The sequence below is a fragment of the Arachis hypogaea genome, chromosome 2 (genome assembly GCF_003086295.3).
Source record: "Arachis hypogaea cultivar Tifrunner chromosome 2, arahy.Tifrunner.gnm2.J5K5, whole genome shotgun sequence".
Taxonomy (NCBI): domain Eukaryota; kingdom Viridiplantae; phylum Streptophyta; class Magnoliopsida; order Fabales; family Fabaceae; genus Arachis; species Arachis hypogaea.
Window position 1 is genome coordinate 24655709 of NC_092037.1, and position 72089 is coordinate 24727797.

At 39.4% G+C, this 72089-nt stretch overlaps 3 protein-coding genes and 1 non-coding gene across 4 annotated transcripts; all 4 read left to right on the forward strand.

The window, feature by feature from the left end:
- The first annotated feature begins 27741 nt into the window (after window positions 1-27741).
- Window positions 27742-28377, forward strand: LOC112741814 (uncharacterized). Its single transcript, XM_025790931.2, has one exon. The coding sequence runs from the start codon at window positions 27858-27860 to the stop codon at window positions 28161-28163; it is 306 nt and encodes a 101-aa protein (XP_025646716.1). The 5' UTR covers window positions 27742-27857; the 3' UTR covers window positions 28164-28377.
- A 1834-nt stretch (window positions 28378-30211) lies between these two features.
- LOC112723211 (uncharacterized) lies at window positions 30212-31339 on the forward strand. Its single transcript, XM_025774478.1, has one exon. The coding sequence runs from the start codon at window positions 30212-30214 to the stop codon at window positions 31337-31339; it is 1128 nt and encodes a 375-aa protein (XP_025630263.1).
- Window positions 31340-37903: 6564 nt separating this feature from the next.
- Window positions 37904-38011, forward strand: LOC112764550 (small nucleolar RNA R71). The gene has a single exon (XR_003183239.1). It is a non-coding gene; the product is annotated as a small nucleolar RNA R71 (small nucleolar RNA).
- Window positions 38012-41905: 3894 nt separating this feature from the next.
- LOC112723222 (uncharacterized) lies at window positions 41906-45120 on the forward strand. Its single transcript, XM_025774489.1, has 4 exons — window positions 41906-42530; window positions 42746-44637; window positions 44754-44758; window positions 44856-45120. The coding sequence occupies exons 1-4, from the start codon at window positions 41906-41908 to the stop codon at window positions 45118-45120; spliced, it is 2787 nt and encodes a 928-aa protein (XP_025630274.1).
- Window positions 45121-72089: the final 26969 nt, after the last annotated feature.

Consider the following 72089-nt stretch of genomic DNA (forward strand, 5'->3'; position numbering starts at 1 on the left):
AGGGAGTTTTGTGAAAAAACATGCATGGAGTAGTAGAATAGGATAATGTAGAAAAGTGCATAATGCCATATGGGCCTTTTCACAAACACATAGCATGCATGGTAAATAAGGTATAGAAAGTATTAAAGTAAACATGCAAGCAATCCTTTTTTGAGAATAAGATATAAGTTCCAAACAAATTACAATAATCCACAAGCAAATAATGAGGAATGATGGCTCAAATAAATATGCTAGCACCATGTAAAAAGGAAATAAGAAGAAAGAAAATAATGATAAAGAAAAGAAAAAGAAAAGAAAAGAAAATAACATCTAAAATAAGAATAATGATAAAAATGGAAAAAGGGAAGAAAGAAAAGAAAACCTTGTTAATGGAGGTGAGAGAAAGAGAGAGTGAGGGGTGGGGTAGAAGGGAGAAGGGAGAAGGGGTAAATAAGGAGGGAAAAGAAAAATTAGGATTTGGAGGAGAGAAAGATAAGATAATTTGGCAATTTTGGTGGAGCTGTGCGGCGCAAACGACGCGGCCGCGTGGGGCACGCGTTCGCATGATTGCGCTATAAGGTAGGTGACGCGGTCGCGTCAGTCACGCGGTCGCGTGACCCATATTGTGCTTCTAGCGCGAGTACACCCTCGCGGCTGCACAACTCTCTGTTCAAATAGATAAATTTGCCAAAATTGGGGTGACGCGATCGCGTGGGGCATGCGATCGCGTGAGTGGGATTTTTAGAGGAATGTGACACGGTCACGTGGGTAGAATTGTGCATTCGGCACCACTCCAGCACAATAATTGGTGTGCACCCTTTTACGTCGAAATCCAGGGCACGCGGTCACGTGGGGCATGCGATCGCGTGGAAGGCCAGGAATCCCATGTGACACGGACGCGTCAATGACGCGGTTGCGTGGGATGATTTGTGTCATTGGCATGCCTCCAGCCACGCTCCGGCGTGGCTCTCTGTACGCTTTTTATTTTCTTACCTCTTCCTGCGACGCGGACGCGTCGCTGATGCGGTCGCGTCGCGCAGCTCTCTTTTTTTTTTATAAAATGCGAATGCCGATGCATGAAGGTGCTAATAAAGAGAAGAGTTATTGACTAGGAAAAACTAAAGATAGAAAGAAAAGAACGATCATACCATGGTGGATTGTCTCCCACCTAGCACTTTGCTTTAACGTCCGTAAGTTGGACGCTCCAATAGCTCAATCTTCTGGCCTGTGGGGATCTTCCAAGAGGAAGATCTCAAGCTACTTATTTTTCTGCAGCTTCTCTCCATGGTACAGCTTCAGACGCTGTCCATTGACTTTAATAAGTTCAGAGTGTGAAGGGTGGCTTAGGTGATAAACTCCATATGGTTCGGCCTTCTTTACCCTGTATGAACCTTCCCATCTCGATCTCAACTTGCCTGGCATGAGTCTTAGTCGAGATTTGTAAAGGAGGACTAAATCCCCAGGTTGGAACTTTTTCCTCCTAATGTGCTGATCATGCACAGCCTTCATATTTTCCTTGTATATTCTTGAGTTCTCATAAGCTTTTAGGCAAAGGCTCTCGAGTTCTTGCAGTTGCAACTTTCTTTCAGCTCCAGCTTGCTCAATTCCCATGTTGCACTCCTTGACTACCCAAAAGGCTCTGTGCTCTACTTAAACTAGGAGATGACAAGCTTTTCTATAAACTAAGCGGAAAGGGCTCATTCCAATGGGTGTTTTGTATGCTGTCCTGTATGCCCATAGTGCATCTTGCAGTCTGGTGCTCCAGTCTTTTCTGTGAGGTTTGATTATCTTCTGCAAGATACGCTTTATCTCTCTGTTTGACACCTCCGCTTGTCCATTGGTCTCAGGATGGTATGTGGTGCACGAAATTGCAATCACACTTTTGCAATTCTGCACAACTAACCTGCAAGTGCACTGGGTCGTCCAAGTAATACCTTACGTGAGTAAGGGTCGATCCCACAGAGATTGTCGGCTTGAAGCAAGCGATGGTTATCTTGTAACTCTTAGTCAGGATATCAATAATTCTCAGGTTTAATTGTGAACAATAAAAGAACATGAAATAAATACTTGTTTTGCAGTAATGGAGAACGGGTTGAGGTTTTGGAGATGCTCTATCTTCTGAATTTCTGCTTTCCTACTGTCTTCTTCTTCATGCACGTAAGGCTCCTTCCATGGCAAGCTGTATGTAGGGTTTCACTGTTGTCAATGGCTACCTCCCATCCTCTCAGTGAAAATGTTCAACGCGCTCTGTCACAGCACGGCTAATTATCTGTCAGTTCTCAATCAGGTTAGAATAGAATCCAGTGATTCTTTTGCGTCTGTCACTAACGCCCAGCCCTCAGGAGTTTGAAACTCATCACAGTCATTCAATCTTTGAATCCTACTCAGAATACCACAGACAAGGTTTAGACCTTCCGGATTCTCTTGAATGCCACCATCAATTCTAGCTTATACCAGGAAGATTCTGATTAAGGAATCTAAGAGATATTCACTCAATCTAAGGTAGAACGGAGGTGGTTGTTAGGCACACATTCATAGGTGAGAATGATGATGAGTGTCACGGATCATCACATTCATCAAGTTGAGAAACAAGTGATATCTTAGAATGGAAGCAAGCGTGATTGAATGAAAAACAGTAGTAATTGCATTAATCCATCAAGACACAGCAGAGCTCCTCACCCCCAACCATGGGGTTTAGAGACTCATGCCGTAGAAGATACAATAAGAAACGTGTAATGTGTCATGAGGTAGAGATACAATGTCAAAATGTCCTATTAATAGTGAACTAGTAACCTAGGGTATACAGAAATGAGTAAATGACGTAAAAATCCACTTCCGGGGTCCACTTGGTGTGTGCTTGGGCTGAGCATTGAAGCTTTCATGTGTAGAGACTTTTTCTGGAGTTAAACGCCAGCTTTTGTGCCAGTTTGGGCGTTTAACTCCAATTCTTGTGCCTGTTCCGGCGTTAAACGCCGGAAATTCTGAAGCTGATTTCCAACGCCGGTTTGGGCCATCAAATCTCGGGAAAAGTATAGACTATTATACATTTCTGGAAAGCCCAGGATGTCTACTTTCTAACGCAATTGAGAGCGCGCCAATTGGGCTTCTGTAGCTCCAGAAAATCCACTTTGAGTGCAGGGAGGTCAGAATCCAACAGCATCTGCAGTCCTTTTCAGCATCTGAATCAGATTTTTGCTCATGTCCCTCAATTTCAGCCAGAAAATACCTGAAATCACAGAAAAACACACAAACTCATAGTAAAGCCCAGAAAAGTGAATTTTAACTAAAAACTAATAAGAATGTTATAAAAACTAACTAAAACATACTAAAAACATAATAAAAATAATGCCAAAAAGCGTATAAATTATCCGCTCATCACAACACCAAACTTAAATTGTTGCTTGTCCCCAAGCAACTGAAAATCAAAATAGAATAAAAAGAAGAGAATATACTATAGACTCCAAAATATCAAAGAAACTTAGCTCCAATTAGATGAGTGGGACTAGTAGCTTTTTGCTTCTGAACAGTTTTGCCATCTCACTTTATCCTTTGAAGTTTAGAATGATTGGCATCAATAGGAACTCAAAACTCAGATAGTGTTATTGATTCTCCTAGTTAAGTATGATGATTCTTGAACATAGCTACTTTATGAGTCTTGGCTGTGGCCCAAAGCACTCTGTCTTCTAGTATTACCACCGGATACATACATGCCACAGACACATGACTGGGTGAACCTTTTCAGATTGTGACTCAGCTTTGCTAGAGTCCCCAATCAGAGGTGTCCAGGGTTCTTAAGCACACTCCTTTTGCCTTGGATCACCTTAAACTTGTTATTTTTTTTTTTACTGCTTTTTCTTGCTTCAAGAATCAATTTGATGATTTTTCAGATCCTCAATAACATTTCTCCTTTTCCATCATTCTTTCAAGAGCCAACAAGTTTAACATTCTTTAATCAACAAATTCAAAAGACATATGCACTGTTCAAGCATTCATTTAGAAAACAAAAAGTATTGTCACCATATCAAGCTAATTCAACTAGTTTCAGAGATGAATTCGAAATCCTGCACTTCTTGTTCTTTTGTGATTAAAGCATTTTTCATTTAAGAGAGGTGATGGATTCATAGGACATTCATAGCTTTAAGGCATAGACATTAAATTTTATTAATCATGAATTAAGAACAAGACTCAAAGATAAACATAAGATAAGACTAATAGTAATAGAAAACAAAAATTTAAATGACTCTAAAATAGACTCCTAATGATAGAGGTTATCACAGAGTTAGGATTCAACAACCTTGATCTTGAGAAGTGGATGCTCCCTCAACTTATGGGGTATTTAACCCTTCAAGGGAGAGCTTCTGGCGCTTAAGCTCCTGTAGCTCACGCCCCTGCTTCTCTTGTTCCTTCAGAGCATGCAGTTTTGATTCTGCTGTTCCTCCTTAATTTGTTCCATAGCTTCTTGCAGCTTGGCAACAGATGCTTCTAGGTGGGTCCAGTAGTCAATTTCAGAGAGCTCAGGGAGGAACTTCTGCGCCCTCCTTTTGATAGAATTATCTTGCATTTGTCCTTCCATTGACATCTTGGTGATTGGATGTTCAATTGGGATGAATTCATTTACTCCCATCCTCACCCCAGCATCTTTACATAGCAAAGAGATTAAGCTTGGGTAAGCCAGTTTGGCTTCAGTGGAATTCTTGTTTGCAATTGTGTAAATCTCACAAGCAATCAGATGATGAACCTCCACTTCTTTTCCCAGCATAATGCAATGAATCATCACTGCTCTCTTGATAGTGACCTCAGAACGGTTGCTAGTGGGCAATATGGAACGCCCAATGAAGTCTAGCCAACCTCTTGCAATTGGTTCGAGATCTCCCCTCTTATGTTGGTTTGGGACACCTTTTGAATTGGTTGTCCACTTAGTTCTAGGGAGGCATATGTCCTCTAGAACTTGATCTAACCCCTTATCTGCTCTCACCATTCTCCTATTAAAGGATTCAGGATCATCTTGCAGTTGAGGCAATTTGAAGACCTCTCTTATTTTGTCCAGATGAAAGTAAATAATTCTCCCTCTGACCATGGTTCTATAGGTATGAAAAGCGGTTCCAGTCATTCTCTGCTTATCTGTCAGCCACAGATTTGAGTAGAATTCCTGAACCATGTTTCTTCCAACCTTTGTCTCAGGGTTGGTTAGAACTTCCCATCCTCTGTTTTGAATTTGCTCTTGGATCTCCGGATATTCATCTTCTTTCAGATCAAATTTAACTTCCGGGATCACTGACCTTAGACCCATTATTTTGTGGTAATGGTCTGCATGTTCTTTGGTTAAGAACCTCTCTTGACTCCAAAGGTCCTTTGGAGTGTTCTCTTTCTTGCCTCTTGAATTGGTTTGTTTTCCCTTGGGAGCCATGATCTTGATGAGCCTTAGCTTAGTGATCACGGAAAAACGCACACCAAACTTAGAGGTTTGCTTGTCCTCAAGCAAAAAGAAAGAAAGTAAAGAGGAGGGAGAGGGGGAGAGCAAATTCGAATGGTGGGAAAAAGGGAATGGCCAAACGTGTATTTATAAGGAAGGGGGAGAGATTTCGAAAATTTTGAAAGAGATTTGAGAAGATATGGAAAGAATTTGAGAGATGTTTGAGTTTTTGAAGAAGATTTGGAAAGGATTTGAAAGAGATTTGAAGAATGATTTTGATTTTTGAAAATTTGAAGGTGAATGATGAAAGTTTGAAATGTGTTTATGTAGAAAATTATGGATCAAAACAGGAAAGTTTGAAAAAATTTGAAGTGAAAAGCAAAATCTCTGTCCCCCACCTATCTGGCGTTAAACGCCCAGAATGGTATCCATTCTGGCGTTTAACACCCAAATGTTGGCCAATTTGGGCGTTTAACGCCCAGCCAGGTACCCTGGCTGGCGTTAAACGCCAGAAATCCCTTCTTCACTGGGCGTTTTGCTAAACGCCCAGGATGCTGCACACCTGGCGTTAAACGCCCAGAATGGTGCCCATTCTGGCATTTAACGCCCAAAATGGTACCTTTACTGGCGTTAAACGCCCAGAATGGTGCCCATTTTGGCGTTTAACGCGCAGAGCACCCCTTACTGGCGTTTTTTCGCCAGCAAGCTCCTTTTCTCTGCTTTTTGCACTAAATCCTTCTGTAACTCTGTGAATTCCTTCAATTTTGATGATCACCCTTGAGAATATGTATCAAACTTTTATTAAATACAACAGATAACCTACTAATGACTGGGTTGCCTTCCAGCAAGCGCTTCTTTATCGTCTTTAGCTGGACCTTTTACTGAGATTCATTCAAGCCTCAGCTTTGAGCATTCTTGCTCAAAATTGCTTTCAAGATAATGTTTGATCCTCTGTCCATTAACAATGAACTTTTTATCAGAATCAATATCCTGAAGCTCAACATATCCATATGGTGACACTCTTGTAATCACATACGGACCCCTCCATCGGGATTTAAGTTTTCTTGGGAATAGTCTGAGCCTAGAGTTGAAGAGCAAAACTTTTTGTCCTGGTTCAAAGACTCTGGATGACAACTTTTTGTCATGCCACTTCTTTGCCTTTTTCTTATAGATTTTTGCATTTTCGAAGGCACTGAGTCTGAACTCCTCTAGCTCATTTAGCTGGAGCAATCTTTTTTCACCAGCTAACTTAGCATCCATGTTTAGGAATATGGTTGCCCAGTAGGCTTTATGTTCCAGTTCCACGGGCAGATGACAGGCCTTCCCATATACAAGTTGGTATGGAGAGGTTCCTATAGGAGTCTTGTATGCTGTTCTGTATGCCCACAGAGCATCATCCAAGCTCTTTGCCCAATCCTTTCTACGGGCAATAACAGTCCGTTCTAGGATTCTTTTTAGCTCTCTATTAGAGACTTCAGCTTGCCCATTTGTCTGTGGATGATACGAAGTTGCTACTTTGTGGCTAATTCCATATCGAACCATAGCAGAGTATAGCTGTTTATTGCAGAAATGAGTGCCCCAATCATTGATTAGTACTCTGGGAACACCAAACCTGCTGAAGATGTGTTTCTGGAGGAATTTCAGCACGGTCTTGGTATCATTATTGGGTGTGGCAATTGCTTCTACCTATTTAGATACATAGTCTACTGCTACCAGAATATAAGTGTTTGAGTATGATGTGGGAAGGGACCCATGGAGTCAATTCCCCATACATCAAACAATTCAATCTCTAAGATCCCTTGTTGAGGCATGACGTAACCATGAGGCAAGTTACCAGCTCTTTGGCAACTGTCACAGTTACGCACAAACTCTCGGGCATCCCTATAGAGAGTAGGCCAGTAGAATCCACATTGGAGGACCTTGGTGGCTGTTCGCTCACCTCCAAAATGTCTCCCATACTGTGATCCATGGCAATGCCACAAGATTCTTTGTGCTTCCTCTCTAGGTACACATCTGCGGATTATTCCGTCTGCACATCTCTTAAAGAGATATGGCTCATCCCATAGGTAGTACTTGGCATCTGAAATTAATTTTTTCTTTGCACTCTGCTGTACTCCTTATGAACCTCACAGCTTTATAGTTTGCAATGTCTGCAAACCATGGAGCTTCCTGAATGGCAAAGAGTTGCTCATCTGGAAAGGTCTCAGAGATCTCAGTAGAAGGGAGGGACGCCCCGGCTACTGGTTCTATTCGGGACAGATGATCAGCTACTTGGTTCTCTGTCCCTTTTCTGGCTCTTATTTCTATATCAAACTCTTGCTGAAGCAACACCCACCTTATGAGCCTGGGTTTTGAATCCTACTTTGTGAGTAAGTATTTAAGAGTAGCATGGTCAGTGTACACAATCACTTTTGACCCTACCAAATAGGATCTAAACTTGTCAATGGCATAGACCACTGTAAGTAACTCTTTTTTTTGTGGTTGTGTAATTCTTCTGTGCATCATTTAGAACACGGCTAGCATAATAAATGACGTGCAGAAGTTTGTTATGCCTCTGTCCCAACACTGCACCAATGGCATGGTCACTGGCATCACACATTAGTTCGAATGGCAATGTCCAGTCTGGTGTAGAGATAACTGGTGCTGTGACCAGCTTGGCTTTCAGGGTCTCAAATGCCTGTAGACACTGTGTGTCAAACACAAATAGTGTGTCAGCAGCTAGCAGGTTGCTTAGAGGTTTTGCAATTTTTGAAAAATCCTTTATAAACCTCCTGTAGAATCCTGTATGTCCCAGAAAGCTTCTAATTGCCTTAACATTGGCAGGTGGTGGTAATTTTTCAATTACCTCCACCTTTGCTTGATCCACCTCTATTCCCTTGCTTGAAATTTTATGCCCAAGGATAATTCCTTCAGTCACCATAAAATGACATTTCTCCCAGTTTAAAACTAGGTTGGTCTCTTGGCATCTTTTCAGAACAAGTGCTAGATGGTTAAGGCACGAGTTGAATGAGTCTCCAAATACTGAAAAGTCATCCATGAAGACTTCCAGAAATTTCTCTACCATATCTGAGAAGATAAAGAGCATGCACCTCTGGAAGGTTGCAGGTGCATTGCACAAACCAAAAGGCATCCTTCTGTAGGCAAATACTCCAGAAGGACATGTAAATGCTATTTTCTCTTGGTCCTGAGGATCTACTGCAATTTGGTTATAGCATGAATAGCCGTCCAAAAAGCAGTAATAATCATGACCCGCTAGTCTTTCTAGCATTTGGTCTATGAATGGTAAAGGGAAATGATCCTTTCTGGTGGCTGTATTGAGCCTTCTGTAGTCAATACACATGCGCCACCCTGTAACTGTTCTTGTAGGAACCAGTTCATTCTTTTCATTATGAACCACTGTCATGCCTCCCTTTTTGGGGACAACTTGGACAGGACTCACCCAGGGGCTATCAGAAATAGGATAAATAATCTCAGCCTCTAGTAATTTAGTGACCTCTTTCTGCACCACCTCCTTCATGGCTGGATTTAGCCGCCTTTGTGGTTGAACCACTGGTTTGGCATTATCCTCCAATAGGATCTTGTGCATGCATCTTGCTGGGCTAATGCCCTTAAGATCACTTACGGACCACCCAAGAGCTGTCTTGTGTGTCCTTAGCACTTGAATCAGTGCTTCCTCTTCCTTTGGATTTAAAGCAGAGCTTATGATCACTGGAAAAGTGTCACCCTCTCCCAGAAATGCATACTTCAGGGATGGTGGTAGTGGTTTGAGCTCAGGTTTGGGAGGTTTATCCTCTTCCTGAGGAATTTTCAAAAATTCTTTTGTTTCCTCTGGTTCTTCCTGATCAGGTTGAACATCCTTGAAGATGTTCTCTAGCTCTGATTCTAGACTTTCAGCCATATTGATCTCTTCCACCAAAGAGTCAATAATGTCAGTGCTCATGCAGTCATTTGGTGTGTCTGAATGCTGCATAGCTTTTACAGCATCCAACTTGAACTCATCCTCATTGACTCTCAGGGTTACTTCCCCTTTTTGTACATCAATAAGAGTTCGTCCAGTTGCTAGGAAAGGTCTTCCTAGGATGAGAGTTGCACTCTTGTGCTCCTCCATTTCCAGCACTACAAAGTCGGTTGGAAAGGTGAATGGCCCAACCTTGACAATCATGTCCTCAATTATGCCTGATGGATATTTAATGGAGCCATCAGCAAGTTGGAGACATATCCGTGTTGGTTTGACTTCTTCAGTCAACCCAAGCTTTCTGATAGTGGATGCAGGTATTAGATTGATACTTGCTCCAAGGTCACACAGGGCTGTCTTGGTGCAAGCACCTTCTAATGTGCACGGTATCATAAAGCTTCCTGGATCATAGAGGTTTTTTGGTAAGCTCTTCAGAATGACTGCACTGCATTCTTCAGTGAGAAACAATTTTTCAGTTTCTCTCCAATCCTTCTTATGACTTAAGATCTCTTTCATGAAGTTAGCAAAAGAAGGTATTTGCTCAAGTGCCTTTGCAAACAAAATCTTTATTTCAAGAGTCCTTAGATAGTCTGCAAACCGGGCAAATTGCTTATCCTGTTCTGCTTGGCGGAGTTTCTGAGGATAAGGCATCTTGGCTTTATATTCTTCAACCTTAGTTGCTGCAGGTTTATTCCTTACAGAGGTGGTTGGAGAAGCCTTTTTAGAGGGGTTACTATCAGCATTCTCAGGTGTTTGATTCCTCATTGGCGTTTGAACGCCAGGATTGGGTGAGGAATGGGCGTTTAACGCCAACTTTTCCCCCTTTTCTGGCGTTTGAACGCCAGAACTAGGCAAGGAATGGGCGTTTAACGCCAGCTTTTCCCCCTTTTCTGGCGTTTGAACGCCAGGAGTATTCCTCTCTAGGCTCTTACTGTCCTCAGAGGGATTTTGGGCAGTGGTTTGGTTATCCTCTGTCAATTGTTCCTTTCTTGGATTTTTGCTACTTTGAGCAGTGTTATTCAATGTCGTCCCACTCCTCAGTTGAACTGCTTGGCATTCTTCTGTTATCTGTTTAGATAACTACTATTTTGTCTGATTCAACCGTGATTCTATGTTCTTGTTGGCAATTTTAGTTTCTTGGAACATCTCTTTAAATTCTGCCAACTGTTTTGTCATCAGGATGATTAAGCTCAACAATCTGTTCTTGAGGATTATGATCAGTAGCTACTGCCATAGCTTCTTCTTTTGTAGAGGGCTCACTGCTAGAGTACAAATGTTGATTTTTAGCAACAGTATCTATCAGTTCTTGAGCCTCTTTAATCGTCTTCCTCATATGAATAGATCCACCAGCTGAGTGGTCCAGAGACATCTGAGCTTTTTCTGTAAGCCCATAGTAGAAGATTTCTAACTGTACCCACTTTGAAAACATCTCAGAGGGGCATTTTCTTAGCATACCTCTATACCTCTCCCAGGCATTATAAAGGGATTCATTATCCTCTTGTTTAAAGCCTTGGATGTCCAGCCTTAGCTGTGTCATCCTTTTTGGAGGGTAAAATTGATTCAGGAATTTGTCTGATAACTGTCTCTATGTTTTTATGCTTGCTGTGGGTTGGTTATTCAACCACCTCTTAGCTTGATCTTTTACAGCAAATGGAAACAGTAATAATCTGTAGACATCCTTATCCACCTCTTTATCATATACTGTGTCAGCAATTTGTAAGAACTGTGCCAGAAACTGAGTAGGTTCTTCCTGTGAAAGATCAGAATACTGGCAATTTTGCTACACCATGATAATGAGTTGAGGATTTAGCTCAAAGCTGCTTGCTTTAATGGGAGGTATACAGATGCTACTCCCATATGCAGCTGTACTGGGGTTAGCATATGACCCTAGAGTCCTTCTGGACTGCTCAATTCCACTTAGGTCCATGATGGAGAAAGGGAATATGATAATGATTCACAAGTAAAATAAAATATTTTTTATTTTTTTATTTTTTTTGAATGTAACCGAAAATAATAAAATAAAACAAATGGAAAATAAAATCAAATTTCGAAAACTAAAAATTTTTAGAAAATCAACACAAATTTTCAAAAATTTTAGAGGAAAACACAAAGAAGACACCAAACTTAGAATTTTTAAGGATCAAGAAAGGACTAAGAACATGCAAATTCGAAAAATTAAAAGAAAACAAAGGCATGCAATTGACACCAAACTTAAAATATGAAACTAGACTTAAATAAAAGACTCTAAACCAACCAAAAATAAAACAGTCCTAATCTAAGCAACAAGATAAATCGTCAGTTGTCCAAACTTGGACAATCCCAGGCAACGGCGCCAAAAACTTGGTGCACGAAATTGCAATCACACTTTTGCAATTCCGTACAACTAACCAGCAAGTGCACTGGGTCGTCCAAGTAATACCTTACGTGAGTAAGGGTCGATCCCACAGAGATTGTCGGCTTAAAGCAAGCTATGGTTATCTTGTAACTCTTAGTCAGGATATCAATAATTCTCAGGTTTAATTGTGAACAGTAAAAGAACATGAAATAAATACTTATTTTGTAGTAATGGAGAACAGGCTGAGGTTTTGGAGATGCTCTATCTTCTGAATCTCTGCTTTTCTACTGTCTTCTTCTTCATGCATGCAAGGCTCCTTCCATGGCAAGCTGTATGTAGGGTTTCACTGTTGTCAATGGCTACCCCCCATCCTCTCAGTGAAAATGTTCAACGCGCTCTGTCACAGCACGGCTAATCATCTGTCGGTTCTCAATCAGGTTGGAATAGAATCCAGTGATTCTTTTGCGTCTGTCACTAATGCCCAGCCCTCAGGAGTTTGAAGCTCGTCACAGTTATTTAATCCTTGAATCCTACTCAGAATACCACAGACAAGGTTTAGACCTTCCGGATTCTCTTGAATGCCGCCATCAATTCTAGCTTATACCACGAAGATTCTGATTAAGGAATCCAAGAGATATTCACTCAATCTAAGGTAGAACGGAGGTGGTTGTCAGGCACACGTTCATAGGTGAGAATGATGATGAGTGTCACGGATCATCACATTCATCAAGTTGAGAAACAAGTGATATCTTAGAATGGAAGCAAGCGTGATTGAATGAAAAACAGTAGTAATTGCATTAATCCATCAAGACACAGCAGAGCTCCTCACCCCCAACCATGGGGTTTAGAGACTCATGCCGTAGAAGATACAATAAGAAACGTGTAATGTGTCATGAGGTAGAGATACAATGTCAAAATGTCCTATTAATAGTGAACTAGTAACCTAGGGTATACAGAAATGAGTAAATGACGTAAAAATCCACTTCCGGGGTCCACTTGGTGTGTGCTTGGGCTGAGCATTGAAGCTTTCATGTGTAGAGACTTTTTCTGGAGTTAAACGCCAGCTTTTGTGCCAGTTTGGGCGTTTAACTCCAATTCTTGTGCCTGTTCCGGCGTTAAACGCCGGAAATTCTGAAGCTGATTTCCAACGCCGGTTTGGGCCATCAAATCTCGGGAAAAGTATAGACTATTATACATTTCTGGAAAGCCCAGGATGTCTACTTTCTAACGCAATTGAGAGCGCGCCAATTGGGCTTCTGTAGCTCCAGAAAATCCACTTTGAGTGCAGGGAGGTCAGAATCCAACAGCATCTGCAGTCCTTTTCAGCATCTGAATCAGATTTTTGCTCATGTCCCTCAATTTCAGCCAGAAAATACCTGAAATCACAGAAAAACACACAAACTCATAGTAAAGCCCAGAAAAGTGAATTTTAACTAAAAACTAATAAGAATGTTATAAAAACTAACTAAAACATACTAAAAACATAATAAAAATAATGCCAAAAAGCGTATAAATTATCCGCTCATCACAACACCAAACTTAAATTGTTGCTTGTCCCCAAGCAACTGAAAATCAAAATAGAATAAAAAGAAGAGAATATACTATAGACTCCAAAATATCAAAGAAACTTAGCTCCAATTAGATGAGTGGGACTAGTAGCTTTTTGCTTCTGAACAGTTTTGCCATCTCACTTTATCCTTTGAAGTTTAGAATGATTGGCATCAATAGGAACTCAAAACTCAGATAGTGTTATTGATTCTCCTAGTTAAGTATGATGATTCTTGAACATAGCTACTTTATGAGTCTTGGCTGTGGCCCAAAGCACTCTGTCTTCTAGTATTACCACCGGATACATACATGCCACAGACACATGACTGGGTGAACCTTTTCAGATTGTGACTCAGCTTTGCTAGAGTCCCCAATCAGAGGTGTCCAGGGTTCTTAAGCACACTCCTTTTGCCTTGGATCACCTTAAACTTGTTATTTTTTTTTACTATTTTTTCTTGCTTCAAGAATCAATTTGATGATTTTTCAGATCCTCAATAACATTTCTCATTTTCCATCATTCTTTCAAGAGCCAACAAGTTTAACATTCTTTAATCAACAAATTCAAAAGACATATGCACTGTTCAAGCATTCATTCAGAAAACAAAAAGTATTGTCACCACATCAAGCTAATTCAACTAGTTTCAGAGATGAATTCGAAATCCTGCACTTCTTGTTCTTTTGTGATTAAAGCATTTTTCATTTAAGAGAGGTGATGGATTCATAGGAAATTCATAGCTTTAAGGCATAGACATTAAATTTTATTAATCATGAATTAAGAACAAGACTCAAAGATAAACATAAGATAAGACTAATAGTAATAGAAAACAAAAATTTAAATGACTCTAAAATAGACTCCTAATGATAGAGGTTATCACAGAGTTAGGACTCAACAACCTTGATCTTGAGAAGTGGATGTGATGACAAGTAATCATATACCCATTTTTCAAGCTAATTTCACTTGTTTTATTAGTCTTTATACACTTTCTTGCATCCTAAGTAAGTGATTTGGAGTGAAAATGCATAACTTCTTTAAATCAAGCAACCACCATGAAATTAATGTTAATTCATGAGGTTTAAGCTAATTTTAATTGAAGTTTAATTGATTTATAAGCCTTATGAATTTAGTGATACTTGGAGTGATTGTTTTGGTTTATTTCAGGTGAAGAAAAGAATAAAAGAGAAAAGCGTGGCCTAAGAAAGCGTGACCCAAGGAGAAGGAAGCGTGGTCAAAGGAAGGAAAAGTGTGCCGCATGCAATGGGGGAGGCAAGCATTGCCCTCCACAAGGGCACACTGCCCTCTAGGAGGGCAACATAAGGGAACAAGGCAAAGAAGGCAACTCTGCCCTGCCCACTACAAGGGCAGAGCACAAATTTGTGCCTTGGAATCAAGAAGAAGAAAATGTTGCCCTGCCCTCCACAAGGGCAGTATCGGGCTCACCAAGGAAGAAAATCAAAGGAAAAATGCCTATGATGCTTGCCACAAGAGTTGAACACGGGACCATGAGGAAGCAAGGAACTAAGTTCCATTACCGTGCCAAGAAACCAAGGAAAATGAATGAGCGTGTGTTTCTGCCCGGATTCGAACGCGGGACTTCATTTTGGAAACACTGCCCTGCCCCCCCGCGAGGGCAGGGCAGCATTTTGTTGGTGCATGAATCTGGCGCACCAAGGGACATTTCTGGCGCACCAAATCACTATCCTGGCAGCACCAGCACGCACCACAGCACGATCCTGGCAGCACCATATTTTTCTGCCCTGCCTTCCACGAGGGCAGGGCAGCATCCTGTGCACCAAGGCACCATTCTGGCGCACCATGGCATGATTCTGGCAGCATCAGCACGCACCGTGGCACATCTCTGGCGCACCAATTTTTCCTGCCCTGCCCTCCGCGAGGGCAGGGCAGCATTCTGCGCACCAGCCTGCACCACGCCCGCACCAGCAACGCACCAAACATCAATTTTCTGCCCTGCCCTCCACAAGGGCAGGGCAGCCTCCTGGGAGCTATTATTTTTGGGCCGAAAATTCAATTAAAATTCCAATTTAATTCATTTCTTCACCAAATCAAAAGCCCATCCAAATCCCAAAATCCAAGAATAGAAAGTGTATAAATAGGAGCTAGTTTGATGTAATTAGAAACTTTTTGCTTTGCTTTTGAATTTTGAACTTTCTTTGAGCTTTGAATTTTATTTTTGCACTTTGGAACTTCTCTTGGTGACTTCACTGAGATTCCAGAGAATTAGGGAGGAGAATTGATCTCTCTTCTTCCTCGTTCTTGCTTGAGTCTTTTTAATTTCCTTGTTTTGAGTTTTGGGTGTGAAGAATTGAGGAAATTCTGTCTCAATCTCCATTCAAAATCTCTTTAATTCCTTTTCTGCATAATTAAGTTGAATTTCAGTTTCTTTACTGCTTCTTCTTCAATTTCTTGTCAATTGCTTTGAGAGCTTGGATCTAGGAAGGTAATTGAGATCTAGGCTCTGCTACCTAGTCTCTTGAACCCTGAGATCCCAATTTACTTTTGGTTCTTCTGTGAACCCTGCTGCACTTTAATTTCATTTTCTGTTTGACTTTCTGTTTATTCCAATTCATCTTCTACTTTTTTAATTGTTGCAATTTACGTTCTCTTTGTTTAGATTCTGCAATCCCAGTCCTCAAATCCCTTTTACATTCAAGCAATTTACATTCCTTGCCATTTAAGTTACTGCAATTTACATTTCTTGCAATTTAAGTTTCAGTCATTTAATTTCTTGTTCTTTAAGATTCAGTCTAGTTTACTTTCCTGTTCTTTAATTAACTGCAATTTCCCCTCTCCCTTTACATTTCAAGCAATTTAGCTTCTGTTAAATACAACCCACTCAACCAACATTTGATTCGCTTGACTAAATCAACCACTAAACTAAAATTGCTCAATCCTTCAATCCCTGTGGGATCGACCTCACTCATGTGAGTTATTATTACTTGATGCGACCCGGTACACTTGCCGGTGAGTTTTGTGTTGGATCGTTTTCCACACATCAGGATGCTCCCTCAACTTGTGGGGTATTTGACCCTTTAAGGGAGAGCTTCTGGCGCTTCAGCTCCTGTAGCTCACGCCCCTGCTTCTCTTGTTCCTTCAGAGCATGCAGTTTTGATTCTGCTGTTCTTCCTTAATTTGTTCCATAGCTTCTTGCAGCTTGGCAACAAATGCTTCTAGGTGGGTCCAGTAGTCAATTTTAGAGAGCTCAGGGAGGAACTCCTGCGCCCTCCTTTAGATAGAATTATCTTGCATTTGTCCTTCCATTGACTTCTTGGTGATTAGATGTTCAATTGGGATGAATTCATCTACTCCCATCCTCACCCCAGCATCTTTACATAGCAAAGAGATTAAGCTTGGGTAAGCCAGTTTGGCTTCAGTGGAATTCTTTTTTGCAATTGTGTAAATCTCACAAGCAATCAGATGATGAACCTCCACTTCTTTTCCCAGCATAATGCAATGAATCATCACTGCTCTCTTGATAGTGACCTCAGAACGGTTGCTAGTGGGCAATATGGAACGCCCAATGAAGTCTAACCAACCTCTTGCAATTGGTTTGAGATCTCCCCTCTTGAGTTGGTTTGGGACACCTTTTGAATTGGTTGTCCACTTAGTTCCAGGGAGGCATATGTCCTCTAGAACTTGATCTAACCCCTTATCTGCTCTCACTATTCTCCTATTAAAGGATTCAGGATCATCTTGCAGTTGAGGCAATTTGAAGACCTCTCTTATTTTGTCCAGATGGAAGTAAATAATTCTCCCTCTGACCATGGTTCTATAGGTATGAAAAGCGGTTCCAGTCATTCTCTGCTTATCTGTCAGCCACAGATTTGAGTAGAATTCCTGAACCATGTTTCTTCCAACCTTTGTCTCAGGGTTGGTTAGAACTTCCCATCCTTTGTTTCGAATTTGCTCTTGGATATCTGGATATTCATCTTCTTTCAGATCAAATTTAACTTCCGGGATCAATGACCTTAGACCCATTATTTTGTGGTAATGGTCTGCATGTTCTTTGGTTAAGAACCTCTCTTGACTCCAAAGGTCCTTTGGAGTGTTCTCTTTCTTGCCTCTTGAATTGGTTTGTTTTCCCTTGGGAGCCATGATCTCGATGAGCCTTAGCTTAGTGATCACGGAAAAACACACACAAAACTTAGAGGTTTGCTTGTCCTCAAGCAAAAAGAAAGAAAGTAAAGAGGAGGGAGAGGGGGATAGCAAATTCGAATGGTGGGGAAAAGGGAATGGCCAAACGTGTATTTATAAGGAAGGGTGAGAGATTTCGAAAATTTTAAAAGAGAATTGAGAAGATATGGAAAGAATTTGAGAGATGTTTGAGTTTTTTAAGAAGATTTGGAAAGGTAAACTGGAAATAACATTCACCTTTGCTGGATCTACAGAAATACCAGTATTAGATATAACATGTCCCAATACAATCCCTTGTTTAATCATAAAATGACATTTTTCAAAATTTAATACAAGGTTTGTGTTGACACATCTATCTAGTACTCTAGATAATCCATCTAAGCAAACGCTAAAAGAATCACCGTAAACGCTAAAATCATCCGTAAAAACTTCCATACAGTCCTCAATGAGATCAGAAAAAAGACTCATCATGCATCTCTGAAAAGTAGCTGGTGCATTGCACAAGCCAAAGGGCATTCTCTTGTAAGCATAAGTCCCAAAGGACATGTAAAAGTAGTCTTTTCCTGATCCTCAGGAGCTATATGAATCTGGAAATAACCTGTGTAACCATCTAAAAAGCAATAATGTGATTTACCTGACAGGCGATCCAGCATTTGATCAATGAATGGAAGAGGGTAGTGATCCTTGTGAGTAGCTTGGTTGAGACGCCTGTAATCAATGCAGACTCTCCACGCGTTCTGTACTCTGGTCGCTATGAGCTCTCCATGCTCGTTCTTCACTGTAGTGACTCCAGACTTCTTGGGCACCACCTGTACTGGGCTAACCCATTCACTGTCTGAAATAGGATAAATGATACCTGCTTCCAATAGTCTGGTCACTTTCTTTTTGACAACTTCCAAAATAGTGGGATTCAATCTTCTCTGGGGTTGGCGGACAGGTCTTGCTCCTTCCTCTAAAAATATTTTGTGCTCACATACCTGAGGGTTGATGCCTACGATGTCTGCCAAACTCTACCCAATTGCTTTCTTGTGCTTCCTCAGCACATTAAGTAGCTACTCTTCCTGTTCAGGAGTAAGATCCTGTGCAATAATAATTGGAAACTTCTGCCCTTCTTCAAGATAAGCGTATTTGAGATGTGGAGGGAGAGGTTTCAACTCAATCTTCTGGTCATGGACAGGCTTTGGATTGTTTGGAGCTTGTGAAAGTTCAGAAGTGTCCGTATTGTTAGTTAATAGAGTCCCCACACCTGGACTTTGTTCTGTGTACTTTTCTTCCAGCTCTTCCTGGTGAATTTTCAGCTACAGCTTCATCTATGACATCACACTGGAAAATAGAATGATCTTCTGGAGGGTTGTTTATGACTCCATTCAAATTGAAAATTGCTATTCTGCCATCTATTTCAAAAGAATATGTTCCTAAAAAAGCATCTAATTTGAATCTTGATGTCTTCAGGAATGGTCTGCCAAGTAGAATTGATGATGGCTTATCTGAGTCATTATTGGGCATCTCCAAGATATAGAAATTAGTGGAAAATGTGAGCCCTTTAATGTTTACTAAAACATCTTCAGCAACTCCAGCTACTGTAATAATGCTTTTATCTGCCAACACAAAACGAGCTGCCGACCTTTTTAAGGTTAAAACATCATATACAGATAAAGGCATAATACTAACACATGCTCCCAAATCACACATGCAATCATAAATTACTACACCACCAATAGTACAACTAACTATACAAGGACCTGGGTCACTACATTTTTCAGGTAAACTTCCCATTAAAGCAGATAAGGAACTTCCTAAAGAAATAGTTTCTAATTCATTAATTTTGTCCTTATGTATACATAAATCTTTTAGAAACTTTGCATATTTAGGTACCTGTTGAATGACATCAAAAAGGGGAACAGTTACCTCAACCTTTTTGAAGATTTCTACCATCTTGGGGTCAGGTTCCAACTGCTTCCTAGGCTTCCTTGCAAGTTGTAGAAATGGAATGGGAGTGGTGTTTTCTGCAGTGTCTGCGCCTTTTGGTGCTTTTTCCGGTGATTGAGCTTCTTCTCTCTCTGGTATGTCCTGTATGTCCTCTTCCTCTTCAACATCTTCTAATTCCACAACCTCTTCAGCTGAGGCGTGTTCTGGTGGGCTTGGCTCCTCCTGAATTCTCTCCTGCAGTGTGGTTCCAGACCTTAGGGTAATGGCATTAATACCACCCTTTGGGTTGGGGAATGGTTGAGAGGGGAGTCCACCAGAGCTTGAGGACTGGTTACTGGAATTTTGCGTTGATCCCATCTGTGAGACAAGAGTTTGTAAAGTAGAAGCGAAAGTATTCAGAGTTGCTTTAATATTTTCTTCCATAGCCTGATGTCTCTGATCAATGGCTTGTAGTAAGTCAGTATTAGGGGATGAAGAGATGCTAGTGGTCTGAGAGGTTTGCTGAGGGGCTTGAGGTTGTCTTAAATGAGGTGCTCTGTAAGTTTGATTCTGCTGCCTGTTGTTATTGTTATTCCACCTCTGATTTCCATTGTTACCTCTGCCTCCTCTGTTAGAATTGTCCCTCCAACCCAAGTTAGAATTGTCTCTCCAGCCTTGGTTGGAATTATCCTGCCATCCTTGGTTATAATTGCCACCTTGATTGTACCCTTGATTGGGGCGGTCATAAAAGTTGTGAGTGGCTGCTACAGTATTGTCTTCTGGTTGGAGCTGCGGACACTCATCGGTATAGTGACTATAGTCTGCACAGATGCCGCACACTCTTTGTGGGACTAACTGCTGGCTGTGCTGTGGTGGAGAAGGTTGAACTTGCTGAGATTGTTGTTGATTTAGTTGCATCTGCTTCAGCAAGTTAGTATTTTCACATAGATTCTGGGCTATAGCGGTAATCTCTGTATTAGTGGATACTTCCGCAACAGCTCTTGACCGACTTTGTCTCTGCCTATGATTCCTAGTAGAGTCAGCTAAGTCTCTGATCAATTGCCATGCTTCGTCCGTAGTCTTATGCTTTTTCATAGAATCATTGCAAGCACCTTCCAGTGTGGTCCTATCTTGAGGTCTCAGACCCTGTGTAAAGTAATCGAGTAAGACTATCTTGTCAATCATATGATGGGGATATGCATTTCGAAGTGTATTGAAGCGTTCCAAGTATTCATAGAGGGTTTCAGATTCGTCTTGGACGATCATAGACATGTCCTTCCTTAGCTTATCAGCAATTTCAGCTGGAAAAATTTTATCTAGAAATTCGCTCCTAAGTGTATCCCAGTTGGAAATAGTTTCTCTGGGCTGAGTGTAGTACCACTCTCTTGCCTTTCCTTCCAGAGAAAATGGAAAGGCTTTTAGTAGAATAGAGATTTCATCAGCTCCATCATGCTTAACAGTAGAACAAGTGGTCTAGAAATTCCTGAGATGCTTGATAGGCTCTTGAGCAGGTAAGCCATGAAATTTGGGCATCAAGTTGAGTAGTGAAGATTTTATTTCAAAATCTACAGCTACTGCTGGGTGGTGCGCTTGGAATGGTTGGAGCGTAAAATCAGGGGCTCCTTCCTCCTGGATGGTGACTCTTCTGGGTGCTGCCATGTCACCTGTACGTGAATGAACTGGATCAGTAGAAAAGGGGGTTGTTTCTTCCTTAAATGATGGTTCAGGTTCGTCCTCAAGAAGGAGTCGCCTACGCCTAGCTTGCCTTATATGCGAAAGAGTTCTTTCAATTTCAGGGTCAAATGCTGGCAAGCTTGGATCAGGAAGCGAACGCGTCATTTAACGAAAGAAACGTGCAGTTCATATTGATAGAATGAAAAGAGAAAATAAAATAAAAAAAATTGAAATAAAAATAAATACCAATCAATAAATTAACACACTGTTGCAACTCCCCGGCAACGGCGCCAAAAATTGATGCAGCGAAAATTGGTGAATTAAAAATTATGAAAATGTGTACGTTGTTAGTATAGTTCTTAATTCACCGGAAATCCACTTATCAATTTAAAAATATGTCACAGAAATTCAAATTTTAAATACTGGGAGTATGAATCCCAGGTCGTCTCCCAACGAGTTGCAGAAATGTGTGCTATTTTATTAATCAGATGTTTTCAAAAAGGTTTGAGTTGAATGACAGGAAATTAAATTGATGAATTTGAACAATGTAAATAAAAGCCTTGACTGGGAGTTGATTAGTTGGAGTCCCTATTATAGTTGGAATGCTCTCAAGATTAATTAATAATTAAAGGTTATTCTGTTTGGTTATCCTTTACTAGGCAAAGGAAAGTCAAACACATTGGAATGCTACGTCTGTTCACAAATTGCAACCCACTTAATCAAAAGGGATTGGTGTTAGTGACTAGAAGGCAATCCAACAGTAAACCCAATTACAATCTTTCTTTCAAGCCTTCCAACTCAATTGGTTCCTTTCAATCAACTCCCCATCAAGTTAGGGAACTACTCACTCATTGTAAATAATAAATCCATAACATATGAAAGGGAATCAAAAGAAGACATGATTATTGGAAGGTAAAATGGATTAAAATGAAAGACACAATTCTTGTATTAAATAATCATAAAAGTATTCCAATGACAAAATTGAACAAGGCAAAGAATATGGAAGAAATAAACCGAGTTAAGAGAACGAACTAGAATGACGAAATCTTGATGAGGAAATAACTCTTCTCAATATCCCAATGCAAAAGTAGTAGAAATATAATATCCTAAATGTATCAATTGTGTAGAGAGAGAACCTAGAGGAGGAGTAAAAAAAAAACTAGATCTAAAAACTTAAAACTGTGTAGAATGAATGTTATCCTTCATTTCTGCATGTTCTCTGGCTCTAGTCTGCTGTTCTGGGCCGAGAACTGGGTCAAAACAGGGCCCAAAACCGCTCCCAGCGAAATCTGCAGATTATGCAGATCGCGCATGTCACGCGATCGCATCGTCCACGCGGACGCGTCATTCGCGTTTTTCTGTGCCACGCGTTCGCGTCGTCCATGCCTCCGCGTCACTTGTGCTTTTCCTTTCCGCGCAGTCGCATGAGCCATGCAGCCGTGTCACTGCGATTTCTCCTCTTCCGCGCGAACGCGTGAGCCATACGGCCGCGTCACCTCTCGCTGGTTGTCTCCTCAATTTCTTGTGTTCCTTCCATTGTTGCTGGCTTCCCTTCCAATCTCCAACTCATCCATGCCCTATAAAGCCTGAAACACTTAACACACAGATCACGGCATCAAATGGGATAAAGGAGAACTAAAATGCATAATAAAAAGTCTCTAGGGAGCAGTTTTCAACCATGTAATAATTCCAAAAAGGAAATATAAATGCATGCTAAATTAATGAATAAGTGGGTAAGGATCATGATAAAACCACATAATTATACACAATGTAAACCATAAAATAATGGTTTATCACAGACGCGGTGCTCAATCGCAAGAAACCCATCTCCCTTCTCTTCTCCTTCTTTTTCTTCCTCTGTTCCTCCATTTCCAAGTATTTGAGAAAACTAATTTTGATGTTCTTTGAATTAATTCATTACAGTTAAGTTAGAATTTAATTTTTAGTTGGTAAATTACTTTGCTATTGTCTGATTTTCTGTTCTGTGATTTGTTGTTCTATAGATTATTATTACTGTGTCTAAAAGTTTGTTATATATATATATAAAAGAGCAAATAAAAATAAGTTTATAGAGTGATATAGAGATTATTGAGCTGAGAGGCTAAAAGGCTGCGCAAACATTGTAAACAATTTTGCTGTATAGGGCAACACGCAAAGAAGTGCTAATCTTGTTCTATTACCATTATTTATTACTGCAATAGAGTACTGTATTCTAGTTAATGCTCGTCTCAATTGCTTAATTATATGTTCTGTATTCTTCATTCTACATTCATATATTTTTAGGAGTTGATTGACAATATAGTTTGACATGTGAATTACTATCAATCCATAATGATGATGATGGAAACTGAATCTAAGACTTGGATAATGCTTTTAGTGATATCTCAATTTCTCCTGCAGGTTTTACTTAGACAGGCAACAGAAGGTGTTCTAGTAGATATTGACTTGGGCAAAGGAGGTTATGCAAATAAAATATCTCGATGCCAGATTAGTCATATTACTAAACTTGACTTGGTTCATGATGCAAGAACGAATTTTGGTGCATTCATATATTTTGTTAAGGACATAGATAGTCTGCTCCTCATTTCAGATTCGAACTATGTGTGTTTGAATTAGCAAATTAGTTATGATATACTAATCAAGTCAATATGCTTTATGAAATATATAGCACAATTAATCACTATTATAGCCTCCCCCTCCCGGCCCAAAAAAAAAAAAAACCAAAGTTTCAGCTTCAATGTAAAGTCTCTGCCATACAAAAGTTGACCTGTCAACATATAAATGATGTTTCTTCCCTTGCTAACTTTTAGGCAATTATAAAGCTAAACAACGATGGATCTTTTTACATTAAAAACTTTGGCAAGACTACAATATTGGTGAATAACAAAGAAGTGCAGACTGGTCAGTCTCAAAGACTACACTCCAATTGTTTGATCGAGGTATGATTCTATAGCCTGTATTTCATATATGGTTATTCACTTGATATGTCTTATAATGTGCACCTGCCATTACTATAGAGGCTTCTGCTAAGGTGATTGATGGGAAGTCAGTGGCAAAGCAAATCAAAACTAAGATAACAGCAGAAGTTTGTAGGATGAAGATGCTAACAGAGTGATCCTGGGTTGGAGATAGGAAAGACTCTGCAACTTATGTGCGTAAGAAGGAGGCTTGTGAATCTGTAGGAATCATTTCTTTTAAAGCTAATTTGCCCAAGGATTCCATAGAACAACAAGTGTGATCCTTCGGTTCATGGCGTCATTGACCTTATTGTATGCTTCTAAATCTCTTAACTGCAGTTCCATTTTTCTTGAATCCATAATAAGAGCTTTTTCTGCTACGCTAAGTTATATTTTAGTAGCAACTGCTTTCAAGTGCTTAGGAAACTATGTTAAACTTTTCAGACATGAAACTATGTGTCTTGTCCGGCTTTAATTTAAGTTTGAGCTTATTTGTAAAAGTATTACATAATCAAAAATATATATAATAAAAATTTTAACTAAAAGTTAATAATAATAATTTAATTTAAAGATAACAAGTAATAGTGATATTCACTTCTTCATCTATTGACTAAAAACAACTTTAACTTTTATAATGTCTTATGTTTAGAGGCATTTTAGAAGGTTGTTTGGAAGGAGTAAGGTGTTAAATTGATGTTGTTTAACTTTATTTGTGTCTGATATTGTTGCTAGTTTTTTTTATCTTGGTTCTGCATGTTGCATGAGTACTTGACAGGAGTTTCATTTTTTTTTGTAACAGGTGCCCCCGTCATGACTTTTAGTTTACAGGATTTTTGAAAAAACTCAGGTTAGTGGAGTTTTTAGAATTCATCATCGATTTGTTCTCAAAAATTGAAAAAGGCATTAGAATTTAGATGTATAACTTTTGAAAAAGGACAAGAAAAATTCCTAGAAGTAGAACTCCTCAAATTTTTATCATCAGAATCAATGTTGCATCAAATGGTACATTGAGTTAACTCAGAAATACCCTATCATTTGTTTGGTTATTTTCTAAAGTAAAAAATTCATCATTAGGTTTATCGTTATCTTCTTTCAAATGTCATTGCAGGTGACACAACCAACAAAATTGGAACCTATAACGTTGCCTTGTGTGCCAAGTTTCGCAACATACTTTTTTATATGGCTGCACTGCTGATTTCAATTAATCTGTCACTTTCTTCCGGGGAAGAAATCGTAATCGAGGAGAGATTTCCAAAGGAGTTGTTGAACACGCAAGGAGGACTTGGAGAGCAAGTTGCTGCCTCATGATAAATGTTAAAGAAATTTTGTTCATGTTGAGAAAAAACATGTATTTTATTTACGTATGTTTATTATTTATTTGACTTGGTAACTTAGCAAGTATATTAATTGACACTTGAAACCCCTTTCTACATACATGCAATATATATTATTAGCTTATTCTCTTTACATTGATTAAATTGAATTTAAACATTGTTAGTGTGTTATATATCCTATAAATATAACAAAGGTAAAAAATATATTATTTTAGATATAAAAAAAGAGAACTTAAAAAAAATTCAATAAGATGTTGTTTTAGGTATTAAAAAAGATAACTGCAAATAAACTTAAATAAGTGTTGCTTTATGTCTATAAAAAGGCAACTTAAAAAAATATGGACAAGTGTTATTTTATGTATTAAAAAATACAACTCGTAAAAATGATTGCCATAAAGTCTTTGTTTAAAGTGTTGTCTTTGGGTTCTCTAAGGCAACCCTTATGTGCAGTTGCTTTTCTTGTAGAAAAGGCAACGTTTTCTGAACGTTGCCATAAAGAGTTCCCTTTGATACACAAAAACGTTGTCTTAGACCAAAGGTAACGGCCGTATAGCCAATCCCTCAAAAAGCATTGCGTTAAAGGCAACACTTTTTCTTATTATAGACAATATTTTTAAAGGGTTGTCTCAGTCTGAATTTGTTGTAGTGACAGTTCAAATGGAAAATATGATGATGGTTGGAAGTTCTATATTATTTAAGGGTGAATTAAAATTTTATTGTATCAAATTCTCCATACTTTTAAGGCATCTTAAATGCCATACTTTTTTTTTGACACATGCCATAATTGACCCTATAGTTTGTTGCATTAAGTTATGATAAGATGGTCATATATAAGGCTTAAGATAATAGACAAATATATAAATTAATGTGGTGGGCAATCATTTTTGTGTGTGGTAAGTTTGTTGTTGCTGAGATTTATATTTGTTTTATTAAATTTCGATTGGCAGTGACCTTATGATTCTCACACTTCAAATGTTGTTGTTAGTAATCTTGATTCTTCTGTGCATACCATGGCTCTTCACAAAAGAACCGGAGGAGGTTGTAAAATCAAGAAATTGGTCACCGGTTGTGGATCCTAATTTTGGTGCCACTTGGTCACCGGTTATCGATCCTAATTTTGGTGCCACTAATGGAACTTCTAGGAGGAAGGTTTATGCCAAAAAATTTGATTATTTATTGTCTATTAATTATTATATTTAACATATGGGTTGAATTTATTGTGATTCAAGAATTTGAAAGTATTTTTTGATTGTATTCTTACACTTGCGCTTTAAATATTATATGATCTAGAACATCAGTTGATTTATTCAAAGAAGTTGTAAAAATTGGGTTCGTTTTTTATGTATAATATCTGAGAAGATTGAATTTCTAATCTAAATAGCATCATATCCCATTTTTTGTGATGTGTTATTATTGTTATTTTAATTTTCTGTACTATATTAATAAAATTAAAATTTATCTTTTAAGATATTTTTATGGAGACAATAAATTTACATTTCATATTTATTTTATATTTGCTTGATTATTCTATTTCAATTTACGCTAAACTACTGATCATAAATCTGTAAATCAGTTATTGATCACAACGATTATATTTTTCACTTTTGACGTTTATTTAAGATTTTGTGATTTTTTAAGTTGAAGTAATTAGTTTTTGAAATACATAATTCAGTATATATTAAATATTAGATTGGCATAATTATACAAATAAAAAAAGATAATTCAAATTTTGAATTGAAATGGTTATAAAGAGAAACAATTTTAATAGTTAATTAGTACCAAAAAACTTAATAGTTAATTTTATTTTTATATTACAATAAATTTATCTAATTTATTATTTGAAGGCATAGACATTTGTATCTTGTTTCTTTTGGTCGCTCCACTTTAGTATGTTAGACTTTCTTTTTTTTTTTTTAAAAAAAATCACATATAAAAACAATCTAAATGTGTAGCTAATATTTTATTTTTCTTTACTTTTACAATAAGAGTCTGCTTCAAGTCGACTGTACTGTCGACTTTAAACCATATTATTTTTAAAAAAAAATTATTCAAACCATAATATATTAGTAAGTATCGAATTTTATCGTGTTTATTTTGTAAAAAATAATATAATTAAAGTATTGTTTATTTTTTTGGAATCAATACCTATTACACGTATTTTTTAATAAAATAACAATAGAATTCTTTTATGAGCAGAATTGAATAGAGAAATTTAGCAAATACAGATGTTCTACTCGTGCGGGTGTTCTCCTAGTATAATAGATTTCGAAATCATTAACCTTTTAACATACTAACAAATAAATAATGTAATGTTTATGTTGAAATGCAATAATAAAAATAATAATATTTTGTATAATGTGGTTGATGGCAGACAGCAAGGTTTTTGAAAATGGCATTGAAGTTCATATTAACTATCCACAACTATATACCCAACTACTCCCTCTCATCTCTCATCACTTTTCTTTTCTTTGCATCTTTCCCTCTATAAAAGAGACACTCCGATGGCACTATGTCACCACAGCAACTAAAACCTATAAGAGAGAGAAAAAGAAAAAGCAACTTTACACTTATATTGCACTATTGTCAAGCTAGGGTGATATTATTATGGCTAAGTGGTGCATCATGCTTCTTGTTCTTGCCCTTGTTGTTGTGTCCACAGCAAGTGCAAGAAAGGTTCCTAATAATGATGCAACTTTGAAGGATCAGAAGAATTTCCTGAGCTATGGGGGCGTTGGTGGCTATTCGGGAATTGGAGGAAATGGAATACCCTTTGGAGGTGCAGGTGCAAGTGCTGGAATTGGATCCAGCTTTGGTGGTGCAGAAGCTGGCACCGGGATCGGCGGACTCGGTGGATTTGGTGGTGGAGTCGGCGGCGGTGGTGGAGCTTCTGGCAGTGTCCCTCTCCCTTGAGATGAGGCTATATGTTTGTTTCAGTTATTTCCGTTATGGCTATAGTTTAATTAAGTAGTAGCTATAGCTACCTTCTTTTATTTATGTTTTTATTAAGAAAATAAATTTTGATGTTATAGTGTGTGTTATGCTAGCTAGCTAGGGTTTTGTCACTAGCAAGGATATTGTAGTGCATGCTATTTTATTATGACTTTATGTTATATGTATTTCTTCATCTGTGTTCGGTTTTTTTAGGTTAATTTCTTGTGCAAGACTATGATAATATATATGCATGGGTTTTTTATGGGACTATAAAATAAATTATTTATTTAGTATATCTATTTTGTAGCATACAGAAACTGAGAAATATATATGCATGCTTTTTTTCTAAATCTAACTCACCTTTCAGTCTTATTTCGGTCAAACATCTGCAACACTTATGCAATTTAATTATTCTTGTCCTTATATATATATATATATATATATATATATATATATATATATATATATATATATATACGAACCCAATATTGAAGGAGGCATGATGAGTTGAAGTTGAAATTCCTTTATATATTAATCTTTAGAATTAATGAATTAATAGATTTTAAAGCTCAAAGTTGATGGTGACTATATATTTTATATATATATGGTTAAGTTGATGGTGACTCAAAAATGCTAATTAACAAAAGCTTTATTTGTGACAGTAGTATTATAGAAGCATTTGCCATTCTTAATATATATAATTAAGTTCACAAAATTAACATAGAAAATCATCAATTTTCAATTTCTAATGTGCTTCAAGTCATCGTCAAATGGCACCTTCATTAGATTTAATTTGTTCTTGTGTTTCGGATTTCAAAGAGTTGTTAGTAAGGATTAACCACATGCTTCTATATATATAGTTTCTCAAAAAATGAAAGAGAAATAATAAAAAATTAGTTTAAAATAGTCTAAAATTATTTTATTTTATATTTTTTATCATCATTGAAACAAATAAATAATATTAAATATAATAGGTATATAATTATAAATAGTTAGATGTATAAAATTTTAAATATTAAATTAAATAAAATAAGTTTAAGTTATTGTTTCTCTAATATTACCTTTCATTACTAGTGCGAAATTTCTGCGATAGATGAACGAGTAATTAACTTTCATTACTGTAATATTTCTATGCCAATAATAATAATAATAATAATAATAATTGGTCCTAATAATTTTGTTTCATGAACACCTTGTCGATCTTTTATATACCAAAAGTCCAAAACTTTAATTTCCAATAAATAATCGCATGCAGAGGAGGTGTAGATATTTGTCCATTATACGACTGATGGTCCCCTATTAGGCGAATAAAATCTCTGCGATAGTGGTTACTTTTCATCATGACTACTCTTCAATTAATTCTTCGGACATCAAAAGTTGAATTTCCCTGTATGTTTGAGCATCTTTATTATTATTATTATTATTATTATTATTATTATTATTATTATTATTGATACGTAACCCTTATCCTCGGTCGCACAAAAAACTCGGCACGTGAGCCAATAAACTCGGTTCCGTACCAATCGTCCGATATGCTCAGCAAAAAGGCAGACCATAACAGCCTCACCCATTCGAAAACAAGAAACGTGCCTAGCAAGTCTAAGGCACCAAAACAGAATATCATAACCAACCTATAAACTAAGACTGACCCACATGAAAACGGTAAAACAACCCCTATAAAGGCGAACTAATATTCCCGGCTTTAATGAGGTTCCACTATCATTTTTCATACTCATTTATTCACTCTCACTTAATTACTCTCTCTCTCTCTCTCTCTCTTTTCTGAGATTATTACTAACTTGAGCGTCGGAGTATCCTTTGCAGGTATTCCCGCCGCGGTGTTTGATCATTGGCCGACGTAAAGCTCTTCCTCGCGATTGACGATTTGCCCAGAAGCGCTTAAGCTCGGCCTACCCAGTGTTCGGACGAATCACTTGGCGCCCACCGTGGGGCCGGAGTACATCTAACCCCACTTTTTCCTTCGTTTAGTCTTCTACTCTATTTTGCAGGATTCCTGATCCCCGAACATGGCTGACAAGGAAAGTCCACAACTCTCACAGGATGACCTCCTGGCTCGAATCGCCGAGCTTCAGGCGGAAGTACGAAGAATAGCTGAGCTGTCTACACAGAACAATGGAGAAAGCTCCAAAAGCTCGGCTCAAGGTGCTACAGACCCTTTAAACATCGTCCCGCCAAAGGAGAAGCTCACCCTCGACAACCCCTTCTCCGAAGAGATCACAAGTTACCAGATGCCAAAAAACTTTACTCTGCCCACCGCACTGGAGCCGTACAAGGGGTTCGGCGACCCCCGAGCCCACGTAAAGAAGTTCCAGTCAATGATGTTTTTCAACGGCCCTAAGAATGAGCCCGTTCTCTGCCGAGCATTCCCCACCTACCTCGACGGTGCTGCATTACTCTGGTTTTCTAAACTTCCTGAAGGTTCAATTTCCTCCTTCGAAGATCTTGCTAGATCATTCATTGATTATTTTGCCGCGTCAAGAATCTACGTACATGGTTCAGACTACCTCGGCACCATTAAGCAAGGTCAGCACGAAAGCCTGAAGGACTACATGACCAGATTCGCTGACGCCACTGTGGAGATCCATGACTTAGACCCGGCCGTCCACCTGCACGCCCTCAAGGCCGACCTCAGGCCCGAAAAATTCCGGGAGACCATTGCCATAACAAAACCAAAAACGCTAGAGGAATTCCGAGAAAGGGCGGCAGGTCAAATGGAGATCGAAAAACTCCGAGAAGCCCAAAAATCAGACAAGCAACCACATCGGAGAGATGAAGAAAAAACTTTCAGATCGCCAGGCAGCAGAGACACTAAGAGACCTTCCAAGCCCACGTCAAAATACAACATATACACCAGATTCAATACCAGAAGAGAAAACATCATCAGAGAAATCCTCAACGCCAAAATCATAAAGCCACCAGCTCGAGCAGGAAACTACCAGGATCAAAGGTTCGTGGATAGGACAAAGCATTATGCCTTCCATCGGAAGTTTGGACACACCACGGACGACTGCATAGTCGCGAAGGACCTCCTGGAAAGGCTGGCAGACCAAGGGCTCTTGGACAAATACATCGAGAGCCGGAAGGGCAAAGGGGGGAAACTCAGACAGAGTAGGGCACAAGCAAGCAGTGGCTGACAATAACAAAAAAGAGAGGACGACTCCAGATCCACCAAGAGGAGTCATTAGCCACATATCAGGAGGATTCGCAGGCGGAGGAGAAACAAGCTCGGCCAGGAAACGGAGCTACAGGGCGATGCTAGCAATCGAAGGAACCATACAGCCAAAGAAGGACAAAGACCCAAACGTCACAATATCCTTCAACCAAGCAGACTTCAGATCGGCAAGCCCTAACCTCGATGACCCCGTGGTAATTTCCATCCAAGTCGGAGAACTGTTGGTAAGAAAAACATTGCTGGATCCAGGTAGTAGTGCTGACGTTTTATTTTATTCTACCTTTATAAAGATGAAATTATCAGAAAAATTGATACAGCCCTCCTCGGGAGAGTGGTGCACGAAATTGTGATCATCGATGGTGCCATCAACATGGTACGCACAATTGTAATCTCAACTCTTTATCACAACTTCGCACAACTAACCAGCAAGTGTACTGGGTCGTCCAAGTAATAAACCTTACGCGAGTAAGGGTCGATCCCACAGAGATTGTTGGTATGAAGCAAGCTATGGTTATCTTGTAAATCTTAATTAGGCAAACTCAAATGGTTATGGATGATGTATGAATAAAACATAAAGATAAAGATAGAGATACTTATGCAATTCATTGGTGGGAATTTCAGATAAGCGTATGGAGATGCTGTGTTCCTTCCGTCTCTCTGCTTTCCTACTGTCTTCATCCAATCCTTCTTACTCCTTTCCATGGCAAGCTGTATGTAGGGTTTCACTGTTGTCAGTGGCTACCTCCCATCCTCTCAGTGAAAATGTTCAACGCACCCTGTCACGGCACGGCTATTCAGCTGTCGGTTCTCGATCATGTCGGAATAGAATCCAGTGATTCTTTTGCGTCTGTCACTAACGCCCCACAATCGCGAGTTTGAAGCTCGTCAGAGTCATTCAATCATTGAATCCTACTCAGAATACCACAGACAAGGTTTAGACCTTCCGGATTCTCTTGAATGCTGCCATCAATTCTAGCTTATACCACGAAGATTCTGATTAAGAAATCCAAGAGATAGACACTCAATCTAAGGTAGAACGGAGGTGGTTGTCAGGCACACATTCATAGGTGAGAATGATGATGAGTGTCACGGATCATCACATTCATCAAGTTGAAGAACAAGTGATATCTTAGAACAAGAACAAGCCGAATTGAATAGAAGAATAATAGTAATTGCATTAATACTCGAGGTACAGCAGAGCTCCACACCTTAATCTATGGTGTGTAGAAACTCCACCGTTGAAAATACATAAGAACAAGGTCTAGGCATGGCCGTGAGGCCAGCCTCCCAATGATCTAAGATAGCATCAGAATAAAGATAGCTACCGATATATGAATACAATAGCAAAAGGTCTTATTTATAAAGAACTAGTAGCCTAAGGTTTACAAAGATGAGTAAATGACATAAAAATCCACTTCCGGGCCCACTTGGTGTGTGCTTGGGCTGAGCATTGAAGCATTTTCGTGTAGAGACTTCTCTTGGAGTTAAACGCCAGCTTTTGTGCCAGTTTGGGCGTTTAACTCCCATTCTTGTGCCAGTTCCGGCGTTTAACGCCGGACAGTTTTGAGCTAATTTGGAATGCCGGTTTGGGCCATCAAATCTTGGGCAAAGTATGAACTATTATATATTGCTGGAAAGCTTAGGATGTCTACTTTCCAACGCCGTTGAGAGCGCGCCAATTGGGCTTCGGTAGCTCCAGAAAATTTACTTCGAGTGCAGGGAGGTCAGAATCCAACAGCATCTGCAGTCCTTTTCAGCCTCTGAATCAGATTTTTGCTCAGGTCCCTCAATTTCAGCCAAAAAATACCTAAAATCATAGAAAAACACACAAACTCATAGTAAAGTCCAGAAAAGTGAATTTTAACTAAAAACTAATAAAATATACTAAAAACTAACGAAAACATACTAAAAACATACTAAAAACAATGCCAAAAAGCGTATAAATTATCCGCTCGTCACAACACCAAACTTAAATTGTTGCTTGTCCTCAAGCAATTGAAAATCAAATAAGATAAAAAGAAGAGAATATGCAATGAATTCCAAAAACATCTATGAAGATCAGTGTTAATTAGATGAGCGGGGCTTTTAGCTTTTTGCCTCTGAACAGTTTTGGCATCTCACTCTATCCTTTGAAATTCAGAATGATTGGCTTCTTTAGGAACTCAGAATCTAGATAGTGTCATTGATTCTCCTAGTTAAGTATGATGATTCTTGAACACAGCTACTTATTGAGTCTTGGCCGTGGCCCAAAGCACTCTGTCTTCCAGTATTACCACCGGATACATACATGCCACAGACACATAATTGGGTGAACCTTTTCAGATTGTGACTCAGCTTTGCTGGAGTCCCCAATTAGAGGTGTCCAGGGTTCTTAAGCACACTCTTTTTGCCTTGGATCACAACTTTATTTCATTCTTTTTCTCTCTTTTTTTTCTTTTTTTTTGTATTCACTGCTTTTTCTTGCTTCAAGAATCATTTTTATGATTTTTCAGATCCTCAGTAACATGTCTCCTTTTTCATCATTCTTTCAAGAGCCAACATTCATGAACAACAAATTCAAAAGATATATGCACTGTTTAAGCATACATTCAGAAAACAAAAGTATTGCCACCACATCAAAATAATTAATCTGTTATAAAATTCAAAATTCATGCAATTCTTCTCTTTTTCAATTAAGAACATTTTTCATTCAAGAAAGGTGATGGATTCATAGGACATTCATAACTTTAAGGCATAGACACTAAGATACTAATGATCACAAGACACAAACATAGATAAACATAAGCATCATTTTTTTCGAAAAACAGAAAATAAAGAACAAGGAAATTAAAGAACGGGTCCACCTTAGTGATGGCGGCTTGTTCTTCCTCTTGAAGATCTTATGGAGTGCTTGAGCTCCTCAATGTCTCTTTCTTGTCTTTGTTGCTCCTCTCTCATGATTCTTTGATCTTCTCTAATTTCATGGAGGAGGATGGAGTGTTCTTGGTGCTCCATCCTTAATTGTCCCATGTTGGAACTCAATTCTCCTAGGGAGGTGTTTAGTTGCTCCCAATAGTTTTGTGGAGGAAAGTGCATCCCTTGAGGCATCTCAGGGATTTGATGATGAGAGGGGTCTCTTGTTTGCTCCATCCTCTTCTTAGTAATGGGCTTGTCCTCATCAATGGGGATGTCTCCCTCTATGTCAACTCCAACTGAATAATAGAGGTGACAAATGAGATGAGGAAAGGCTAACCTTGCCAAGGTAGAGGACTTGTCCGCCACCTTATAAAGTTCTTAGGATATAACCTCATGAACTTCTATTTCTTCTCCAATCATGATGCTATGAATCATGATAGCCCGGTCTATAGTAACTTCGGACCGGTTGCTAGTGGGAATGATTGAGCGTTGGATAAACTCCAACCATCCCCTAGCCACAGGCTTGAGGTCATGCCTTCTCAATTGAACCGGCTTTCCTCTTGAATCTCTCTTCCATTGGGCGCCCTCTTCACAAATGACTGTGAGGACTTGGTCCAACCTTTGATCAAAGTTGACCCTTCTAGTGTAAGGGTGTTCATCTCCTTGCATCATGGGCAAGTTGAATGCTAACCTTACATTTTCCGGACTAAAATCCAAGTATTTCCCCCGAACCATAGTAAGCCAATTCTTTGGGTCCGGGTTCACACTTTGATCGTGGTTCTTGGTGATCCATGCATTGGCATAGAACTCTTGAACCATTAAGATTCTGACATGTTGAATGGGGTTGGTAAGAACTTCCCAACCTCTTCTTCGGATCTCATGTCGGATCTCCGGATATTCACTCTTTTTGAGTTTGAAAGGGACCTCGGGGATCACCTTCTTCAAGGCCACAACTTCGTAGAAGTGGTCTTGATGCACCCTTGAGATGAATCTTTCCATCTCCCATGACTCGGAGGTGAAAGCTTTTGCCTTCCTTTTCCTCTTTCTAGAGGTTTCTCCGGCCTTGGATGCCATAAGTGGTTATGGAAAAGTAAAAAGCAATGCTTTTACCACACCAAACTTAAAAGGTTTGCTCGTCCTCGAGCAAAAGAAGAAAGAAGAGAGTAGAAGAAGAAGAAATGAAGGAGATGGAAATGGCTTTGTGGTTCGGCCAAAGGGGGAGAAGGAGTGTTTAGGTTTTGTGAAAATGAAGGAGTGAATAGGGGTTTATATAGGGGTGAAGAGAGGGGTAGGGTTCGGCTATGGGAGGGTGGGTTTGGGTCAGAAAGTGGTTTGAATTTGAATGGTGAGGTAGGTGGGATTTTATGAAGGATGAATGTGAGTGGTGAAGAGAAAGATGGGATTTGATAGGTGAAGGGTTTTTGGGGAAGAGGTGTTGAGGTGATTGGTGAATGGGTGAAGAAGAGAGAGAGTGGTGGGGTAGGTGGGGATCCTGTGGGGTCCACAGATCCTAAGGTGTCAAGAAAAAGTCATCCCTGCACCAAGTGGCGAGCAAAAATTGCTCTTCATGCCAATTCCGGCGTTAAACGCCGGGCTGGTGCCCATTTCTGGCGTTTAACGCCAACTTCTTGCCCTTTCCTGGCGTTTAACGCCAGTTTGGTGCCCCTTTCTGGCGTTAAACGCCCAGAATGGTGCCAGACTGGGCGTTAAAAGCCCATTTGCTAGCTTCACTGGCGTTTAAACGCCAGCAAGTTCTCCTCCAGGGTGTGCTATTTTTCTTTCTGTTTTTGCTTTTTCAATTGATTTTGTGACTTTTCATGATCATCAACCTACAGAAAATATAAAATAACAAAAGAGGATAGATAAATATAATAAGATTGGGTTGCCTCCTAACAAGCGCTTCTTTAATGTCATTAGCTTGACAGTGGGCTCTCATGGAGCCTCACAGATACTCAGAGCAATGTTGGAACCTCCCAACACCAAACTTAGAGTTTGAATGTGGGGGTTCAACACCAAACTTAGAAGTTGGTTGTGGCCTCCCAACACCAAACTTAGAGTTTGACTGTGGGGGCTCTGTTTGACTATGTTTTGAGAGAAGCTCATCATGCTTCCTCTCCATGGTGACAGAGGGATATTCTTGAGCCTTAAACACAAAGGATTCTTCATTCACTTGAATGATCAATTCTCCTCTGTCCACATCAATCACAGCCTTTGCTGTGGCTAGGAAGGGTCTGCCAAAGATGATGGATTCATCCATGCACTTCCCAGTCTCTAGGACTATGAAATCAGCAGGGATGTAATGGTCTTCAACTTTTACCAAAACATCCTCTACAAGTCCATAAGCTTGTTTTCTTGAATTGTCTGCCATCTCTAGTGAGATTTTTGCAACTTGCACCTCAAAGATCCCTAGCTTCTCCATTACAGAGAGAGGCATGAGGTTTACACTTGACCCTAGGTCGCACAAGGCCTTCTTGAAGGTCATGGTGCCTATGGCACAAGGTATTGAGAACTTCCCAGGATCTTGTCTCTTTTGAGGTAGTTTCTGCCTAGACAAGTCATCCAATTCTTTGGTGAGCAAAGGGGATTCATCCTCCCAAGTCTCATTACCAAATAACTTGTCATTTAGCTTCATGATTGCTCCAAGGTATTTAGCAACTTGCTCTTCAGTGACATACTCATCCTCTTCAGAGGAAGAATACTCATCAGAGCTCATGAATGGCAGAAGTAAATCCAATGGAATCTCTATGGTCTCAGTGGGAGCCTCAGATTCCCATGGTTCCTCATTAGGGAACTGATTGGAGGCCAGTGGACGTCCATTGAGGTCTTCCTCAGTGGTGTTCACTGCCTCTCCCTCCTCTCCAAATTCGGCCATGTTGATGGCTTTGCACTCTCCTTTTGGATTTTCTTCTGTATTGCTTGGAAGAGTACTAGGAGGGAGTTCAGTAATTTTCTTGCTCAGCTGTCCCACTTGTGCCTCTAAATTTCTAATGGAGGACCTTGTTTCAGTCATGAAACTTTGAGTGGTTTTGATTAGATTAGAGACCATGGTTGCTAAGTCAGAGTGGTTCTGCTTAGAATTCTCTCTCTGTTGCTGAGAAGATGATGGAAAAGGCTTGCCATTGCTAAACCTGTTTCTTCCACCATTATTGTTGTTGAAACCTTGTTGAGGTCTCTGTTGATCCTTCCATGAGAGATTTGGATGATTTCTCCATGAAGGATTATAGGTGTTTCCATAGGGTTCTCCCATGTAATTCACCTCTTCCATTGAAGGGTTCTCAGGATCATAAGCTTCTTCTTCAGATGAAGCTTCCTTAGTACTGTTTGGTGCATTTTGCATTCCAGACAGACTTTGAGAAATCATATTGACTTGCTGAGTCAATATCTTGTTCTGAGCCAATATGGCATTCAGAGTATCAATCTCAAGAACTCCTTTCTTCTGATTAGTCCCATTATTCACAGGATTCCTTTCAGAAGTGTACATGAATTGGTTATTTGCAACCATTTCAATTAGTTCTTGAGCTTCTATAGGCGTCTTCTTCAGATGAAGAGATCCTCCAGCAGAGCTATCCAAAGACATCTTGGACAGTTCAGTCAGACCATCATAGAAAATACCTATGATGCTCCATTCAGAAAGCATGTCAGAGGGACATTTTCTGATTAATTGTTTGTATCTTTCCCAAGCTTCATAGAGGGATTCTCCTTCCTTCTGTCTGAAGGTTTGGACTTCCACTCTAAGCTTACTCAATTTTTGAGGTGGAAAGAACTTTGCCAAGAAGGCATTGACTAGCTTTTCCCAAGAGTTCAGGCTTTCTTTAGGTTGTGAGTCCAACCATGTCCTAGCTCTGTCTCTTACAGCAAAAGGGAATAGGATAAGTCTGTAGACCTCAGGGTCAACCCCATTAGTCTTGACAGTGTCACAGATTTGCAAGAACTCTGCTAAAAACTGATGAGGATCTTCCAATGGAAGTCCATGAAACTTGCAATTCTGTTGCATTAGAGAAACTAATTGAGGCTTAAGCTCAAAGTTGTTTGCTCCAATGGCAGGGATAGAGATGCTTCTCCCATAGAAGTCGGGAGTAGGTGCAGTAAAGTCACCCAGCACCTTCCTTGCATTGTTGGCATTGTTGTTGTTTTCGGCTGCCATGTTTTCTTCTTCTTTGAAGATTTCTGTTAGGTCCTCTACAGAGAGTTGTGCCTTAGCTTCTCTTAGCTTTCGCTTCAAGGTTCTTTCAGGTTCAGGGTCAGCCTCAACAAGAATGCTTTTGTCTTTGCTCCTGCTCATATGAAAGAAAACAAAACAAGAAAATATGGAATCCTCTACGTCACAGTATAGAGATTCCTTGAGGTGTCAGAGGAAAAGAAAAATAGAAGGAAGAGGTAGAAAATTCAAACTTATCAATGAAAGATGGAGTTCGAATTGTGCATTGAGGAGTAGTGTTAGTCCATAAATAGAAAGATGTGAGAAGAGGGGAAGAAATTTTCGAAAATATTAAAAAGATTTTAAAAACATTTTGAAAAAATTTAATTGATTTTCAAAAACTTAGAGTGAAAAAGAAATCAAGTGTTTTTTTTTTGAAAAAGATTTTGAAATTAGAAATTAAAAAGATATGATTGAAAACTATTTTGAAAAAGATGTGATTAAAAAGATATGATTGAAAAGTTATGGTTTTAAAAAAAGATGTGATTGAGAAGATATGATTTGAAAAACAATTTAAAAAGATTTGATTTTAAAATTTAATGACTTGGCTAACAAGAAAAGATATGATTCAAACATTAAACCTTTCTCAACAGAAAAGGCAACATACTTGAAATGTTAAATCAAATCATTAATTGATAGCAAGTATTTTTGAAAATGGAAAGAAATTGATTTTGAAAAAGATTTGATTGAAAAGATTTGATTTGAAAAAGATTTGATTTTGAAAAATTTTTGAAAACTTGAAAAAAAATTTGAACTGAAAACAGAATCTTCCCTCTTGTGCCATCCTGGCGTTAAACGCCCAGAATGGTGCACATTCTGGCGTTTAACGCCCAAAGCACTACCCTTTTGGGCATTAAACACCCAGCTAGGCACCCTGGCTGGCGTTTAAACGCCAGTTTGCCTTCCTTACTGGGCATTTTGAACGCCCAGCTTTTTCTGTGTAATTCCTCTGCTGTATGTTCTGAATGTTCAATTCTCTGTATTATTGACTTGAAAAGACACAAATTAAAAATATTTTTGGATTTTTAATAATGAGGAATAATCAAAATGCAACTAAAATCAAATAACAATGCATGCAAGACACCAAACTTAGCAGTTTGTATACTACTGACATTAACAAAATGAGAATGCATATGAGAAACACAAACACTCAAGTCAAGAGAATTTAAAGATCAGAGTAATGAATTCATCAAGAACATCTTGAAGATCACTTAAGACACATGAATGAATGCAAGAAGAACAAAAACATGCAATTGACACCAAACTTAAAATGAAACACTAGACTCAAACAAGAAACATGAAATATTTTTGGTTTTTATGATTTTGTAATTTTTTTGGTTTTTTTCGAAAATTAAGTGGAGAAGAAAATAAAGATATCAAAATTCTTAATGAGAATTCCAGGAATCATGCAATGTTAGTCTAAAGCTTCCGTCTAAAGGAATTAGACATGGCTAGCCAAGCTTCAGCAGGACATTGCATTTCAAGAGATAAATTGATGAAAATCAATCAGCTTTGGTGATGATAAGAACATCACCTTGAAACACTAGAATTCATTCTTAAGAACTCTGAAGAAAAATGCCTAATCTAAGCAACAAGATGAACCGTCAGTTATCCAAACTCAAACAATCCCCGGCAACGGCGCCAAAAACTTGGTGCTGTTGCTGGATCAAAAATTTGGCACTGATGTTACCGGACCAAAAGCTTGCCGAAAACTCGAACAATCCCCGGCAACGGCGCCAAACACTTGGTGCACGAAATTGTGATCATCGATGGCGCCATCAACATGGTACGCACAATTGTAATCTCAACTCTTTATCACAACTTCGCACAACTAACCAGCAAGTGTACTGGGTCGTCCAAGTAATAAACCTTACGCGAGTAAGGGTCGATCCCACAGAGATTGTTGGTATGAAGCAAGCTATGGTTATCTTGTAAATCTTAATCAGGCAAACTCAAATGGTTATGGATGATGTATGAATAAAACATAAAGATAAAGATAGAGATACTTATGCAATTCATTGGTGGGAATTTCAGATAAGCGTATGGAGATGCTGTGTTCCTTCCGTCTCTCTGCTTTCCTACTGTCTTCATCCAATCATTCTTACTCCTTTCCATGGCAAGCTCTATGTAGGGTTTCATCGTTGTCAGTGGCTACCTCCCATCCTCTCAGTGAAAACGTTCAATGCACCCTGTCACGGCACGGCTATTTAGCTGTCGGTTCTCGATCATGTCGGAATAGAATCCAGTGATTCTTTTGCGTCTATCACTAACGCCTCACAATCGCGAGTTTGAAGCTCGTCACAGTCATTCAATCATTGAATCCTACTCAGAATACCACAGACAAGGTTTAGACCTTCCAGATTCTCTTGAATGCCGCCATCAATTCTAGCTTATACCACGAAGATTCCGATTAAGAAATTCAAGAGATAGACACTCAATCTAAGGTAGAACGGAGGTGGTTGTCAGGCACACGTTCATAGTTGAGAATGATGATGAGTGTCATGGATCATCACATTCATCAAGTTGAAGAACAAGTGATATCTTAGAACAAGAACAAGCCGAATTGAATAGAAGAATAATAGTAATTGCATTAATACTCGAGGTACAGCAGAGCTCCACACCTTAATCTATGGTGTGTAGAAACTCCACCATTGAAAATACATAAGAACAAGGTCTAGGCATGGCCGTGAGGCCAGCCTCTCAATGATCTAAGATAGCATCAGAATAAAGATAGCTACCGATATATGAATACAATAGCAAAAGGTCTTATTTATAAAGAACTAGTAGCCTAAGGTTTACAAAGATGAGTAAATGACATAAAAATCCACTTCCGGGCCCACTTGGTGTATGCTTGGGCTGAGCATTGAAGCATTTTCGTGTAGAGACTTCTCTTGGAGTTAAATGCCAGCTTTTGTACTAGTTTGGGCGTTTAACTCCCATTCTTGTGCCAGTTCCGGCGTTTAACGCCGGGCAGTTTTGAGCTGATTTGGAACGCCGGTTTGGGCCATCAAATCTTGGGCAAAGTATGAACTATTATACATTGCTGGAAAGCCCAAGATGTCTACTTTCCAACGCCATTGAGAGCGCGCCAATTGGGCTTCTGTAGCTCCAGAAAATCCACTTCGAGTGCAGGGAGGTCAGAATCCAACAGCATCTGCAGTCCTTTTCAGCCTCTGAATCAGATTTTTGCTCAGGTCCCTCAATTTCAGCCAGAAAATACCTGAAATCATAGAAAAACACACAAACTCATAGTAAATTCCAGAAAAGTGAATTTTAACTAAAAACTAATAAAAATATACTAAAAACTAACTAAAACATACTAAAACATACTAAAAACAATGCCAAAAGGCGTATAAATTATCCGCTCATCAGAGAGCTAATTGGGTTCTCTGGAGAGAGAGTCCCATCATGGGACACATATGGCTAAAGACCACAATGGGAGAAATCCCTATGTCAAAATCAATTGATATTCAATACCTAATAGTAGACTGTTATAGCCCTTACAATATTATAATTGGAAAACCCGCTCTGAATATATTCAGAGCAGTGGTGTCCACGTTACACCTGTGTGTTAAGTTCCCAGTGCAGGAAAACAAGATAGCTACGGTATACGCCGACCATCAAGAAGCTCGACAGTGCTACAATGCTAGCCTAAAGCTAACCCAAACAAAACAAGAAGCTCGGACTCAGGTTCAAGCAATCCACACTTCTGCAGACACAGCGACACTGGCCGACCTCGACCCAAGGGAAGACCTCGGTGAAAGACCTCGGCCAATGGACAACCTTCAACAAATAACACTAACAGCAGATGACAAACAATACACATACATTGGAGAAGCATTAGAAGGGGAAGACCGAGCAAGACTTATACACATACTATGCCAAAATGCCGACCTATTTGCATGGACACCAGATGACATGCCAGGAATAAATCCAGAGGTCATCTGCCACAAGTTAGTAATCGACAAAATAGCCCGACCAATAGCACAGAATAAAAGGAACCTCGGAGAGGAGAAAAGGCAAGCAGCACTGGAAGAAACCAAGAAGCTCCTCAACGCAGGTTTCATCAGAGAAATTCGCTTCACCACATGGTTGTCCAACGTGGTAATGGTAAGGAAGAATTCAGGTAAATGGCGCATGTGCGTCGACTTTACAAACTTAAACAAAGCTTGCCCTAAAGATGCATATCCATTGCCTTGCATTGATAAATTAGTTGATAACGCTTCTGGTTTCAAAGCCTTGAGTTTTATGGATGCATACTCTGGTTATAACCAGATTCTGATGCATCCAGAGGACCAAAGCAAAACGGCTTTTATAACAGAACATGGAAACTTTTGTTACAAGGTAATGCCTTTTGGCTTAAAGAATGCAGGTGCGACATATCAACGGTTAATGGACAAGGTATTCAACAGCAGATAGGCCGGAATATGGAAGTCTATGTAGATGATATGGTAGCAAAAACACCAGCACAAGGGTCACACTGTGATGACTTGGTAGAAATATTCAAACAACTCCGAGCATACAACATAAGACTCAATCCGGACAAATGTGCTTTCGGAGTCCAAGGAGGGAAATTCCTCGGATTCATGCTAACCTCGCGAGGCATCGAAGCCAACCCAGAAAAATGCAAAGCCGTACTAAACATGACAAGCCCAAAAACGGTGAAAGAAGTCCAACAACTAGCAGGACGAATAGCTGCCTTATCACGTTTCCTACCTGCAGTGGAAAACCGATCTTATCATTTCTTCCAGACATTCTCTAAAGGCAAAAAGTTCACCTGGACAGACGAATGTGAGAACTCTTTTACCGAACTCAAACAAAACCTAACATCACCACCAATCCTCCAAAGACCAGAGACAGGTAAGCCATTGTGTTTATACCTATCAGTATCTAACCATGCTATAAGCTCGGTATTAGTAACAGAAACAGGAAGAAAGCAAAACCCAGTATACTTCATCAGTAGGGTGCTACAACCAACAGAAACAAGGTACCCGAAGATAGAACAATTGGCACTGACACTAGTCACCACAGCAAGAAGACTGCGGCACTACTTCCAAAGCCACACAATCATAGTACGAACAGACCAACCGCTAAGGCAGATACTAACCAGACCCGAGCTCGCCGGCAGACTAATAAAGTGGGCGATCGAGCTCTCTGAGTTTGATATTCAATACGAACCAAGGAAGACACTGAAGTCACAGGTGCTAGCCGACTTTATATCGGAAATGACTAACGATACACAATATACAGAGGTCAGTTGGAGCATGCATGTGGATGGAGTGTTAAACAAAGAAGGCAGTGGAGCAGGAATACTACTGATGGAAGGGAACAAGGTGGTGGCCGAGCAGTCACTGAGGTTCCGCTTCAACGCAAGCAACAATCAGGCGAAGTACGAGGCCCTACTCGCTGGACTAAAGCTTGCCCTACAACTACAAGTACCCCGAATAACAGTTTACTGTGACTCTTCATTAGTGGTGCATCAAATAAAGGGCGAATTCCAGGTAAAAGATCCTTTGTTAGAAAAATATTGGCTCATAACAAAGGATCTCATTTCGAAATTTAGCAAATTTGACATTATTCATGTGAATCGAGAACAAAACACCAGGGCCGACGTGTTATCCAAGTTAGCCACGACTAGGCAAACCGAAAACACATCGGCACTGTCCCAGCTAACACTTAACAAACCAAGTTTTGAGCAGGATACAATTTTAAGTATTATACAGATACCAGATTGGCGAACACCTTTTCTTGACTATATCAACACAGGCACCATGCCAAATGATGAACCGAACTTGCCGCTCTTCCGAAGAAGAGCAAGCTTCTATACAGTGCTCGGAAACACCCTATACAGGCGAGGACATTCCCAACCACTACTCAAATGCATAAGCAACAAAGAAGCCGAGAAAGTTATGGCAGAAACACACGAAGGAGTTTGTGAAAATCACATTGGTGGCCGAGCATTAGCCGCAAAGATATTGCAAACAGGATACTATTGGCCGACGATAAAAAGGGACTGTATTTCAAAAGTAAAAGCGTGCGATAATTGTCAAAAGCACGCCACACTCTCCGAAACCCCGGCCGAAGAGCTCCACACCATAAAGGTAAGATGGCTTTTCGATAGGTGGGGATTGGATATCCTCGGACTTTTTCCGAAAGCGCCGGGCCAGGTAAAGTTCTTTTTGGTATCAATAGATTATTTTTCTAAGTGGATAGAAGCACAACCACTGGCACACATAACGACAGAAAAAGTGCAATCTTTTTTATTGAAAAATATCATATGCAGATTCGGTATCCCAAGAGAGATAATCTCGGATAACAGAAGACAATTTACAGATCATAAGCTCGCTGCCTTTCTAACAAACTTTAACATCAAACATCATTTCAGCTCAGTAGAGCACCCACAAACTAACGGACAAGTTGAATCAGCTAACAGAATTATCTTGCAGGGATTAAAGAAAAAGCTCAGCGAAGCTAAGGGAGAATGGGACGACCTCATTCCAGAAATCCTATGGAGTTATAATACCAGCATTCAGTCTGCCATAGGAGAAACTCCTTTCAAACTGGTATATGGCGCAGAAGCACTCATTCCAATAGAGATCAGCGTCCCAACATTAAGGACCGATCTCTATGACCAATCCAACAATTTGTAAGCTCGGGCAGCCGAGTTGGATCTTGTAGAAGAAGAAAGAGATATCTCAGCCATAAAGCAGCGAGCCAGAAAGCAATACATAGAGCGGAGACACAACAAAAGAGTCGTTCACAGGTCCTTCAACAACGGAGACCTCGTACTCAGACGGACAGAAGAAGCTCGGAAACCTCCGGGACATGGCAAATTAGCCGCAAATTGGGAAGGACCTTTCCAAGTCCTTCAAAATCTCGGAAAGGGGGCTTACAAACTACAAACCCTCAAAGGAGATCAACTTCCAGGAACATGGAATATCTCCTCCCTAAGGGGATATCAATCATAGTATAACTTGTAAATTCGCGAATGATGGTACTCTTTTTCCCCTCCGAAGGTTTTCTCCTAAAAGACATGGGTTTTACTCGGAGAAGGGTTTTAACGAGGCCAGATGCAACAAATCATTGTACCCACACAACTTAATGTGCAATCAAAACAGTTTTCATCCTGACAGTTAGCATACATTTCAGTTAATAAACACTCCAAATTATCCGAGCATTATCCTCGGAACCCTAACATCACGAACCGAGCATATTTCCCGGAAAACCTCCACCATAAAAAGAAGTCAAAGTTTTTCCAAGGAACAAACTAATCCGAGCTTCATACTCGGAATTCAAAATGCGCATACTGAGCACATTACTCGGAAAAAATACAAACAAATGAAACAAACTCAAACGAATCCTGAGGGATCACTTTACCATAACCCTAATATATCAGAGCCACAGCTCTCCTTATCAACAATACACCATACAAGAAATGACTGCGGTCATCGTCAACACATACAAGTATTATCACAATACAACATATCATAACTTGGGAAAAACATCATATTATATAAAAAGCAGTCATTGTCAGGCCGAGCTGCGTACTCAGGAAACCAAAATACTACTACCAAGGATAGTACTCGAAATCCTTCAACAAAGCCAAAACAATTCACAAGTTCAAAACCTATTGCACCATATACAAAATGAAGCATAAACTATAAACCTAATCTGCTTTATCACCAATGCTTGACCCCTCACTCCCACTTCCAGCAACAGCCTCATCTTCTATGAGTTCACCATTCACAACCACCTTCATAACATCAAGCTTTGAAGAATCAGCTTCCGGATATAGCACCTTAACCTGGGAAACAGCACGCTCAAAACCTTGAGCAAAAGCTTCATAGATTCCACCCTCTAATTCTTTGATCCGAGCAGAGAACTGATCATTCTCGGATTCCAAGATCTTCAACTTTTCAGACGAAGTTTTCTGGAGATTCCTCTCATCAGCCAACTCCAACTCCTTCTTCTCCATGGAGGCAGAAAGCTCGGCTATCTTTTGGTCTTTCTTCTGGATAATCCCAGACAGCTCTTCTACACGAGAAGCCTTATTTTGCTCCCGATCCAGGGCGAGTTCCTAAGTTCAGCCAATGGCAACAATCCGGGCACCAATCACCTACGAAAACGAAGACAAGTAAATATAGGGCATCAACAAAAATTCACAAAACACAACAAAATAATCTATACCTTAAGAAATCGGCTAACACCAGCTCGGCCAACCTCGTCAATCATTTTCATGTCATCCAGAAAACAACAAAGCTCATCAGCCATGGTCCCAAAAGGATACAACTTCGCCCACAGAAATCTAGCGTGCATGTTCTCATCATACCCATGAAGTCGTTTCTGTGATTCATAAGCAGACTCGACCATCTGCAGAATCATAGACGACTCCCCCTTACCTTCTAAGACCTCGGCAAGGCTACCTTGACCTTGCCCTCTCTTCCTCTTTTGCTTTTGCTCTAGGCCATGATGAATCAAAACAGTGGTGCACGAAATTGTGATCACTACAACTTCGCACAACTAACCAGCAAGTGTACTGGGTCGTCCAAGTAATAAACCTTACGCGAGTAAGGGTCGATCCCACAGAGATTGTTGGTATGAAGCAAGCTATGGTCACCTTGTAAATCTTAGTCAGGCAAACTCAAATGGGTATGGTGATAAACGCATAAAACATAAAGATAAAGATAGAGATACTTATGTAATTCATTAGTAGGAATTTCAGATAAGCGTATGAAGATGCCTTCCCTTCCGTCTCTCTGCTTTCCTACTGTCTTCATCCAATCCTTCTTCTTCCTTTCCATGGCAAGCTTATGCAAGGGTTTCACCGTTGTCAGTGGCTACCTCACATCCTCTCAGTGGAAATGTTCAACGCACCCTGTCACGGCACGGCTATCCATCTGTCGGTTCTCGATCAGGCCGGAATAGAATCCAGTGATTCTTTTGCGTCTGTCACTAACGCCCCGCCCTCAGGAGTTTGAAGCACGTCACAGTCATTCAATCATTGAATCCTACTCAGAATACCACAGACAAGGTTAGACCTTCCGGATTCTCTTGAATGCCGCCATCAGTTCTAGCCTATACCACGAAGACTCTGATCTCGCGGAATGGCTGGCTCGTTTGTCAGGCGAGCACTCGGTTGTCAGGCGATCAACCATGCATCGTGTATCAGGAATCCAAGAGATATTCACCCAATCGAAGGTAGAACGGAGGTGGTTGTCAGTCACACGTTCATAGGTGAGAATGATGATGAGTGTCACGGATCATCACATTCATCAAGTTGAAGAACAAGTGATATCTTAGAACAAGAACAAGCGGAATTGAATAGAAGAACAATAGTAATTGCATTAATACTCGAGGTACAGCAGAGCTCCACACCTTAATCTATGGTGTGTAGAAACTCCACCGTTGAAAATACATAAGAACAAGGTCTAGGCATGGCCGAATGGCCAGCCTCCCAATGATCTAAGAACTAGATGTCCAAAGATGATCAAAGGATCTAAAATAATCCCAAGATGAAAATACAATAGTAAAAGGTCCTACTTATAGAGAACTAGTAGCCTAGGGTGTACAAAGATGAGTAAATGACATAAAAAATCCACTTCCGGGCCCACTTGGTGTGTGCTTGGGCTGAGCATTGAAGCATTTTCGTGTAGAGACTCTTCTTGGAGTTAAACGCCAGCTTTTATGCCAGTTTGGGCGTTTAACTCCCATTTTGGTGCCAGTTCCGGCGTTTAACGCTGGAATTCCTGAGGGTGACTTTGAGCGCCGGTTTGGGCCATCAAATCTTGGGCAAAGTATGGACTATCATATATTGCTGGAAAGCCCAGGATGTCTACTTTCCAAGAGAGCGCGCCAATTGAGCTTCTGTAGCTCCAGAAAATCCACTTCGAGTGCAGGGAGGTCAGAATCCAACAGCATCTGCAGTCCTTTTTAGTCTCTGAATCAGATTTTTGCTCAGGTCCCTCAATTTCAGCCAGAAAATACCTGAAATCACAGAAAAACACACAAACTCATAGTAAAGTCCAGAAAAGTGAAGTTTAACTAAAAACTAATAAAAATATACTAAAAACTAACTAGATCATACTAAAAACATACTAAAAACAATGCCAAAAAGCGTACAAATTATCCGCTCATCAAACAGCAGGACCTTTCCCAACATTAGATGAAACCTCCTTCTCTCCTTTCTTGCGCTGATTAAAGAAGAGCTTCAAACCTGCCGTGGTAATGGCAAGAGCTTTCTCACCTGCAAATCAGAAAACAACCAAGATAAGGAACATCATATCAAAACATCAACACAGAACAAATGCAATAAAACAGATTACCTATGTGATCATACACAGCCTGCCTATCAGTATCCCATTTCAACATCTCGGCAACAGATAACAAACCTTTCGGACCCAAGGATTTAAACAGAAAATCCATCACAATATCATCATCAGGCAGCCTATCATCTACGTCCAAAGCTTGATACGGCTCGGAACACCAAAACAACGGAAACGTCTCAACTAAATGCTCATTTAAGTAAAACGGGAAGTCTTCAGGAACACTCCTAACCTTAACAAACATGGATTTAAAATCCTTAAACGAGGACTTATACAGGCCAAACACAGCACTGCGAGGATAACTGCTAAGATTAACCCACAACCCCTTATTCACCCCCTTTGCCTGGAACAAAGAGAATAACAGCCTCAAAGACGGCGGACACTCCAACAGTTCCATCAAGACCTCGAATGCACGAACAAAACCCCATGAATTAGGGTGAAGCTGGGTTGGAGCACAGTTTAACCAATACAACACCCCACACTCAAAATCGGTAAAGGGAAGCCTCACACCCAACTCAGTAAATAAACAACTGTACATAAAAAAGAAAGACCAATCGTCACGCCGGTGGCATACTCGATCATCTCTTTCACAAGGTAATAACTCTATTTTAATACCACTACCCACCCTGACCCAAGAATTCGAGCCCAACAGCCTCACTGACTCTTCATCATCAAACTGGGAAACATACCTCTTCACTCTAGGATCCACCCAATCGTATAGATCACCCACATTACAGTCCTCCATCACAAGAAACAAAGCAAGAAAGAGAGAAGAGCAAAGAGAAAGGGAAATAGAGGAGTAGTTAACACTGACCTTTTTTACTCATTCCCAGTCAAGCAGAAAACACAAACTTTTTTCCTTTCTCGAGACAGAGAGGTATGAGGAAACGAAGCAATGAAAACTACAAATGACACAAGGCACAAAACGGTTACAAACCCAGAGCATTTAAGTCAATGTTGTTAGAAACAAGAAGCATTAAACCCACTACAAAAACCAATGGATAGGGGTGCCTAGAAAAACGGAGTAGTTTCACATCAATCATGTCACAATGGCACGTAACACGAGGAAGCTAGAAACATTTTACATTCTGAAGCAGAACCAAGCCGAGCTTGGGGGCTACAAGGGCCATAAGCGACAAACAAATTCGGCAACCGAGGATTACGGTCCTCTTTGTCCGAAAGCTCGCCTTAGTCCTGTCCACACCAAGGCAAGCTTGGGGCCTATGATACGTAACCCTTATCCTCGGTTGCACAAAAAGCTCAACTCGTGAGCCAATAAACTTGGTCCCGTACCAATCGCCCGATATGCTCAGCAAAAAGACAGACCGGAATAGCCTCACCCATTCGAAAACAAGAGACGTGCCTAGCAAGCCTAAGGCACCAAAACAGAATATCATAACCAACCTACAAACTAGGACTGACCCACATGAAAACGGTAAAACAACCCCTATAAAGCTGAACTAATATTCCCGGCTTTAATGAGGTTCCACTATCATTTTTCATACTCATTTATTCACTCTCACTTAATTACTCTCTCTCTCTCTCTCTTTTCTGAGATTATTACTAACTTGAGCGTCGGAGTATCCTTTGCAGGTATTTCCGCCGCGGTGTTTGACCATTGGCCGACGTAAAGCTCTTCCTCGCAATTGACGACTTGCCCAGAAGCGCTTAAGCTTGGCCTACCCAGTGTTCGGACGAATCAATTATTATTATTATTATTATTATTAGTAGTAGTAGTAGTAGCACCCCTCTAAACCCTATTGAATTTTTCACACATCTTGCCTGTTATATCTAAGAATAAAATGAATAAAACTCACATAGTTAATCACTGCATATACTATAGCTACCTTTAACATGTTAATTAATTATTGATAGCTGATGATGACTCACTATAAGAGACACGTCGAATAGCGGCGGTTTTTATAGGGATTTGTGGCAGTTTTTAACCTCTGCAAAACGACATACCAGTAGTTTGACAAGCGTTATAAGTTAGGGGTGGAGATTTGATTTTACGGCGGCTCTAAGTTCTAAGGAACCGTTGTTACAACCGCCGCAAAATTAAATAACTGATTTTGTGGCAGTTTCAAAACTGCCACTATTTAGTCAGTGGATTTTAAAAAAAATTGAGGCTTTTAAAATCGCCGCAAATCTATGAGGTTTTTTTTAATAAAATTTGACAGTTTTGATCTACCACAATTTCATACATCAGCTTTTAAAAAACCTGACTAATTATAAGTGGCATTATTTGAAAAGGGTGTACATTCTAATTGCAAAAACTTTTCAAGAGCCATTTTTTCCTTTGTAAATAAAAAATACTTAATCAATTAAATGTTCAGCTGCAACTGCCAACACATACAAAGCAAATGTAAATGGCGTCAATGATGCTGAATTCATAAGTGGCTAATTAAGGATCAAAGCTTACATCGGAAATGAAGTTCTTCATATTCAAGTTTGCTTCAGATAGCATTGATTTTTACAAAATCATAAAAAGAGAAAAAGTATTAAAAAAACAACTTAAAAAGAATACTTAAAGATGATAAGAAAAATAAGATTCTTACACCAGCAACTTCTACAACTTTTTTATGTGACCAAATCTCTGTCGTACCGGCAAAATTGTTCTATGACTACTACTACACTTACACTTATGCTTCCTTCAATTACAATAAAAACCACCTATTAACAAATTCATTATGAATCAATAACTTCTAGTGCTGAATAGAAAATTCAACAACTGCTAATTCAATCAGATATCTTTTCCTTAAAGCAACATGGTTATTAAGCTTAGTTACTAAGCAACATAAGTTAAAACCCCAAGTTCATAAAAATCCATAAAAATATGCTAATTCCAAAATCTAAAAAGGTAGAACCACCATGTTTAAGGAATCATTGTCATCATCCTCACCCATAGTTTGGTCCTCCCTCACAAATTAATAATCTATTCTTAAATTAACATCAATTATTGCATTTAGTGAGAAAAAAAACAAATAAGCATTTCACCAAATACCTGGAGTGCTTGAGAATTTGAAATAATTCAATTAAGAGAACTAAAACTCATTGAACATTGTTACATCAAATAGTAAAGCATTCACAATATACAAATGAAAAACAAATAAATGAAGTGAAAATGCAAGGAAAAAGAGAACCAGAAACTGAACATAATAGGAGAGCAACCATCAGAGAGCAAATAAATAAAGTGAAAAAGAAAGAAGAAAGAGAACCAGAAATTGAACATAATAAGAGAGCAACCATCAGAGAGCAACGAACCATCAACTCAACATAATTGTGCAAAAACTACAATAGATTAATTAAAAGATAGAAGATACCTACATCAGCTCAATAGAAGATCTCTCATTAGTGATATCCTCAAGGTCATTATAAACAAGCCCACATGATCAACAGAAAATTTAAGGAAGGTCATCTTGAGTGCAATTTCAATTGTAATAGATCCATTGCCAGAAAAATATGCTCGAGAAGCCCAATCTGCCGTGGAAATACAATTTCATTAAAAAATCAAGAATATAGATCATGCTGAGTAGCAAGCTATGTCGGTTCAACCTCAATCACAAACCCTTCAAAGCAAAAGGAAATAAAATGTGCTACATTATATATGTGCAAGCTTATATTCCACATATCAAAAGATTCCAACATACATGTAGCATAGCTTTTATTTTATTTATAAAGAAAAGAGCAAAGTAAGAATAACAAGCTGAGGAAGAACAAGAAAGAAAAATGGGTTCATATTCCATTACTTCCTAAAAAGCCCAATCATCAAAATGGCCATTTGTTTCACCACTCCTGGGAGACCATATAAACCCCTCTAGCATTTTAGAAAACTTTTCTCTTTTATCTCCCAAGACTGTCAATTCTCTCCACCCTCATTGTCCGCGCATCATTTCATCCATTCTGCCTCAATATGAAGAGAAAAAAAAGGGCACAACTTTAACAAAACTATTTGTCTCAACTCCATATCCCACTTTTGTTTATTGGGCAAAAAATCCATCACATGTATAAAAACTTAGATAAGAAAATGAAGGTTGTGGTAGGCTTAGAGAAGGGGGTTGAATCTATGCCTTCCTCTTAGGTTGCTGTTATTACCCTTTTAAAATAAATGTGCAATTCTGATTCTGTTTGAACTTAGCAGCGGAAATTTATGAGACAATTTATTTTTGTCTCATGAATATCAGAAAATAGAACACAGCAGAGAAGAGAAAAGCTAACACCAGCAAGTATCCTGGTTCGGTTGCCTTGTGCTATGCAACCTACATCCAGTCTCCTCCACAACTATGGAAGAATTTCACTATAGTTAACAGTATTACATACACCAATAACACAGGATTGACTCAATTCTTTCACACTCAAGTTCTAACCTAACTTGACATTGGCTATGCTAATACCTAACTATACCTCTTAGTGCTAACCCAACTAAGAAAGGGATACCTCACAGGTACAAGATACAAGACATAGACATACCTAAAGAAATCTAAAAATAACTCTAGGCTTTTCTCTCAAGTGTTTCACTCAGCCTTTTTCCACTCATGGCTTTTACTTGAGCTTTCTCACAATGCCTCACAAGAAATTACAGAAAGATAAACATAGAAAAGTACATTACAATCAGTAAAACATGAAGGAGATTGACTTCATCAGCAACCTCTTTGCTATGTGCAAAACCAGATTCGCAAACCTCAGATGCAGTTCTTCAGTATTGGCCGAATGCTTCTTTGAAAGTAAGCATTATCCAAGTAGAGGAACTTCTTTACAGAACACTGTTCTCACACTCTGGTTTTCTCTCCTTACTTCTGAATGAACAGCAAGCTTCTTTTTATCTCCTTGCATGTTGCTTGGTTCTTCTTCCAAGGTCAACACCTTGAGCCTTGAGCTTCACCAACTTACCACGTCACTTTTCCAGTTAATCCTCAAATTAGAAATTTGAGTCTAACTTTTTCTTGCTTGACCGAAAGCCTCAGGGAAGCAAAGAAAATTATTTTCAATGGTGAACCCAGATCTGAACCCTTGAGATACTTCTTGGTCCCCAAGAAACAATCTTGACCATTGATGTACAGTAGTGGTGAACAGAGATTACTTTTTTCATTTATCCCAAATTGATTTCCAAGCTGTCTCCTTTTTGCTTGACCGAAGACATTTGACATCATACACGGATGTTTCCAATGGTAAAACCCTATCTCAGCCATTGAAAACCAACTTGGTCCCCAAGATACACTTGTGACCGTGGATACACAGCAGATTAGAGCAAAAATCAACTTTCTATTGTAACCCATTTTGGAATGGCAGAGTGTTGGGAAGAGAAGAAAATGAGATGCATGTAGAAGGAAATGAAAATCACCTTTAACTTCTGACCTCTTCTTGATATAGATTGATGATGGGTGATTAGACTTCTATCATTTGCTTAATCTTCTCTTTCTTGCTTCTTTAGTGAATAGCTTAGGGAAGAAGCTCTCTCTTTCTTTTTCTGAGTTCTGACCAAGAGGGGACAGGTTAACATTGCTTTTGGGTGAGAGCAAGATGGAAGAGTTTGAATGAGAGAGGCAACGAACTGGGCTTGGATTGGATCTTTTTCATTCAGCCCATTGCCTTGTATTCTTTGTTTCTTTTGGGCTTCGTTTGCATTTTAGCCCACCAGCCTTATTTATATGTTTCTCTCATTCACTTGGGCTGCTGCTGCATTATATTTATTTTTGGCCTGCAACATATAATTAATATTTAATTATTTATTTTGCCCAATAAAATAATGTTTGTCATCACTAATTAATTTAGTTAATTTTCTTAACTCAACAATCTCCCCCTTGATGACAAACATATTTAAGCAATAACCAAAAGGAATTGAATTTTAGTAAGGTTTAGAAACTCCCTTTGATTTTTGTCATTTGCTTTTATGTTGCTCCCCCTTTCCTTTTCAAGATTAGCTCCCCCTTGATTTATGCTTTCCTCTTTGTTCCTGTTTTACATTACACTTAAAGAGAGCACAATAAAGAGCTATGCACATTTATCTTGTCTACGGGATATCAAATAAGCAACACCACATAATCAGCGAAATCAAGTTTTAATGCAGCAATCAGACAAAAATCCCAAAAAAATACTAGTAGCTGCAGCAATGCCAAAAAATTCCTAAGACACATTTACCATCCTATTATCCTATTGCTATTACTCCCTCTTTTGTCATCAAGGACGGATAATAAGCAAGATCAGCAAAAACAGCACCTTATAACCTGGAAAAGAGAGTTAGTGCACAGTCCTAAAGAATTAACAAAGGTGCAATGTTATCCAAGGTTATTGCAGTCATCCAAGGGAACAAAACAGATCAACAGTAGCAAAAGAAACAGAATTCATCAGACACAATGAGCAGACAGCAGCAGCTTTATGAAACAATTCTTAGGCATCCGAACCACTTTCCTCCGAATCAACTTCTTCATCAGCATTAGAGGCAGGGTCTTCATCCTTTCGAAGGTTATCAATGAAAGTCATGATCACAGCCACTCTATTTCTTGACTTACGGAGGAAATTTTCGCGTTTGCTTGCTAGCTTCCTTTGCTCTTTGCTCATAGCAATCAAGTGATTTGATTTGGAGACAAACTCCTGAACAACATTCTTGACAACATTTAGCAGGGCAGATTTCTAGCCAGTAGAGATATGGATGTCGCTTAACCTGAGGACACAGACAATAATGCCAACACAACAATCTAATGTATACACATGCTTATCTAGAATTCTATGTTTGCACAAAAGTCTAATAATCCATAAAAGCACATATTGCAAACGACGGCAGCATGTAAGCAACAATTCACCAGTACAACATAAAGTTCAAATGACTTAAAGTCATCCAAGTTTAGTTCACAAACAAGTCATCCAAGTTCAATTCACAAACAAGTCAAACAGATTTCAATTCATAAACCCAAGTCAGTCACCAAACACAAGACTAATAAAAAATAATATCCAATAATCTCAGTAAGTCTTATGTCTTATCAAGTCTCATATGCATTTTTCTCCCCTTTTGTTATCAAGGTGGGAAAAATAAAACAAAACACAACCTGCAAAATAGAATTCTCAAACATGACATTAGAACAATTAAAACAGAAGTTGTAATTTTTCAAAAATTGAAATGATGAAATGAGAAATGTAGAAAAGACATGCACAATACATGAATAGGTTTGCAATTTGCAACAAGTTAAGAGAATTCTTGAAAAAAGCTCAGAACCCTATTCCAAGAAGGTTCAGAACCTAGAAGATAAAGTGCAGAGTGATGGTTCTTCTTCTGCCCAGAATTGTCTCATTCGAACCTATGAGACCAAGACTTAACAAACACATCAGTAAAGCTCAAACAATGCATCATAGCTTAAAATCCCTAAACTAGTCCTAAGCATGCAAAATCTGTCCTCAGCTAATGATTTTGTAAAGATATCTGCTAATTGCTCCTCTGATTTAACAAATTGAATGCAAATATCCCCTTTTTGGACATGTTCTCTTATTGAGTGAAATTTCACTTTAATGTGTTTAGTCCTAGAGTGCAAGACTGGATTTTTAGAAATATTAATGGCACTCATATTATCACACATCAAGGGAATATTTTCAGCCTTTAATTTGTAATCAGCAAGCTGTGTTTTTAACCATAAAAGTTGAGAACAGCAAGAAGAGGCAGCTATATACTCAGCCTCTGCAGTGGATAAGGCCATTGTTGGTTGCTTCTTACTTGACCAAACGTTTAAGGACTTTCCAAGGAAACAACATAGGCCTGAAGTGCTCCTTCTATCAACTCTATCACCAGCAAAATCTGCATCACAATAACCAACTGCAGAAAAATCATCAATCTTAGGATACCATAGACCAAAATTAGATGTGCCATGAACATATCTAATGATCCTTTTAACTGCAGAAAGATGTGACTCTTTTGGTTTGGATTAGAACCTAGAACACAATCCAACACTTTGCACAATATCGGGTCTAGAGGAAGTTAAGTACATAAGAGAGCCAATCATTCTTCTATACCTAGTCTCATCAACATCTTTCTCAGTTTCTCCCTTATCTAATTTTGAATTAGGATGCATGGGAGTTCCCATGGGTTTGGCATTTTCAAGACCAAACTTCTTAACTAATTCCTTGGCATACTTTTCTTGATGAATGAAAATGCCATTTTCAGTTTGTTTAATTTGCAGCCCAAGGAAAAAATTAAGTTCACCCATTATACTCATGTCAAATTCACTTGTCATGAGTTTTCCAAATTCAGAACAAAGGGATTCATTGGCTGATCCAAAAATAATGTCATCAACATATATTTGGACTAGAATAAAAGAATCATTAGAGTCCTTGATAAATAAAGTTGTGTCAGTGGTGCCTCTTTGAAAACCATTTTTCAAAAGAAACGAGCTAAGTCTCTCATACCAAGCTCTAGGAGCTTGTCTTAAACCATAGAGAGCTTTAGATAATTTGAAAACATGATTAGAATGCTCTTTATTTTTCAAAACCAGGAGGCTGCTCCACATACACTTCTCTATCTATCACTCCATTTAAAAATGCACATTTCACATCCATTTGATATAATTTAAAACCACAATATGCAGCATAAGCTAAGAGAAGTCTTATGGCTTCCATTCGGGCAACAGGGGCAAAGGATTCATCAAAGTCTATTCCTTCTTCTTGGTCATATCCTTGTGCCACCAGCCTTGCCTTATTTCTCGCAATGCTACCATCTTCTCCCAACTTGTTCCGAAAAATCCACTTGGTGCCGGTCACTTTCTTTCCACTTGGCCTTGGAACCAAAGTCCATACTTGGTTCTTTTCAAACTCAAGAAGCTCATCCTCCATAGATTTAACCCAAGAAGGGTCACTAAGTGCTTCCTTGATATTTTGAGGCTCTATTTGTGAAAGAAGGGCAATGTTTGTTCCTTCATTTGCCTTTCTAGTGGAAGACCTTGTTTGCACTCCATGAGAGACGTCCCCAATGACAAATTCCTCAGGATAATTCTTTAAGAATCTCCACTCACGAGGTCTAGTGGACTTGGAGGCAGATTCAGTCACCAAGGGATTCTGGGCGCTGCTGGCTGCAGGATTTCCTTCAGATTCATGAGACAAAATGGAATTGTCTCTTGAATTTTCAGCATTTGCTGTTTCTGGTTCAGCTTGTCCAGACTTTTCTTTTCCATGATTTTGAGCAGTTTCATCCTCTTTTTGAGCTTGATTTCCTACATCACAATCTTCCAAAATGCTTTCACCAAGTTAGTATCACAGAATGTAACATGTATGGACTCTTCAATAATTCTAGCATCTTGATGATAAACCCTATATGCTTTACTAGTTGTGGAATATCCTACAAACAAACACTCATACGCCTTTGGATCAAATTTACCCAAATTATCCTTGTTATTTAAAACAAAACATTTGCATCCAAAGATGTGCAAGTAATCTAAGTTTGGTGGGTAGCCTTTCCAAAGTTCATAAGGGGTTTTCCTCAAAAACTTCCTTATGATTGTTCTATTCAAAATATGGCAAGCTGTGTTAACCGCTTCAGCCCAAAGGAATTTTGGAACATTACTCTCACAAAGTATAGCTCTTGTCATCTCTTGTATACTTCTATTTCTTCTTTCCACAACACCATTTTGTTGTGGTGTTCTTGGACAAGAGAAGTTGTGAGATATTCCAAATTCCTCACAAAAGGATTCAAACAAATTATTTTCAAATTCAGTTCCATGATCACTTCTTATAGAAGAGATTTTCAAATCCTTTTCATTTTGAATTTTCTTGCAAAAAGGTTCAAAGGCCGAAAAGGCTTCATTTTTGTGTGCAAGAAATAAAACCCAACCAAACTTAGTGTAGTAATCTACAATTACTAAACCATAATGTTTACCACCTAGACTTTGAGTTCTTGTTGGACCAAATAAATCAATGTGTAGCAACTCAAGTGGTCTTTTAGTAGAGATGTCTTCCTTTGGTTTAAAAGAACTTTTTGTTTGTTTTCCCATTTGGCAAGCATCACAAGTGATGTCTTTGTCAAACTTTATCAAAGGAAGACCTCTTACTAATTCTTTCTTTACAAGTTTGTTTATTTGAAACATACTTGCATGGCCCAATCTCTTGTGCCATAACCACTTTTCAGATTCTTTAGAGTGAAGACAAGCTACATTTTGATCCTTTAGTTCATCAAGAGTAAGTCCATACATATTATTGAAACGCTTGGCAACAAACATCACTTTATTTGTTTTTTCATTAACAACACAGCATTCAAGCCTTTTGAAAACAACTAAATATCCTAAATCACACAGCTGACTTATTCTCAAAAGATTGTGCTTTAAACCACAAACCAAAAGTACATCATCAATGAAAGTAGATTGCTCATTTCCTACTTTTCCAACAGCAATGATTTTACCTTTACCATCATCTCCAAAGGTCACAAAACCTCCATCATACTTATTTAGTTTGATGAAGTAGGTTGACCTTCCAGTCATGTGCCTTGAACATCCACTATCCATGTACCACATGTCCTTTTTGTTCTTGGATGCTAGGCAAATTTGCATGATGAGTTTCAAGTAGCCTTAGGTATCCAAATTAATTTGGATCCTTTGAAGTTAATCCATCTTGGTTGCCCAAGTGCATTGAAATCACAAACAATATTGTAGACTTTGTTTCCTGCAACTCTCTTTTCAATGAAGCATTGTGCATATGAGTGACCAAATTTCTTGCAATTAACACAATAATTTTCTGAGGTGTGTTGCTGAAACTGAGGTGAGTTATATTGCTTGAAATGATTAAAGTGCTGAAATTTTCTGGTTTTTGGAGGAGATGCATTTCTTTTGATAAACTGATTTTTATTAAAGTTATTCCTCTTTGCAAAAGCATTTTCACCAGAATTTCTTTGAACATTTTTACCTTTCGAATATAAGGTTTTGTTGTAAAATGGTGGTTTCTTGAAAACAGCCTCATTTTTCGAAATGTAACCCAAACCTGGCCGGTTTGAACATGGTTCAGTTTTTGGTGAAGGCTTAGTTTCACTTGTGTGTACTTCATCAAATTTTTCTTCAAATATTGGAGCATTTTCAATACTAGATTTGTTTGGTATGGTTTTGGTGTTTGATGAAGAAGCAATAAACTTTATGGAGGAAATTTTAGAAACTGCATCTTCCTTGGCTATGTAGCCTAAACCAGATTTTTCAAACAATGGTCTTTGACTTGCAAGTAATTTGTCCAAGTTGCTAGAACCTTGAGCAAATTTTGCTAAGTCATCATTCAGCCTTTTAATCATATCATTTAATCTTTCATTTTCAGCAATTAACTCATGTGAAGGATCCACAATGTGCTTTCCTTTTAATTTTTCAAGTTCAGATTTTAGACATCTGTTTTCTTCAATGATGTCCAAAGCACAATCAGTTTCCTTCACTTTTTCTTTTAAAAAATCATTTTCAGCTCTTAACACATCTCTTTCAGATCTGCATTCATTGTATTTGTCAAGCAGTTTTGAGGTGTTTAAGGTAAGATCATCAATAATAGCATGCAAGTCTTCAATGGTCAAATCATAATAATTTACCTCATCAAGATTGTTGTTTCCAGCCATGAAGCAGTCTTTGTCATCTCCTTCAGATTCTTCTTCTTCATTTGAGTCATTCTCAAGATCCTCCCAAGCTTCCATGAGTACTCTCTTCCTTTCCTTCTTTCCTTTGTCCTCCTTTTTGAGCTTTGGACATTTTGACTTGAAGTGTCCAGCCTCCTTGCAATGATGACACGTCACCTTGCTCAAGTCTATCTTGTGCTCCTTTGAACTTGAACCCTTGTATTTGCCCTTGCTCTTCATCATCCTTCTAAATCTCCTAGCAAAAAACAAAAGCTCGTCATCTGAAATACCATCACTAGACTCACTTTCTTTTGGTTCTATTTGTGACTTGAGGGCTATTCCCTTTTTTCTTTGAGTCTGTGTTTGTGTGTGTGGCTTCATAGGCAAGGAATTTTTCTCTCAGCTCATCATAGGTTATGGGACTTATGTGATGCAGGTGGAAACTGTCTCTCAACAAATTTCCTTCGGTAAGTGTACCAAATTTGTCGTCAAGTAAAAACTCACAATAGAGTGAGGTCGAATCCCACAGGGATTGATTGATCAAGCAACTTTAATTAGAAGAACATTCTAGTTGAGCGAATTCAGAACTTGGGTTGAGATTTGCAGAAAATAAAATGGCAGGAATGTAAATAGTAGAAAAAGTAAATGCTAGAATTAAAAGGCTGAAAGTAAATGATTGAAAGTAAATTGCAGAATTGTAAATGGGAATGGGGTGTTTGCTTATGAAAGTAAACGCAGAAATTAAAGAGAATGGGTGAGATCAGAATTGGGGAGTTCATTGGGCGCAGGAGATGTTGCAATTCTCCGGATCAAGTTCATTTTCATCTCTTTCTCAATCAATGCACTCATTCATCTCCTTGGCAATCTTAATTGATTGAATTACAATTTCTTGCAATTCAATCTCTCAAATCTTGATCAATAGCCAATTCCTTGGTCAATTGCTCATGAGAAGAGATGAAGTGTGGTCACTGATTATACCACATGCATTTCCCAAATCAAGTATTGAGAGGATTATAGTCACATATCCATCCAAACCCAATTTGGTCCAGCATGAGAAGGCATTTCTAGCTTGATCTCTTCATTCCTCTTTCAAGGTCCAGAAGAGATCCAAGTTTGAATAGCTCCTTTTCCAAGATAACTACCCAATGGGATGAAGATCGAAAGCTTTCAAGTAAAAGCAAGAGAAAAGATAGAAAAAGAATAATGAAATTTAGTATTGATCCATCAACTTACAACAGAGCTCGCTAACCCAATGAAAGGGGTTTAGTTGTTCATAGCTCTAGAAAATGAAAACAAAGATGGAGAATACATCATGGAACTAGAAGAGCAGAGTAAAATACAGAAAGTCGTGCTATTTTCCCCACTTTCCAGCCCCCTTAAATAATTCAAAGCTACTCCTATATATACTACTCTTCTCAGCTTCTAGTTGGCTCTTCAAGTCTTGGGCCTTTGGATCTTGAGTTTGAAGCAGTTCTCTTCTTCATTTGGGCTTGGTTTTACTTGCAGAGAGAAAGTGTGAAGTGGGCAGAAACTTTAACTCAGGACGTTAGGGGTGTTAACGTTTTAGTGAAAGTATGAGTTCGAGAACGTTAGTGACACTCAACATTGTCACTAACGTTCCAATGTACCCCTTTGCCTCACGTTAGAGCCCACGTTAACTAGGTTAACGTTGCTTCTAACGTGGCCTTGCCAACCTTCGAGAACGTTAGTGACACTTAACATTGTCACTAACATTCCAATGTGCCCCTATGTCTCACGTTAGAGTCTATGTTAACTAGGTTAACGTGGCTTCTAACGTGGCCTTGCCAACCTTCGAGAACGTTAGTGACATTTAACATTGTCACTAACGTTCCAATGTGCCCCAATGTCTCACGTTAGAGTCCACGTTAATTAGGTTAACGTGGCTTCTAACGTGGCCATTCTTAGCCATCCCCAACGTTAGTGACAATGTTGAGTATCATTAACGTTGGCTCATCTTTCACTCATCATCATTAGCTTTCCACGTTAACTAAGTTAACGTGGAAGTTAACGTGGCTCCTTGGGGTTTTGTGGTTGCTTCCAACGTTAGTGACAATGTTGGGTGTCACTAACGTTGTCGACCACCCTTGCCTCTTACGTTAGCTCCCACGTTAACCAAGTTAACGTGGGAGTTAACGTGGTACATTGCACCTTAGGCCAACGTTAGTGACAATGTTGAGTGTCACTAACATTGGCTTCCTTCCCCCTTTTAACGTTAGAGGCCACGTTAACTAAGTTAACGTGGACTCTAACGTAGCCACTTATGATCATTGGCCAACGTTAGTGATAATGTTAAGTGTCACTAACGTTGGCTCAAAGTTCCTTCTTCACGTTAGAGTTCACGTTAACTAGGTTAACGTGACTCTTAACGTGGGCAATGATGGCTTCGAGAGCGTTATTGGCAATCACTTTTCTCATTAACTTTGCAAGTTACCTCCCATTCCACGTTAGTGGTAAGGTTAATTAGATTAACGTGACTGCTAAGTGGTTCTTCCTTGCTTCCTTTGGTCCTGAAATCAAGCAATAGAGTGCATCAAAGTTCTAGTCCAAGTCATGGGTAATGCAACATACAATTTGTTATTAAACTCATGCAAAAATCCTCATGAAATCATGTAAAATTCACAATGTATGCTTGAATCAAGGTGTAAGTGAATATCTACCCAAAACTAGCTTATTTCCTAAGGAAATGCATGAAACTACCTTAAAAATAGTAAAGAAAAGGTCAGTGAAACTGGCCAAGATGCCCTGGCATCACAACACCAAACTTAAAGCTTGCTTGTCCCTAAGCAAGTACTGGAACAAGAAAATAATGAATGGAATGCCAAGAGAAATGAGTCATTCTTGTGGAAGTCATGTCACTGATTTTATGGTAGTTTCATGATAGCAACTTAGGTTCATTCCATTACTGGCTTTCAGACCTTTATCATGTCCTAAAACACTGATTTTGCTTACATCCCATGAGACTTTTATTGATCCTTTTATTGTCATTCCAAGGCTTATTTGTGTTCTTCAAGCTAAGTGTTCTGTAAGGGGGCAACTCTTTAAGATAAGCTTTCAACCAACACTCCCGAACCAGTTGGTTCAAGGTGCTAGGTGTTGAGACACCCCTAAGGAGTTACTCCCTCAAGTCTCTCCCCTATACATACACACCACAGGCATCTGGTTCATTTATTTTCCTTCTTGAGACCTTGGTGTCCAGCACCTCTTTGGGTTACTAAATGCTCTGTAGTGAGGGTTACTCTTGATAGTGGACTTTCAGCTGATAATCCCGAGTTAGTTAACCCAAGTTACCAAGTGATAAGGCACCCCTAAGAGCTTATTCATCCAAGTAAATCCCTCACACAGGAACACTACAGACACCCCTAAGGACTTACTCCCTCAAGTCTCTCCCCTATACATACACACCACAGGCATCTGGTTCATTTATTTTCCTTCTTGAGACCTTGGTGTCCAGCACCTCTTTGGGTTACTAAATGCTCTGTAGTGAGGGTTACTCTTGATAGTGGACTTTCAGCTGATAATCCCGAGTTAGTTAACCCAAGTTACCAAGTGATAAGGCACCCCTAAGAGCTTATTCATCCAAGTAAATCCCTCACACAGGAACACTACAGACACATGCCTCAAGATTAAAACCATTGGTGCCTAGCCTTATTGCTTACTCTTTTTCTTTTATTTTTCACTTTAAGAGTTCTTTCCCTTTCTCTTATTAGGATCTTGTTATTTACTTAGTCTCATGGGTATATTCAAAGTATAGTATTCAGGCCAGATAGTTGTCATCCCCACCTTATGGTTGAACCAACTTAGCTAACTTATGACTACACCACAAACTCAGAACTTACTCCATATCATGAACTCCACTCTGGTCTTTTGAAGAAATATCATTCTCTTTTTCATTTGATTTTACAAGACAAGCATACAATAAGTAAAGATATGATGCAGTAACATAAAGACTAGCAAGCATAGATTTCTTCATCAGAAAACTTCAAATGCATAGTTGAACTAGGTTCCAATCAACACATGACTATTAATTAACAGTGCATTCGGACTTCCAATTTTTAATACGATGAGTAGATGGAATTAAGTAGCAATACAACCTTTGGGAGATGGTTTGCCACACCAATCCAGTTACCCTCTTGTTGTCATTGTCATAGTTCTTAATGCCTCACTCTCTTAGTTGAAGGTGCACCATCTCTTCATAAGCTTCCTGCAAGGTTATTGGAAGTTGCTTGTTTCCCAAGCACTTGAGGAATAGTCAGCTTGCATGTATGCTTATGATTTCTGAACTTATTTTGGTGTGAATACCAAACTTAGTTCCTTGCCTACTACAAAACCTTGCATGCATGCGTAGAACCTCGTATCTTGCTGTTAGCAACTAATTAACTAAAGACTAATCTATATCCAAGTGGTTCCCTTGATTGGTCAGAGCTAGCAATATGCCTTGAGAGTGTAGTGTGATTCTAACTAGCATCCTTTGGTGGGACACCAAACTTAGAATCGCACTTTCACTCTTGAATTGTTTTGGTGTGGAACACCAAACTTAGCTCCTTGCAATGCAGGGGAAACAACTTGTGATCTTTATTAAAATGCAGCTGAAAAAGTAGTTAGCTAAGGTTGGGTTGCCTCCCAACAAAGCGCTCTTTTATCGTCGCTAGCTCGACGGGTCCTTACTTCACTTGAGATGATATTTTACTCTGGGGTTTTCCCCCATGTTGCCCAGATAATGCTTGAGTCTTTGTCCATTCACTGTAAAAGTCCTCTCTGACCTTTCATCCATGATTTCGATGTGTCCATATGGTGAAACTTTTGTGACAATGAAAGGCCCGGACCACCTCGATTTGAGTTTTCTTGGGAACAGTCTCAATTTGGAATTGTAGAGGAGTACTTAGTGCCCCTTTTCGAAATTCCTGGGTGCAAGATGCAGGTCATGTCTCCTCTTTTCCTTCTCTTTATATATCTTAGTATTTTCATAGGCTTATGACCTGAATTCCTCCATCTTTTGTAGCTGCAAGATCCTCTTTGCACCAGCAGCAATGCTGTCAAAGTTTAGTATCTTGATGGCCCAGAGAGCTTTGTGTTCCAATTCTAGTATTAAATGGCAAGCTTTCCCATAAACCAGTTGATATGGGGACATTCCCAGTGGTGTTTTGAATACTGTCCTGTATGCCCAAAGAGCATCATCCAGCTTCTTCGCCCAATCCTTTCTTGATGCACCCACAGTCTTTTTCAGAATCCTCTTTAGCTCTCTGTTGGATATCTCCGTTTGTCCACTTGTTTGGGGATGGTAAGGTGTGGCAACCTTGTGTTTCACCCCATATCGTAGGAGAAGAGCCTCTAGTGGTTTGTTACAAAAATGGCTCCCTCCATCACTGATGAGGGCTCTTGGGACTCCGAACCGGCTGAAGATATTCCTGAGGAAGTTCATGACCACTTTGTTGTTATTTGTTGGGGTTGCAATGGCCTCTACCCATTTGGACACATAATCCACTGTTACCAAGATGTACTTGTTTGCATATGAGGTTGGGAATGGTCCCATGAAATCTATTCCCCACACATCAAATACTTCCAGTTCCAAAATGAAATTCTGTGGCATGGCATTTCTTTTGGGCAAGTTTTCAGATCTTTGACATTCATTGTAGCTCCTTACCAGTTCTTTGGCATCCTTGAAAAGGGTGGGCCAAAAGAATCCACTTTGTAACACCTTTGCTGCAGTCCTATCCCCTCCAAAGTGGCCTCCGTAGCATGAGCCGTGGCAATTCCATAGTACCTCTCGTCCTTCCTCTTCTGAGACACATCTTCTAAGGATTCCATCTGAACACTTCTTGAAGAGATAAGGCTCGTCCCAGACAAAGTATTTTGCATCATTCATGAGCTTCCTCTTTTGATGTTTGTTGATCCCTGGAGGTAGAGCTCTAGTTGCCTTGAAGTTGGCAATGTCTGCAAACCATGGGGCTTTGTGCACTATCATTAACTGCTCATCAGGGAAGAGCTCGTTCACACTCATATCATGTGTTCCTCCTTCCTCATGAGGAATCCTGGATAGGTGATCTGCCACCTTGTTCTCCACTCCCTTCTTGTCTCTGATTTCAATATCAAACTCCTGCAATAATAAAATCCATCTTATTAGTCTTGATTTTGATTCTTGCTTGGCAAATAAATATTTAAGTGCTGAGTGATCTGTAAAAACAATGACTTTAGCACCAATGAGGTACGATCTAAACTTGTCAAATGCAAAAACTATGGCTAGCAATTCCTTTTCAGTAGTGGTATAATTTCTTTGAGCATCATTGAGGACCTTGCTAGCATAGTATATTACATGGACTAAGTTATTTTTCCTCTGCCCTAACACTGCCCCTACTGCAAAGTCAGATGTATCACACATCAATTCAAAGGGTAAGTTCCAATCAGGTAGGGAGATGATAGGGGCAGAGGACAATCTTTCTTTCAAATGCTCGAATGCCAACATGCAGGTTTCATCAAAGATGAATGGTGTATCTGATATAAGGAGATTACTCAAGGGCTTAGCTATTTTTGAAAAATCTTTAATAAATCTTTTGTAAAAGCCAGCATGCCCTAAAAAGCTTCTAATTGCCTTGACATCACTGGGTGGAGGAAGCTTTTCAATAAGTTCCACTTTGGCCCTGTCCACTTCGATTCCTTGGTTAGAAATCTTATGGCCAAGAACTATTCCTCCTGTCACCATAAAGTGACATTTCTCCCAGTTCAAGACCAAATTGGTCTCTTGGCATCTTTTCAATACCAAGGCTAGGTGATTCAAGCAACTAGTAAAAGAATCTCTGAATACCGAGAAATCATCCATAAAAACTTCAATGAATTTCTCTATCATATCTGAGAAGATAGAAAGCATGCAGCGTTGGAAAGTCGCAGGTGCATTACATAGCCCAAATGGCATGCGCCTGTAGGCAAACACTCCATATGGACAGGTAAATGAAGTTTTCTCTTGGTCTCTAGGATCAACCACTATTTAGTTATATCCTGAATAACCATCAAGAAAACAGTAATAAGATGTCCTGCGAGTCTTTCCAACATCTGATCCATGAATGGGAGAGGGAAATGATCCTTTCGTGTAACTTCATTGAGTTTTCGATAGTCAATGCACATCCGCCATCCCGTGACGGTCCTTGTAGGTATCAGTTCGTTCCTCTCATTGGGAACCACAGTGATTCCTCCCTTCTTGGGCACAACATGCACGGGGCTGACCCAAGGGCTGTCTGAGATCGGGTATATTAATCCTCCTTGCCAAAGCTTCATAACCTCTTTCTGTACAACTTCCTTCATGATTGGGTTCAGCCTTCTTTGGGATTGAATCGATGGTTTTGCATCATCTTCCAACAGTATTTTATGCATGCATATAGCTGAACTGATTCCCTTCAGGTCAGCAAGGGTCCATCCGATGGCATCCTTATGCTCCCGCAGCACCTTGAGCAGTTCATCCTCTTGACCTTGGCTGAGGCATGAGCTTATGATCACTGGGTAGTTTTCATTTTCTCCTAGGTATGCATATTTGAGAGTGGGTGGCAATGCTTTGAGTTCAACCTTGGGTGCTTCTGACTTTTCAGTCTCTTCCTTTGATGCATCTTGAACACGACTCTCTGCTGTTGCAACATCCTCACTTGATATATACTCATCCTCCATTGATCTCTCGGGCTCTTCATACTCTTTTTCTTCAAAACACTCCTGCACTTCTTCTTCAAGTGTGTCTAACCTCATGCATTCCCCCAATTGTTCTGTTGGGTAACTCATGGCCTTGAACACATTGAATGTCATCTTTTCATTGTGTAATCTCAAGGTAAGATCACCTTTTTGGACATCAATGATAGCTCCAGCAGTAGCCAAGAACGGCCTTCCCAGAATAATGGAGGTCTTGGCTTCCTCTTGCATGTCCAACACTACAAAATCTGCCGGGAATATGAAGTCTCCTACTTTCACCAACAAATCCTCTACTATGCCGTGAGGGAACTTGAACGATCGGTCTGCCAGTTGTAAGGCCATTTTTGTTGGTTTAGCCTCCTCGATCTTTATCTTCCTCATCATTGCTACTGACATCAAATTGATGTTGGCTCCTAAGTCACAAAGGGCCTTCTCTACTGTGATTTCCCCTATAATACAAGGGATCTGAAAGCTCCCATGATCCTTCAACTTCTGGGGTAGTTTGTGCTGGATGATAGCACTACATTCTTTGGTTAGTATCACAGTCTCATTGTTCTTCCAGCTTCTCTTCTTAGTCATCAGCTCCTTCAGGAACTTGGCATAGAGTGGCATTTGTTCTATTGCTTCAGCAAAGGGTATGTTGATTTATAGTTTCTTGAAGATTTCCAAGAATCTCACGAACTGGTTGTCATCTTCTTTTTTTTTTCAACTGCTGAGGATATGGAGCTCTTGAGATGTTCAGTTTTGGCATCCCTTTTTCTTTTTGTGGACTTGAAGTGGGAGTTTGAACCCCATCTTGCTCTTCTCCCTTTTCATTTGAGCCTTCTTCTTGAGGTTTTTGGGAGAGTTCCTTAAGTTCCTTCCCACTCCTAAGTGTTATAGCTTGACACTCCTCCTCTTTGCTTGAATTGTTATCATTGCAAAGGTTGTGGTTAGAAAGCTTCTTGAATAGATAACCAATTTGTGTCTCCAGTTTCTTGATGGCAGCATTTTGATTCTGCATGTTTGACTGCACTTCCTCTCGAAATACTTTACTGTTTCGGACGTCTTTGCATACTCCCTCAAGTAAGGTTTCAAGCTTAGAGAGTCTGTCATCAATTGATGGTAGATTGGGATTCGAGGTGGAAGGATGAGAGGTGTTGTTGTGGTTTTGATATGGGTGTGGAGAAGTGTTGTTGTGGAGGTATTGATATGTCCTCTGTGTGAATTGTTGATGAGCTACATTGTTGTTGGAGTTGTAACGTCTCTGGTCTTGGCTTTGATCTTGCTGATTCCCCCACCCAAAGTTTGGGTAGTTTCTCCATCCAGGGTTGTATGTCTTGGAGTATGGATCATGGTTCTGTCTAGGTGAATTCCCAATGTAGTTGGCTTGCTCAAGGTTACCCTCTTCTTCTTCTTCAACTCCTTCTTGGGTTGTTGAGGAGGTGGTGATTGCTGCCACTTGGTTCCTCTCCATCCTCTTGATGAGGTCAGCTAACTGCTTGGTAATGAGCTTGTTCTGAGCCAGCAGAGCATCTACATTGTTTATCTCTATCACTCCTCTAGTGTTCTCTCTTTCGGAAGCATAGAAGTAGTCATTCTCAGCTACAGTCTCAATTACATCTATGGCTTCTTCAATGGTCTTCTTCTTGTTCAATGATCATCCAGAGGAATGGTCTACTGCCTTCTTTGATTCATATGACAAGCCTTCATAGAAGATGTACAACTGCACCCATTCATTGAACATATTTGGTGGATACCTCCTTGTTAGGTCTTTGAACCTTTCCCAAGCTTCATAAAGTGTCTCCCCATCTTGCTGTCTGAACGTCTGCACTTCAGTTCTCAACCTATTGATCCTTTGAGGGGGGTAAAACCTTGCCAAAAACTTATTCACTACCTCCTCCCAATTTGTCAGGCTTTCTTTTGGGAAGGATTCAAGCCATTTGGATGCCTTGTCCCTGAGTGAAAAAGGGAACAAGAGCAGCCTATAGACATCCGGGTGGACTCCATTGGACTTTACTGTGTCACAGATCCTCAAGAAGGTGGTCAAGTGTTGATTCGGGTCTTCTTGAGCACCTCCTCCAAATGAGCAATTATTCTGCACAAGAGTGATGAGCTGAGGTTTTAGCTCGAAATTGTTGGCATGTATGGTGAGCTTCTGAATGCTACTTCCACAGTTGTCTGGGTTTGGACTGATGTAAGAGCCTAACACTCTTCTATCCTCCCCAGCATGATTTGTTCTACCTCCTCCCCCATGGTTATTAGCCTCTTCTTCATGTTGGTTTTCCATGTTGCCTTCCATGTTTAGTTTAAAGTGTTCCTCCTCCTCTTCAGCACCGATTGCACGTTTTCCTCTTGCTTCCCTCCTTAATCTAAGGAGGGTCCTCTCTGGTTCAGAATCGAAGGAAGTTGAAGCCCCGCTTCTTCTCCCTGTCATACAACCAACAAGTACAAGCAAGTAACAATATGTGCAGATAGTATTGCTGTCAGAATTACTATTAGTTGTGAGTGATGCAATATATCAAACAGTTACTGGGTTAGCAAACTGAATGGTAAATAACAAAGAGCACGAAAGAATAGAGGGGGAAGGGGAGAGATTAACTAAGACAGAAAGTAAATTACTCAAACAGAAAATTAAATCAACAAAACAAAAATGCTCAATCTAGTGATCTCCTAATTTAATCATTGTTGATGCACAATCAATCCCCGGCAACAGCGCCATAAACTTGATGCAGGTGGAAACTGTCTCTCAATAAATTTCCTTCGGCAAGTGTACCGAATTTGTCGTCAAGTAAAAACTCACAATAGAGTGAGGTCGAATCCCACAGGGATTGATTGATCAAGCAACTTTAATTAGAAGAACATTCTAGTTGAGCGAATTCAGAACTTGGGTTGAGATTTGCAGAAAATAAAATGGCGGGAATGTAAATAATAGAAAAAGTAAATGCTAGAATTAAAAGGCTGAAAGTAAATGACTGAAAGTAAATTGCATAATTGTAAATGGGAATGGGGTGTTTGCTCATGAAAGTAAACGCAAAAATTAAAGAGAATGGGTGAGATCAGAATTGGGGAGTTCATTGGGCGCAGGAGATGTTGCAATTCTCCGGATCAAGTTCATTTTCATCTCTTCCTCAATCAATGCACTCATTGATCTCCTTGGCAATCTTAATTGATTGAATTACAATTTCTTGCAATTCAATCTCTCAAATCTTGATCAATAGCCAATTCCTTGGTCAATTGCTCATGAGAAGAGATGAAGTGTGGTCACTGATTATACCACATGCATTTCCCAAATCAAGTATTGAGAGGATTATAGTCACATATCCATCCAAACCCAATTTGGTTCAGCATGAGAAAGCATTTCTAGCTTGATCTTTTCATTTCTCTTTCAAGGTTCAGAAGAGATCCAAGTTTGAATAGCTCCGTTTCCAAGATAACTACCCAATGGGATGAAGATCGAAAGCTTTCAAGTAAAATCAAGAGAAAAGATAGAAGAAGAATAATGAAATTTAGTATTGATCCATCAACTTACAACAGAGCTCCCTAACCCAATGAAAGGGGTTTAGTTGTTCATAGCTCTAGAAAATAAAAACAAAGATGGAGAATACATCATGGAACTAGAAGAGCAGAGTAAAATACAGAAAGTCCTGCTATTTTCCCCACTTTCCAGCCCCCTTAAATAATTTAAAGCTACTCCTATATATACCACTCTTCTCAGCTTCTAGTTGGCTCTTCAAGTCTTGGGCCTTTGGATCTTGAGTTTGAAGCAGTTATCTTCTTTATTTGGGCTTGGTTTTACTTGCAGAGAGAAAGTGTGAAGTGGGCAGAGACTTTAGCTCAGGACGTTAAGGGTGTTAACGTTTTAGTGAAAGTATGAGTTCGAGAACGTTAGTGACACTCAACATTGTCACTAACGTTCCAATGTACCCCTTTGCCTCATGTTAGAGCCCACGTTAACTAGGTTAACGTTGCTTCTAACGTGGCCTTGCCAACCTTCGAGAACGTTAGTGACACTTAACATTGTCACTAACGTTCCAATGTGCCCTTATGTCTCACGTTAGAGTCCACGTTAACTAGGTTA

What these genes read in the sequence shown, in the direction of transcription:
- LOC112723211 (XM_025774478.1), top strand. Translation starts at nt 30,212, where the DNA reads ATGGCTGACAAGGAAAGTCCACAACTCTCACAGGATGACCTCCTGGCT.
- LOC112723222 (XM_025774489.1), top strand. Translation starts at nt 41,906, where the DNA reads ATGGGAGAAATCCCTATGTCAAAATCAATTGATATTCAATACCTAATA. An exon ending in CAAGAAGCTCCTCAACGCAG is followed by an intron (nt 42,531 to 42,745) that starts GTTTCATCAGAG and finishes GGTTATAACCAG; the next exon opens with ATTCTGATGCATCCAGAGGA.
- LOC112741814 (XM_025790931.2), top strand. Translation starts at nt 27,858, where the DNA reads ATGGCTAAGTGGTGCATCATGCTTCTTGTTCTTGCCCTTGTTGTTGTG.